The sequence below is a fragment of the Mastigoproctus giganteus genome, chromosome 1 (assembly GCF_048544385.1).
Source record: "Mastigoproctus giganteus isolate SK-2022 chromosome 1, ASM4854438v1, whole genome shotgun sequence".
Lineage (NCBI taxonomy): Eukaryota > Metazoa > Arthropoda > Arachnida > Uropygi > Thelyphonidae > Mastigoproctus > Mastigoproctus giganteus.
This window is the reverse complement of record NC_143575.1, coordinates 272805734-272877822: the sequence shown is the minus strand read 5'-3', so window position 1 is coordinate 272877822 and position 72089 is coordinate 272805734. Positions and strand designations below refer to the sequence as shown.

The 72089-nt window shown below is 36.8% G+C and overlaps 2 protein-coding genes across 2 annotated transcripts in view; one reads left to right on the top strand and one right to left on the bottom strand.

Annotated features, from left to right (window-relative positions):
* LOC150091997 (lysosomal dipeptide transporter MFSD1-like) overlaps nt 1-10665 on the top strand; it is an 86200-nt gene extending 75535 nt beyond the window's left edge. The window contains exons 13-15 of the mRNA XM_090370752.1: nt 939-993; nt 3111-3243; nt 10386-10665. Coding sequence (XP_090226878.1) covers nt 939-993; nt 3111-3243; nt 10386-10445 — 248 coding nt within the window. The 3' untranslated portion in view covers nt 10446-10665. The remainder of the gene's footprint in view (nt 1-938; nt 994-3110; nt 3244-10385) is intronic.
* A 25673-nt stretch (nt 10666-36338) lies between these two features.
* LOC150091996 (uncharacterized) lies at nt 36339-65618 on the bottom strand. The gene is made up of 4 exons (XM_090386439.1): nt 65216-65618; nt 51135-51302; nt 47233-47395; nt 36339-36567 (listed from the first exon to the last, which is right to left on the bottom strand). The coding sequence occupies exons 1-4, from the start codon at nt 65490-65492 to the stop codon at nt 36489-36491; spliced, it is 687 nt and encodes a 228-aa protein (XP_090242565.1). The 5' UTR covers nt 65493-65618; the 3' UTR covers nt 36339-36488.
* Nucleotides 65619-72089: the final 6471 nt, after the last annotated feature.

The following is a 72089-nucleotide window of genomic DNA, read 5'->3' as shown; positions in this document are numbered from 1 at the left end:
TCAGTATGTTGAAAGAACCACTCTTTTGTTCTCAGCATTACATTTCTTCTAAAAAGCTTCTGTACAGATTTCCCTTCCAATGAAATATTGCTTCCACATCCTGGGTGGTTCCCAAAACTTTATTTTTGTACTTTTAGACTCCATCCAGAAGATAATAGAAAGGTTAATTGAATGATACCTTACTTTTGAATTCACCTCACTTCCTCTCGTATAGATGTTCATTTTCTGCTGTATATCTTTTCTACAGGCATATCTATTGGCACTGTTCTTTTGAATTATTAGCTGTAATTCCACCTTTTTTCCAAGCCAGTCTGAATACATTCCTCAACTAGTCAAGATCAAGTCACAGTTAAACTCCAAACTTACTCACCTCATTATAAACTGACCTGTTCTTCCAAAGAGCAGAAGTAAAAAGTCACCAAAGTGACTTTCTACTTCTGCTCTTTGGAAGAACAGCCTTCATTCGTCTGTATTTCTTGAAAATTTTGATCTACACAAATTCAAGTGTAGTTTAAAAAAGTGTATTCTGTCCTCTGAGCCTTCAATTCACACACTGTACTGGAGAACTAAGTGTTGCAATATCAAAAACATAAAAATATATTAATAATAAAACATTAAACTTTAAAATCACTGAATGGGATTATTTCCAATTAATAATAAATAAAATCACTTAATTACATAAAGAAATCTTGTTCAGGTTCATTTTACATCAATGTAAAAATCACAAAACAGTACTTGGCATACTTCTTTATATATAAGCTAACCCAACAATGGTTTTTAAGTGGATAAGATGTATTGCTGTGAATCTGCTTTAGAGTTGCATTCGTTTATTTATTGTGTAACTCTGGTGCAGTATTTATTGATAGCCTTATAATATGAGAGGCCAAATGTTATTCTTCTATTATGTCCTTCACTTAATTCCCTGTGTTATTTTGCAGGTGGTTGCCTAAATTTCTCTATTCAAGAAAGGAAAAAAATGGAAGATGAGCGGCGGTAAGTATGCATTTTGCATCTCAAATTTTTTTTTTTTTTTTTTTTTTTGTTGTTTTTGTTACAGAATTCCCAAATGCAAAGGTTTTGGAACCTGCAGAACTGTGTAACTATAGTAAGAAAAACAATAGGCAGCTCAGGGTCATTATTCACTAGCCTACCCACTCTATACTCACATTATAGAGTGGGTGAGGAAAGGGTAGTCTAGTAAGTGACCTTGATCTGTTTATTGTTTCTCTCTTTACTATAGTGCTATATAACTGCATGAATAGTATTAGTTGCATAATATTGTTTGTCAATTAAGGATTGAAAAAATAGCAGATACTTGTTAATGATGCATTAGATATTATCTTTTCATTTATTCCTTCTACTTCTGTTCTTTGTTCTAAAGAACAGAATTTTTTTTATTTATTTATAGTACTAGGCAGTCTCAGCCAATGTTGCTACCTCACCACATATTAACAGTATCATTAATTATTGCTCCCTTAATTTCCTATTAACTTTCAGTCCATAACAGAAAGGACATATTAATATCCTTTTTTTTAATTAATATTCATTTACTCATACAGTTCATAATCACCTTGTATAGTTGAATATATCATAAAGCCACGTATGTATGCTATTATCCTCATGCATGAATATATCAGTGTCTATAACTAATACACACTAATTTGTTCATACCTGTAGTTTACATTTAAGAACTATTCATATTGTGAGATTCAGAAAACTTGAATTTTAAAATGACCAACTTGAGTTCTCACTTTAGCATAATTCAGAGCTTTAATATAAGAAGGGCAAGATGTACTTTTTACCAAGTGAAAATAACACTTCCTAACAAGACAGCAAAATCCTGAGAACAGAGCCATTGTTAACCAGTGTTTGAAGACAGCAATATCTGAAGCGGTACCTTTCTTGAAGAAATCATAATCAGTTGATATCTAACAGATAGTTAAACAGAAATCCACACAAAGAAAAACCATAGGTATGCATATGTTGTCAGTGAAATTTAATTTCAAGGCTAAAGTTTGTTTTTAGCACAGTCTGCTTATAATTACCAGATCTAAGTTAGTGGCTACGTATTTTGTTCACACTTTAAAATTTGATATAAATTAAACATATGGCAGAGATGGTTTCTGAGTTATCAACTCCTCAGATTTTTAGCATTAGCATTAGTAGAGGCATATGATGCAAGAAAGTAAGCTTATATAGCATCAGTCAAAAAAAAAAAAAAAACTTTCCATTTACTCCAAATGCTTGTCTAGTTCTACCTTGAACTTATTTAAGTTGTCAACCTCCACTATGAAAGATGGAAGTTTGTTCCCACTATCAACCATCCGGTGGCTAAAGGCAAATTTTTTTACATGTGTAACAAATAGCTTGAATTAAAAAGCAAGTAATGGTTCTCACTCATCATCCAGTTAACAAAATCCAAACAAGTACATATCTTGGCCTCTTTGTTAATGAAAATTTTGGAATCTCTGCAGCCTGTCTTTTCTTCTAGCATTTCTCTACAGCCATATACATCTACAAGAATTTAATTTCACACAGCTTGGCTGTAAAATTTGTTGCAGCCTGAAACAAGTCCCTTTTGCATTTATTTGAATACTACTATAGTGGCATTCTTGTGACCTACCAGTGGCTGCACAGAATGTTATACATTATGTTGTACAGACAGAATGATATTCAGTCTGTCTTATGACATTAAAATTCTGAAAATATCAAATCTCCTGTATTCCATTAAGTATAATCAACTTTCAAGGGGCAGTTATATAAAGTAGAGCAGTTACAATTTTCTGATTTTTATCATTAAAAAAAATGAAATAAATCTTCCTCTGTATCATTACAAGCTACCTTTAAAACAGAAGAAGTGTCCAATTTACAAACACTGCTCAACACCAGCAGTTATTTCAGACACCATTAGATTCAAATTAGCTACTGCATTTTTCATGCCAGAACTTTTTTGGGACTTCCAATTTAGAAAATAATTTCCTAAATAAAGTAATAAAGGTGATAGGAAAAAATTGTGATTGTGGTTTTTTAAATTGCAAATGCAGAAAAAGTCTGCTTCCTTACATTATTTGGACTCTCTAATACTAATATTATTGTTTTTTATCCATCAGGGCTGCAGAAATTCTACAGAGTGAGAGGTTATTGGCATCTGGATCCATGTCAGGTGTAACTCCTCATGATTTGTTGCAGCCTGGTTCAGATTTTTACATGCGTAACAAATACTTGAGTAAAATTGGAGCTAAAGTAAGTAAATCTCTCTCTCTCTCTCTCTCTCTCTCTCTCTCTCTCTCTCCCTCTCTCTCTCTCTCTCTCTCTCTCTCAATAGTAATACTTTTAACTGGATTATTTATCCTCAGTATCAGGACCATAATGGATGATTAGTGCTCTGATTTATTAGAATATAAATAAATAAATATAATCTTTATTGTGTACAAAAGGATGTATACAATTTACCCTTCACGGCAGGAATGCCAGGGGCTTCACATTGGCTGGTGGACAGAGGCCTCGAGGATGGGGCCCACAACGAAGTTCGGGTTCATCCCCCAGGGCCAACAATATAATAAGTTTCAGTTAAATTATTCACAATATTCATAAAGATATTATACAGTATTTTTGACATTATATATACAATATTATACAGATATCCTTTCTAAATTTTGTTATACTGCCACATTACTGTGCAGTTTGCCAGGTTGAGTTTAGGTCATCAAGGATCTCTCTCCGGTATTTTCGATCCTTGAAAAATTTGTAGAGGTCACCTTCGATTGCTTGGACTGTGATAAGCATCTGCTTGGGGAGAAAGGGGTCACTAAGGGCTGGTCTATTATGGTTGGCTATAAGTGTTGGAGCTGACCTCAGTCCGGGTTGAGGGCTTCTCCAGCTGCACAGTTCCCATATGTTTGGCTCTGAGATTATTCCAGTGGTCATTTTGACAGTTAGGGTGAGGCGTCCTTCCATTATAAGATTTGACAGTCGGGCAAAGTTCAGTGCGGTTGCCATCGCAGTTGTTCTTTGCTGGGGTGGACAATGATGTTTGTGTGATCCAAAGAAGGGGCCAGTATTCGGAGGAGTACACACGCTTGATATTCGTGGGGGCTGCAGACGCCCATATTTCTGAGGTGTATAATACGACGGAGTATACAGAGGTGTATATGTACCACCGAGTCACATCCAGATCCTTAACATGAAGTAGTTGTTTGGTAATCCACCATATTTTGCAGAATTTTGTTATGAGCTTGTCAATGTGGGGCTTGAAGGTCAGTTTGCAATCGAAAACTACTCCCAAGTCTGTATGTGTATTTACCACTGGAAGGAGAATGCCATCTAGAGAAGCTTGGACTTCAGTGGGTTGGTGCTTCAACGAAAAGATAATTTGGGCTGATTTGATTTTGCAGGATTAATAAGTAGTCCAAATTGATGGAGATAGGATTCTAAGTCGTGTAGCTTTCGATTGATCTTTTCATTAATTTTTGAGATATGTTCACCCGGGTTAATCTGGGTGTGTAGCTTAATATCGTCAGCATAGCAGATTATATCTTCTTTCTCTTGAACAAATGGAATAATGACTGCAGTAAATAATGCTCCGGAGAGGACTCCGCCTTGGGGAACTCTGCAGTGATTTTTCTTGAGATTATATCTTGATCCACAGTAAGAACAATGATTCTGTCTGATAGCAGGGTTGTGGTAAACCACAAGTCACCTTTTATATGGAAGTCATTTTCTAGGAGCTGAACGAGCAAGAGAATACTGATTGAGTCGAGGGCGCTTCCAGGTCGACATACGTAACGGCAAGTTCTGCTTTAGCTTCTAGTGCACTGAGAATGGTGATGGTTATGGATGTTAAATGGATTTTATGGTTATGGATGTTAAATTGGTGACTGTGGATCTTCCGAGAATGGCATAGTGAATTTGTGGGGTTTGTGAGGCATGATTTGATTGGTGATGGTTGAAAGTAATGCCTTCTCCATAAGTTTCAAGAGGCTGGAAGAGCGAGAGATTGGCCTGAACTGTTTAATGAGGGATGCAGATTGGCAGTTAGAATGTGGCCTCATAGCATATCTGTTCCAGAGAGGGGGGAAAGTAGTGCTGCGTTAAGACACGGTTAAAAATTGAGAGTAGTGGATCGATAATAAACGTGCTGAGACACTTGATCATGAATTGTGGCACAAGGTCAAGGCCTGCGGTTGCGGTGGGTGGCAATCCATTTATAGCAGTTATAAGCTGCTTCCTGATGATGCTAATGGTGGCAAGCATATCCGTTGGAGTGTTGTTGACAGGTAAGTTGCCTGGATATGTCGGGGCCACATTGTTCGAGAACCGTGCAATGTGGTCCATCCACAGTTCAAGATCCAGTGTTTTAGGGATTCCTGTGTGCCGAGAGTCATAAAATGGTTTGCCTTTTTGTAGGGTTGCTTTTAGATGTTTTTTGATTGCAGATGATTTCTGGCGGTTGAACACTGCCCTTGCGGAAACCTGCTTGGAAGGTTTTGTTCAGCGGAGGTGTCCACCAAGCTCTTGAACGGGGAGTGATGCAAACAGTCCTTGTCACTCCGTAGTTGCAATGGTTCGAATCCACCTGGTCATGAGGTCCACAGCCAACTGGAGATGGCAATTGTTGAGAGCTTCCCAAGGGATGGAGGATGCGGCTTCAAGACATCGTGTTGGATCAATGAATTTGGGGGATGTTATTTCTTTTTTCTTTTTTGGGCCTTGAATATTGAAGTTAGGTGCGGCTAAGTGTAGTAGTATGGCAATGGATTCGTGATTAGATTGAAAGAGATTGTGAGGGTTGTCTAAGAGGTCGCATGGTGCTGAGGAGAATACCAAATCTAAGAGATTGGGTCTTCTCGTGGGGTGGCAGTTGAGAAGGCTGATACCCAGTGAATCCATACTGCTAACGAGTGTCCTACTAAGATGTGTGAGAATAGGTGGAAGACTGAAATCTCCACAAACAATGTGCTTAGCAGAGGTGTGGAGGTGATTCACTAGCCAATGGATTACATCTTCAATGATATCACTGTTTGGGCCTGGTGGAATATATACTGTTGCTCTGTCTATCAAGTAAGTGTTAAGCTTGAGGGACACCATGGCAGCTTCAAATGCAAGGGATTGGCTTACCACAGAGTGTACCAATGAAAAGAGGGTGGTATTGTAGAGTATTGTGACTCCCCCCCCCTCTACGATCCACTCTAGAGGAGCAGAGCATCTGGTAACCAGCCTGAGGTGCACAGGCAATAGAGTCCTGCTGATTCCCAAGCCACGTTTCAGCCATACAGAGGATATCCAGGGTTTTCGAGAGTAGAAGCTGAATTTATGCCAATTTATTTGTTTTTAATCAGGCTAAACAAATTGAAAACATAATAAAAACCATTCAGTTATCTAAAAGTTTATAATCACTATTGAAAAGTAATGATTTTTTTTAAATAGTGCAAAAGTAATTTTTGCATTATAATATAAATACAGGTAGGTCCTGCTTTACGGTGCTTCATTTTACACTGTTTGACATTAACGCCCTTTTAAAATAATAATGAAGAAATAAAAAAATAAAAACAAATATGAAAATTTGAAAATGCAGCACAGAAGTGGGTACATCAGTTGCTTTCTCCTCATCTGCCAGTTTATGGCATGTTATGAGCTGTGCCTTAAATTTTAATAATTTCCTGTGCCTTTGTTTTAAATAAATTGTGCAACCATGTCTTCTAAGTGTAGTGGTGAATCTGTGCCTGCACTCATTAAAAAAAGCTGCAAATCTCTAACGATTGAAATGAAAATGGACATTATTTATTTGATAGAATCTGGTGAGCTGCTTTCGGAGGGGTGCAAGACCTTAAACTTTGCACTTTCTACTGTTACGATCATTATGATACCTTAATGCTTGAGCTGAGAAGATCAAGTGATCACATACAGGAATTGTTAATGTAAGCGTTTCTAGAACAACTTATTCAAGGAGTGAGGTAATGGAGAAGATGGAGAAGTTATTTGTGCTGTGGACAGACGATATGAATATGAATCAAAATAACATTCCTGTAACACAGGCAGTGGTTATGAACAAGGCTAGGAGCTTTTTCAATGAAATTAATGAGGAACTGGGAGGGAGGACTGAATCATTTTTCATTTTTGGCTAGCAGGGGCTGGTTTCCCCAGTTCAAAAACCAAACCGGAATCCACAATGTAAAAATTACTGGTGAGGCGGCTAGTGGCAATACTGCAGGTGCTGAGGAATATTCTCCCATATTCCAAAAGTTAATGGATGAAGACTGCTACACTCCAGACTTGGTCTTTAATGTCAATGAAACGGGGCTGTACTGGGAGAAGATGCCCTGGTAAGACATACATAGCCTGTGAAGAGAGGTCTGCCCCTGGTTTTAAGGCTGAAAAAGATCGGCTTGGGTGGTAATGCACCAGGCACCTTTAAGTTAAAGCTGATGTTGGTGTACCATTCAGAGAATCTACGTGTTATTCATAACACGTAGATTGTGAAGGCTCGACTTTCTGTTTTCTGGTGCTCTAATAAGAAGGCATGGGTGGCCCAGTTTTATGCAATAAACAACTTGCCCAAAAATGTTTTAGTCCTCGACAATGCTCCAGGACATCCAGCCAACCTTGAAGATATCACTAACGATGTTCTGAATGTGAAGGCTGTTTATTTGCCTCCCAACACCACCTCACTATGGCACACGTTGCAGTCAATGGATCGGGGCATTATTGCAACCTTCAAGGCTTACTATTTACATACTACCTTCAAAGAAACTGCAGCAATGATGTCTGGTGAGTCTTTTTCTCTTCTAACATATTGTAGTAGAGTTTCAATATGTTAGTAACAGCTCTTTGGATGGAAGAGCTGTGTTCCTAGTCTGGATCATTATCACATAGTTTCACAGCCTGTTTATATTTGTGCCAAAGCCAATTGTGAAATGTTTTTGTGGTGAGGGTCCTAATTGGCACAATCTCCTGCTCTTCCTCCTTAGAATCCTGTTTAGCCAGTTGTGCAGCCAGCTCCTCCAAGTCCTCCTTTGAAAGAGGTTTAATGGCTTTGCAGCAACTCACTGGCGAGGCAGTGCAGGCATCTAACTCAGTGACTGTGATGGACTACTGGAGGTCCTACAACATCCTTAAAGCTATAAGTAACATTGATGCAGCCTGGAAAGAAATGTTGCAATTATACATGAATGGCATTTGAAGAAAATTGTGACCTGATGTGACCTTACTTTCTTGAGTTTGAGCCAGTTTCAGCAGTGGCTGAAGATGTCACTTGGATGGCTGAGGATGTTGGCCTTGACAAGGTTGACATTGATGATGTCAGTCACAGAGATAAAAGACAAAAATTAGTAGTTAAAAATTATATATATATATATATATATATATACACACACACACACACACACACTGATAAGCCAAAACATTATGACTACTTACCTAATATGATGTTGGTCCTCCATGTGCAGCCAAAACAGCTCGTACCTGGTGAGGCACAGACGCTACAAGATTTCTAAATGTGTCTTGTGGTATCTGATACCAACACATAACCAGCAGATCCTTTAACTCCTGTAAGGTCCGTGGTTGAGACATCGCAGATTGGAGTTGCTGTTCCGACACAAACCACAGATGCTCGATGGGATTGATGTGTTGGGAATTTCGGCAAACCAGTCTCAAACAATCCGGGCAGTGTGGCATGGCACATTATCCTGCTGAAAGACGGCACCTCCAGAGGGGAAGACCGTTGCCATGAAAGGATGTACCTGGTCAGCAATAATGTTTATGTAGGCGGTAGATGTCAGAGTGTCCGGCACATTATCCTGCTGAAAGACGGCACCTCCAGAGGGGAAGACCGTTGCCATGAAAGGATGTACCTGGTCAGCAATAATGTTTATGTAGGCGGTAGATGTCAGAGTGTCCGGCACATTGATGACTGGACCCAGGGTATCCCAGAAGAACATCGACCAAAGCATGACACCACCGCCCCACCAGCTTGTTTTCATCCCACAGTGCATCCAGGTGCCATCACTTCCCCAGGTAAACGATGCACACGTACCCAGCCATCCACATAGTGCAACAGGAAACGTGATTCATCGGACCAGGCGACCTTTTTTCCAATCACCCAAGGTCCAGTTTCGATGCTTGCATGCCCATTGTAGGCACTGTCGCCAGTGAACAGTGGTTAGCATGGGCACTTGGAGCAGCCTGCAGCTACACAGCCCCATTTTCAGCAGGGTTCAATGTACTGTGTTTTTACACATTACTCCCTTCACCAGCATTCCAATTACTGGCTAGTTGTGCCACAGTCGCCACATACCATCTGGGAAAGCCTTCGCTCACCTCAAGCATCGATGAGCCGTGGTCATCCAACACCTCGCTGGTGGATCGTGGGATTTTCCTCCTCGGACCACTTTCGATAGGTACTAACCATGGCTGACCATGAGCATTCCACCAGCTGTGCCATTTCGGATGTGCTCTGACCCAGTTGTCTGGCCATTATAATTTGGTCTTTGTCAAACTCACTACCTTTCCCATCTGAAGAACAAGAGTAACACTGATTAACGGAGCTCAGTATCAGGTGTTTTTTATACCGTGTCCCGACCTGTGCACATGCCGTAATTCACCTTCAGTTGCTTCAATTTGCATAACGACTCGCTGGTCATAATGTTTTGGCTTGTGTGTGTGTGTACGTGCGCGCACGCGTGCATGCGCACTAGGTTTGAGCCTTTTTGTTTGCTAACTTTCGAAGTTGACACTTGAACATCTTCATGAATATGAATTTTACATTTCAGCCAGTGATCCCTTTTTAATAATTCTAACAAGGAAACAATTAAAATTATAATTTAAAATTAATTTTATCAAAAATAAGTAATGTTCTATAACGAAATTCATGATTCTATCAGTATATTTTTAGGAAAATAAACGTATTACTAGATACCGTCTGAACATTTCGTGGACCCTCTAGAACTGGTCTACAGACCCCCATTTTGGATAACGCTGCAGTAGGTAATTTCAGATAGATCCAGAATTTACCATGGCATTATAGACAAAGAATTTTTATGCACTCAAAGTTGAATGGTTCAGTATTGTACCTGATATCTGTCAATATTTATTCCAAAATTATTAAGAGGCTGTTGTTGCCATTGATAGACTGTTAGACTAACAAATGGCAACAACAGGTTGTTAATAACTTTGCATTTACTAAGGAATTCTGTATGTTTGTTTATTGCCCTTTTTTGTTGTGGTATTTCTCCTTAAATACTGCCTTGTTACTTTTGAAATGTAATCTATATTTAAAAAAAAAAAAAAAAAAATCTATTCCCTAAAATTATTCTGGGTAGTAGATGAAATTAAGAATGTGTTTTTCTACTTATTCATTTCTAACGTGCATTCCTTTTTTCCCCTCTTAGCTTCCACCACACTATGATGTTACCACATGTGCCCTAATCCACAGAACTGGTCTGAAGTAAAACTTGATGGTACTAAATTGATCCTCTCAATTCTATAGAAGAAACTGTTAAATTATGTGCTTAGAAATATGTAAATAACTTCAGAGATGAACAAAATTGACCATGTTTGTTCATGACGATGAGATGACTGATGATGTAATTTTTAACTGTTTATTACAGATATTTTGTGCTGATACTGTTATTTAGACTTTTAATATACCATGGACATGTAATATGTTGATGCTTGAATTTTTATTATTTTTAAAATCTAGAGTTCAGATATTGTATTATGAAAAAAAGAAAAGAAATGAAAAAATTCTGGTCCTTGTTTACTAACGGTCTAAAGGCCCAGTTTCTCGATCTTGTATTTATTATAAATAATTGTTTCTTTGTGACATTTTTTTTTTTTTTTTTCATGAGTAATGGCCCGAGGTAGAATGATGATAAAATCACTTGTACAGGTTACATAGTTTCTGATTTTTTTTTCATTAAACTAAAACTAGTGGAAATTATGATGTTCCTTTACATTTTTGTGCATGAATAAACATGTTAAACATTAATTCCAATAAGCAATGCAATGATGGTATCTGATTTGTGTTCGTAGTTATCTGAGGTAAAGTTACTGCAGATCATTGAATAGCAGCAGGATGTTTTATTCCTAAAATTGATTTTGATAACTCGTTTGAAGTTTGATACCCATTTTATACTCAGTGTCAGATGTGTGCACATAGATGAAAGTGTCTCGCAGGATTACCTGCTATGAATGATATTGATTGTTGAATTGGAAACAGTTTATTTTCATATGATGATTATGATGAAAATCATAATACATAGTTGAATATGGTTGGAATGCAAATTAGGAAGTCGGAATGACAGGAGAAATATCTCCTTTGAGATTTTATGTGCCTCGTGTTATGTATATCCTGTATGTAAAGAAATTAACAGACACCGTCAGAATCCTAAATATATACTTATATATAAAGCTATTACATAAAAACTTTTGTATTGAAAGTTGTAATTTTCAGTGTCACATCAATGGGTTTGATAAGCTCCTTTCCTTTGTAAAATTGTTATGTAGTTTATTGGTGTAAATATGCTTAAGGAGAAATATAAACTTTGTTAATAAGACTGCTATACCTTGTATTTACATTTGGAGGATTAAATGAACTGTGACTTTCATTTTTAGAATTATATTTTGCCCTTTTATTTATTTACATCGCACATTGTCTGCCAGGGGCAAAAGTAGTTGACGTTATAGAGCAGATATCTTTCAAGAGCCCAAGAGGTGATATTGTTGTACACGTTGGCACTAATGATAATAAAAGTAGGAGATCTGCGGACTTACTTAATAAATACAGGTCCAAGTTGAAAGAAAGTCTCAAGTTAGGGTTAAAATTGAAAGTGTCTGCAATTCTGCCCAGAAACGATAGCAGGAAGTATATGATGAGAGCCTTGTCAATAAATTCGGCCCTGGAGAGATTGAGCAAGGCTCATGGGGTAGAATTTTTTTCAGCCTGGTCTGTGCTGTTAACAGGAGAGACTGCTTCTACAGGAATGGGATACACTTAAATAGAAAGGGTGCAAGAACATTATGCAACTGAATTAACTGTACAACAGAATGATATTATTTTTTACAATACAAATAATAGTTCCAACCTCAGTGTCGTAAATTTATCCGCATACAAATTATCTATAGGTCAATTAAATCGCCTTAAAAAAAGGTCTTAAATATAATTTGCCACCTACACGACTTTCGAAAAAACAAACAGTAATTGAATTTGAGTATGGCTTAAGAAATAGTAAGAACAAAGAAGGATTAATACAGCAGATCAACAATGTGATAAATAATTCAAAGGACCTAAGTATACCTAAACTATCTAAAGAAAGGATCGGATTACAAAAATTAAGAAAAAATGAAAGTATTATAATAAAAAGAGCAGATAAAAGGGACACTTATCGTCTTAAATAGAAAGGATTATGTTGAGAAATTGAATAATATCATATCCGATAATTCAACATATCAACTGGAAAATAGAAGTATGTTTGAATCTGATAAAACAATACAATAATACTCCAACTGAATACAGGAAGGACTATATTACAATGGCAAACCTAAAAGCTAGAACCAGTAATCAACCCTGTTTGGACAAAACGGGATATTCTATTAGATCTATTGTCTCCTACAAAAATTTGGCCTTTACATCCCTCGCGTCATATTTATATGATTTTATACAACCTTTACGTCTGATTTTAAAATTCAGAGTCAATTTTTAATAAATTAAAAGACAAAGTTAATTAATGATGATAAATTGTTTTCCCTAGATGTCTCATTATACACTAATGTAAATGTTAATTATTCGCTTGATACATTATGGGATTTGATTAACAGTGATTCCATAATACTGAATAAAACCAAGTTACCAAAAAACTGAAATATTTTATTTAATTAGATTTCTCATTCAAGCCAATTACATTGATTTTCACTTGAATATTTATAGACAAATTTTTGGACTCCCGAAATTTACCTTAACAACATTGAACAATTACATTTAAATCCGTTTATTCCAAGCTTAATATTTTATAGTAGGTAGCTTGATGATATCCTGGTCATTTCTCATAAAGATATTGTAATTAATCTCATGGATTCATTTAACAAAATTCATACGAGACTTAAATTCACTTTAGAAGATGAAAAACCGAGAGAGAAATCTATAAATTTTCTTAATTTTACATTAACTAGGGTCAATGATAACGTACAATTTAAAATATATTGCAAACCAACAAACACAGGAAAATTTTTACATTATTCAAGTTATCACCTTTTTACCTATAAAAGAAGTATCATTTTTAAACAATTCTATAATGCTTACAAATATAGTTCTACACAGGAATCTCTTAATAATGAACTTAAGGAACTCTCTACAAGATTTTTGAACAGGGGATATACATTAGGTACAATAGAGAATATTCAACGACAAGCGAAACAAAAATTAGAATCGGTTTCACTTAATAACATTACCCAAAAAATTTTATTTAAGTTCCTTATGTACAACAATGGTATAAACAATTCATTAGTATTTTTAAAAACACTGAATTTAAAATTGTTGCATAACCCGTAAGTAAACTCCACACAGTATTGAAGATGAGGAAGAACACAACAGTTGTTAATATGGAACGTACCAACATAGACTATAATATTGCATGTGGAGAATGTCTCTTTTTATATTGGTTTTACCCAAAATTATCTTTCAATGCGACTACAACACCAGGCATCAGTAAGGGCAAAAAGAACAGGTGCGTCTGAACTTTCCTTTCATGCCATCCATGAGAACCATATGTTTCTTTTTAATGAGGCTAAAGTAATTAATACACAATATGAATATACAAAACTCCTAATAGCCGAAACACTGGAAATGAAGTTAAACCCTACGTACACGATTTAACGTGTACGTAGACCATACACGATTTTGGACTCGTGGACCTTTACGTGCATGTATAAATAACATTATTTACGTTGGTTAATAAAATAATCTCATCACAGTAAACTAAATTGAATCTTATTATTAGTATAAAAGAGAGCGGAGATTAAGTGTCACTTTACTTCTTGTGAGCACGGACCATCCCGAAATAACTTTGTTGCTTATTAAGAAGTTTAGTCTAAAATATTTTAGTGAATTTGACAATTGTCTTCAATTTCCTGACCATTATTGCTGGGTGGTTTAGTTTGTGTGGGTTGATGTACATCGACTTCGCTTTACTCTTCCTTTTGGCAGTGAGTAGATTATGAAAATTGACACAGGATTATTTTTAAGAAACCCATATATATTAACAATCATAATATTGTGTCATAAATTTAGTCTCATATAATGTATTAATATGTGTGTGTCAGGCTGAAGAACTTCCTATACAAAGGTATGAGTTGTATCGCTTATTTTTCAAATAGCTGTGTGTGCATTATATGTATATACACACAGTAGGTATATATATATATATATATATACACACACACACCTACTGTGGGTTTTTTGGCTGCTGTAAAGGGATAAGCATTTTTAATTTTTACCATATTCGTTAATTAACATACTACATTGTGTTTTACAGAGATATTAAATAGGTTTAGTAGCGTTTGTTAGCTTCTTATTTTGAATTTAAGTAGCGATTTCTGGAAGTTGGCACCAGTATTGTTGAACTAGCCATATTGTAGTCAATAAGAAATAGTGTAACATCTCGAACTGATAGCATAAGGTATAAAGTAAAACTAGATAGTGTAATACAAAGCACTCAATTAGGAATCTGAGCTTATTATAGTATTATCAATTAATCAAAAATATTGATTTTATTAACTTTCATAATATTATCCTGAACTTTGCCCGCATATTCCCTAGAAATACATGTAAAAAATATCCATATATTATAAATCAAACCTGTATTAAAATTGTACAGAAAGAATTACAGAAGAGATACAATAAAAAATATAACCTACTATCCCAAATACACCGATTAAGATTCAGCCTAAAAAGAAATATGACACCGCAATCTTGGGTGGACCTTACGACATATAATGAAATACATATAGCAGCTACCATCAACGACATCGCACACAGACACAACAGAAAATGGAAGATCCTTACGCAGAAACCTCACACCGCCACAAAATCTTCCACTATAAACATTTCTTCGTACCTTTTTTCTTCCACTGAACTCGCTAGCCTCGATTATGGTTTTAACTTTGCTATTAAAGATAATAAATATCCCTACAAAGGATGTAGTAGTAGTAGTGGCATGTGATGCAAGAAAGCAAATGTATGAGCTTATGCAGCATCAGCCAACAAAAAAAAAAAAAAAAAACACACCATTCTCTCCAAATGGCTGTCCAGTTCCTCCTTAAATTTATTCAACCTATCAACTTCCACAACGAGAGATGGAAGTTTGTTCCAGCAATTAACCACCCGCTGGCTAAAGGCAAATTTCCGCACATCTATTCTACATCTGTCTTTTCTTAATTTGAATTTATGTCCCCTTAGGTTCATAATCTGAAAAAGTGGAAGGATCCCATCAGAATTCAGCGTGCTAAACCCATTCAAGGCCTTATATACCTCAATCAGATCACCGCACAGGTGCCTAGTCTCCAGCCACTGCAATTTGCAGAACTTAAGCCTCTCTTGGTAAGAGGATCCTTTCATTCCCCCCACCAATCTTGTTGCCCTTCTCTGTACATGCTCAGATAAATCTACATCCTTCCTAAAATGAGGCCTCCAGACCTGTACGCAGTACTCAAGGCATGGCCTGACCATTGCCTTATACAGAGGGATAATCACCTCCTTTTCCCTGCTAGCAAAATTCCTATATATTATTGACAAAACCCCATGACCTGCCCAGGCAGCCTGTCTGCATTGCTCAGAAAACTTCATATCTGCCTGCACAATTACTCCCAGGTATTTTTCATTTTCTACCACCTTAAGTGTAGTACCACACAGTTGGTACGTTTCTCTGGGGTTACTTCTACCCATATGCAGTACTTTGCATTTGTCAAGGTTAAACTTCAGTTGCCACTTCTTAGCCCATCTGCCCAAATTATCTAGATCCTGTTGCAGTAGCACACTGCCATTACTGTCATTAACAACCCTGCCAACCTTTGCATCATCTGCAAACTTCGACATTAAGATTGATATACCTTCATCAATATCATTGATAAATATACAAAACAACAGTGGACCCAACACCGAACCCTGTGGGACTCCACTAATAACATTAGTCCAAGAAGAGCAGCACCCATTGATTACCACCCTCTGTCTTCTCCCACTTAACCATCCTTTTATCCATTGTAGCAACTTACCCTTAATACCATTCTGCTCCAATTTGTACAATAGTCCATGTGCAACAGTGTCAAAAGCTTTCCTGAAATCCAAATATATGATATCAAAATTATTTTTTGATAATGTATAATGAACTACAAACCAAATTAGATAACCATCCAGATAAATGGCGAATTATACACCAAAGTAATTCAATTCTTAACTCCAGATTCAAACCCCAACCCAATATAAACAAACAACAGTTAATGAACTTACAAAAAATACGTAACAATCCAAATATTATAGTCCAGAATGCTGACAAAGGTGATTCCATTAATTATAAACAAAAGCACATATATAGAAAAAATGGAATCTATACTCTCTGATTCAGATACATACAAACTGGATAACACATATACTATTTCCAAACATAAAAATAAGCTTGACATTATTTTAAGGAAATTAAGATCCAACAATAAAATTAATTTATACACCCTTCAACAGATTGGTATCCGAAACAATATTCTACCGCATATGTTTGGTATTACCAAACTCCATAAACGAAATCACCCACTAAGACCCATAATATCCTTCAGCAAATCAGCTTTCACTAATTTATCTTCCTTCCTGGTTAAAATTATCTCCCCCTCACCAGATTTTCGAAATTTAAAGTAAACAATACCTCCCAAACCTTTTAAAAAATAAATTCTATCACAATAACCAATGATGACATCCTAGCATCTTTTTATGTAGTCTCATTGTACACTAATGTACATTTGCCGTCAACATTACAAAACTTACGTAATTTCTTAACAGACGACAAAACCTTATCCAATCGCACTTCCCTTTCAATTAATAGCATACTAGAGCTCACAACCTTTCTATTAGATGCCAGATACTTCCGATTTCTTAATCAGATTTACCAGCAAACCTATGGCCTACCTATGGGATTAGGGATCTCAGCCCCCCTATCTGAAATTTACCTAGCCTCCGTAGAAAATTATATATTACAACCATACCCCCCCCCCCCCGGATATTAAATTATTTATACGATACGCTGACGATATCCTCTTAACAGGGCACAAATCCACAATAAATGATCTTTTCATTAAATTTAATTCCATGCATAATACATTAAGATATACCCTGGAATTGGAAGGAAAAGGACAAATTAATTTCCTAAACCTCACTATATACAGAAGCGATACAAAACTAGGAACAAGAATTTTCAGAAAAAATACTTACACTTTGAATCACATCACCCCCTCAATACAAAAAAAGCAGTCCTTTATAATCAAATTTACAATGCTATAAAATACAGTTCCACACATTATGACCTTAATAATGAATTACAATATCTTACAAGTAAATTCATATCTAGGAAATATCCTATTCAATTAATCAAACAAACTATTATCACAGTCCAAAATAATATCAACAACCCACCCAAACGCATGTCCAATAATAATTCACGTATTATCCTCCCTTATCATAGTAATTTTGCCAACCAATTCCACCGTTTATTCAAAAGTACTGATATCAACCTTACATTCTCATCTTACAATAAACTAGGTTCATTATTCAACTCATATAAAGATACACAAAATTACAACATTAGTGACATGAATAATAGCATCTACTTAATAAAATGTCAAGATAACTGTAACACTTGCTACATTGGTAGCACCACTACAATAGCTTTAGGACGGGACAGTCCAATACTGAATTAGCAACACATGTTCAATCCCACAACCACACCCCCTTAGTAGATTCAGCTATTCCTATTATCAAATTAAAATCCAGCTTTAAAATTTTCCAATATGAAACCCTAGTTATAGAATGGTTTCGCTGCCATTCCACTCTTCAATTATTAAATTCCAAACTATCCTATAACATAGTGCCAGTCTGGAATCTCATACACCTGAGATTCCCACGTGTATCCAGGAGCATCACGGGAACTTAGTCTTCTTAAATACGTGTTTACTCTCATTCTACCATTGCCAGCTGAAGACGTGTAAAACGAAAGGCACTTGTTATGGCTATTGGCCTTCTGTTTCCAACCGTATAACTTAAATTGTTTCAACATTGACAACCAAGGACGAAGACGTGCACTTCTACTTCCTTGCGCACATTTTAATTCTGTTTTTAAATCCTAACTCATTCGTGCTAACTTAAATTTAAAATTATCATCCAATTTATTTCAACATCAATGCAGATTATAAAAAGGTGAGTATCATAAATTAAATTAAGCTACGCTATTATATTGTGTTAATTTTCATTGTTAATTAAATTGTATTTAAACGGAAATCATGACCCAGACTAGAGCTGTGAAGCAAAGATCACAGACTAGCGAGTGCTGCAACTTGGGGGAGAAACAAAGGGGCGATTCTCCAACGCATCACAGTCTCAAAAAGTGTGTCAAATATGAAATGTTTGCTGACCTTTCTAAAACATGACATGATCTAGCCAAGGAGGATGACTTTGTGTGTGTGCTAGGTGGCCAAAGTGTCAAGAAATTAGGTGCCAACTCAGCATTCTGATTGGAATTTATGAGAGCTTGAGGTGTAGGGTAAATGCCCTCAAAGAAATTAATATGAGGGGCTCATCAAGCTCTCAATGGCAGAGCTCTCATCAGGCAACACAGCAGCAATCTCCAAGGCAGAATGACTATTGTCAGGGAGATATACTATGCAAGGATAGGCGGAACAGGACCAGGCTATGTCTGCCAGGGGTAAAAGTTGACATTGTAGAGCAGATATCTTTTAAGGACACAAAACGTGATATTGTACATGGTGAAACTAATGACATTAACAGTAAGAGATCTGAAGATTTACTCAACAAGTACAGGTCAATGTTGAAAAAAGTCATGAGTTAGAGTTGAATGTGGAAGTGTCTACAATTCTGCCCAGACACAATAGGAGGGAGTATGTGATGAGGGCCTTGTCAATCAATTTGGCCCTGGAGAGACTGTGCAAGACTCTAGGAGGTAGAATTTTTTTTCAGCCTAGTCTGCACTTGTTGACAGGAGAGACTGCTTCTACAGGGATGGGGTACACTTAAATAGAAAGGGTGCAAGAATATTTGTAGACGTTATCGAGGCAGTGTTAGGCAAGTCGGAAAACTGCTAGCTTGGGGGGGGGGTTACACACAGACTAAAAGGTTAACAGTGGCCGCAGGCAGAGGCAAAAGTGATTCTTTCACTGCTTCTATTAGAACGAGCAGCAGCCTGGAAAGCAATGCAATGGAGATTTCCAGGACTACTGGGAGTCATGGTGGAACAAATAAATACATGGGCTGTGTTAGGGTAACTAAGAGTAGAAACAGGTGCATGTATACATGCATGTACACCAATGCTAGGAGTATAGTTAATAAATTTGATGAGCTTGAAGTGCTAGTCAAAACATCAAAGGCAGATATTGTTGGGATATCAGAGACATGGTGTCGTACAGATGTGGGGAGTGCAGAATTGGAATTTGGGGAGTACAATGTGTACTCCCCAGAAAGGATAGACAGGACAGGAAGTGAGGATGGGTTATGCTGTTAGTTATAAAACAGAAAATCTAAGGAAGTGCATCCAATTGACGTTGGTGGACAATGCAATGTTGAGTCTGTTTGGTGTGACATAAGCACTGGGAAAGGAAAAATGAGAGTAGGTGTGTATTATAGGCCTCATGAATCTGATGAGTGTAATGAGCAATTGTGCAAAGAAATAGTGGGCCAGTAAATCAGAATATCTATAATGGGGGATTTTAATTTTCCAGATATCGACTGGAAATTGTGGGTTGGTCACTCGCACACTAGCAAGACTTTTATGGATTTATTGGATGACTGTTTCCTATGACAGCATGTTCGAGAGGCAACCAGAGGGAGTAATACTTTTGATCTGATTATAAGCAGTGATTATTCATGCATTAAGAATTTGCAGATAAAAGAACCACTTGGTGACAGTGATCACAATGTACTGATGTGGGAATTACTTAAAGATGTAACTACCATCAAGGCTAAAGGGAAGGTCAATTGCTTTCATAAAGGTGACTACAGGGGACTCAGACAGTTTTAAAATTCTGTACAGTGGGATCTACTGTTCAAAGTTTAGGTCTAAATGGAAGTCAGATGAACTTCCAAGGCTCGTGGCAGAGAAAAAAAATGTAAGGGATGCATATAAAGAATCAGTGACACAGAAGCCTATGGCAGATATAAACTAATCTGTAATCAAGTCACAAAGGTTATGCAGGTGAAGGCAAATTATGAGAACTCCTTGGCAAAGAATGCAAAGAAAAACAGCAAAGAGTTCTTTAGTTATATAAACTCCAGGAGGAAAGGGATGAATCAGATTGAACCACTTATCATAAATGGGTTGACTATTGATGATCATGCTCAGGTAGCTGATAAACAGAGTATTTTGCATCTACATTCACACATGAGGAGTAATTCAATGAGGGGAGTGCCAGAAGTTTATCAAACTCTAACAGGGAACTAAGTGATTTTGTAATAACTAACAGCAAAGTGGAGCAGAAATTGTTGAAGTTAAAGATAAAAAAAGGCACCTGGGGTGGATGGGATCTATCCAGTTATATTAAAGGAGGCAGCAAAGGAAGTAAGCAAACCCTAAGCCATAATTATGGGAGCTTCCTTGGACTCAGGGGAGGTCCCCATGGACGGCAGGTGTGCAAATGTATCCCCAATTCATGAAGGGGGTTCAAAATGTGACACAAGTAACTATAGACCTGTTAGTTTAACTTGTGTTCCGGGGAAAATAATGGAATCACTGGTTAAAGAAGCATTGCAGGATCATCTAGACAAGACTGCAGTAATAGTTAAGACACAGCATGGGTTTGTTAAAGGGAGGTCTTGTCTGACCAATTTGATTGGATACTATGATGTGGTCACAAAGGAACTGAATCCAAAAAATAATTTTGATATACTTGGATTTTAGGAAAGCTTTTGCTACTGTTCCACATGGAAGACTGCTTTACAAATTGGAAAGGTATGGGTAAGTTGCTACAATGGATAAAGGGATGGTTGTGTCGAAGACGACAGACAGTGGTAATCAATGGACACTGCTCTTCGTGGACAAATGTTATTAGTGGATTTCCCCAGGGTTTGGTGTTGGGCCCATTGTTGTTTTGTATATTTATCAATGATATTGATGAAGGTATATCAGGTATAATGTCCAAGTTTGCAGATGATACAAAGGTTGGCAAGGTTGTTAACGACAGTATGCTACTCCAACTGGATCTAGATAAGTTGGGCAAATGAGCTGAGAAGTGGCAACTGAAGTTTAACATTGACAAATGCAAAGTACTGTATATGTAGCAATAACTGAAGAGAAACTTACCAAATGTGGTACTACACTCAGGGAAGTGGAAAGAGAAAAAGACCTGGGGGTAATTGTGCAGTCAAATATGAAGTTTGCTGAGCAGTGCAGACAAGCTACCAGGGCAGGTCATGGAGTCTTGTCAATGATATAAAGGAATTTTGCTAGCAAGGACAGGGATGTGATTATCCCGTTATACAAGGCAATGGTCGGGCCACACTGTGTACAGGTCTGGACGCCTTATTTTAGGAAGGATGTAGAGTTGCTAGGATGAGTGCAAAGAAGGGCAACAAGATTGGTGAAGGGAACAAAGGGGTGCTCTAACAAAGAAAGGCTTAAGTTCTGCAAATTGCAGCACCTGGAGAGTAGGCACCTGCAAGGTAATCTGATTGAGGTGTATAAGGCCTTGAATGCATTGAGCAAGCTGAATGCTGATGGGATTCTTCCTTTTGCTCAGATTAAGAACCTGAGGGGGCACAAATTCAAATTGAGGAAAGACAGTTGCAGAATAGATGTGTGGAAATTTGCCTTTAGCCAGCGGATAGTAGATTGGTGGAACAGACTTCCATCTTTTGTTGTGGAAGTTGATAGCCTAAATAAATGTAAAGCTCAGCTGGATAGGCATTTGAAAAAATTGGAGGGGTGAAATGTTTTATTTAGCTTACTTTCTTGTATCATATGCCTATGCTAATATATATATATATATATATATATATATATATATATATATATATATATATATATATATATATATATAGTACAGCTATACAATACAAACAAATGCATGCACGCACTGTACTACTGGGTGGGCATTTGTTTGTTCAGGCAGACAAGAGCTCACTTACTCATAAATATAAAGCAGTTTTATTTTATTTAAATCAGATTTGCTGATGTTACAAAGAGTAGTTGTATTGCTCTTCATTTTTGCTGTCTTATTTCAAATTTATCCCCATTATTAATACTGTACCGTATGCCAAAATAAAGTAATACTACAGAGTGATGTCAATAAAAAGAAAAGCAAAGAGCATTAGCATTAGAACATGATGCAAGAAAGCAAGCTTATATAGCATCAGCCAAAAAAAAAAAACACCACCCTTATTTCACCCATCCCCTCGCTCCAAATGTTTGTCAAGTTCTGCCTTTAATCTATTTAAGCTATCAACTTCTACAACAACAGATGGAAGTTTGTTTCAGCAATCAACCTGAATTTATGCCCCATCAGGCAATTATTCTGAACAAAAGAAAGAATCCCATCAGCATTGGGTATGCTCAAACCATTCAACACTTTATACACCTCAATCAGATCACCTTGCAGGTACCTAGTCTCCAGACACTGTAATTTGCAAAGCCTTTCTTCATAAGAGCAACTCTTTGTTCTGTTCACTAACCTTGTTGCCCTTCTCTGTACTCATTCCAACAGCTCTACATCCTTCTTAAAATGAGGCCCCAGAGCTGTATACAGTACTCTAGGAGTGGCCTGACCTTTGCCTTATATAAGGGAATAATCACCTCCTTATCCCTGCTAGAAAAATTCCTGTATATCATTGACAAGACACCATGAGCTACTCTTGCAGACCATCTTCACTGCTCAGAAAACTTCATATCCACCTGCACAATTACCCCCAGGTCTTTTTCATTCTCTACCACTGTCATTGTGGTACCACAGAGTTGATACGTTACTGTGGGATTACTGCTTCCCATATGTAGTACTTTACATTTGTCAATGTTAAACTTCATTTGCCACCTCTCAGCCCATCTGCTCAAATTTTCTAGATCCTGTTGCAGCAGTGTACAGTCATTAGTGTCATTAACAACCCTGCCAACCTTTGTATCATCTGCAAACTTGGACATTAAGCTTGATATACCATCATCAATGTCATTTATAAATACAGAAAACAACAATGGACCCAACACTGAACCCTGAGGGACTCCACTAATAACATTAGTCCACGAAGAGCAGTGTCCATTGATTACCACTCTTTGTATTCTCCCACTCAACCATCCCTTTATCCATAGCAGTAATTTTTCTCCAATGCCACACTGATCCAATTTGTGCAGCAGTCTTCCATGTGCAACAGTATCAAAATCCTTCCTAAGCTCCAAATATATGATATCAAAGCTATTCTTTGCATCCAGTTCCTTTGTGACTACATCATAGTATCCAATCAAATTAGTCAGACAAGACTGCCCCTTAACAAACCCATGCTATGTCCGAGCTATAACTGAAGTCTTGTCTATATGATCCTGAAATGCTTCTCTAACCAGTGCCTCCATTAATTTCCCTGGGACAGAAGTTAAACTAATAGGTCTGTAATTACCTGTGTCTCCCTTTGATCCTCCTTTGTGGATTGGGGTCACATTTGCACATCTCCAGTCCATGGGTACCTCCCCTGAGTCCAGGGAAGCTCTCATAATTAGGCTTAAGGGTTTATTTACTTCCTTTCCCATCTTGTTTAATATAACTGGATAGATTCCATCCGCCCCAGGTGCCTTTCTTATGTTTATCTTCAACAATTTCTCCTCCACTTTACTCTCAGTTATTACAAGATTATCTTACTGCCAGAGTTGAATACACCTCTGGCATTCCCCTCCCTGAATAACTACTTCTCATGTGTGAATGTAGATGCAGAATATTCATTTAGTTTGTTAGCTACCTGAGCAGGATCATCAACAGTTGAACCATCGATATCAAGTCGACCAATCTGATTCATTCCCTTCCTTCTAGAGTTTACATAAGTAAAGAACTCTTTGCTGTTTTTCTTTGCATCCTTTGCCAAAGATTTCTCGTAATCTGCCTTCGCCTGCCTAACCTCCTTTTTAACTTGGTTACAGACTAGCTTACATCTCTCGTAGGCTTCTTTGTCACACGTTAATTTATATGTATCTCATGCATTTTTCTTCTCTGTCACATGTCTAATTAGGTAACAGGAGAGACTGCCTCTACAGGGATACACTTAAATAGAAAAGGTGCAAGAATGTTTGCTGATGATGATGATAGCATCATCATCATCATCTGCAAGAATGTTTGCTGATGCTATCGAGGCAGTGTTAGGTGGGTCACTTGTCTAATTTGTTAACAGGAGAGACTGCTTCTACGGGGATGGGATACACTTAAATAGAAAGGGTGCAAGAATGTTTGCTGATGCTAACGAGGCAGTGTTAGGTGGGTCAGAAAACTGCTAGATTGGGGGGATACAAGGACTAACAGATTAACAGTAGCCACTGGCAGAGGTGAAAGGGATTCTTGCACTGCTTCTATTGGAATGAGCCGCTGACTGGAAAATAAGATGCAGGATATTTCAGAGACTGCTGGGAATCATTGGGGTACAAATAAACACATAGGTTGTGTTAGGGTAGCTAAGAAAAAGAACAGGTGCATGCATATTTGCATGTACACCAATGCTAGGAGTTTAGTAAATAAATTTGATGAATTTGAGGTAATGTTCAAAACATCAAAGGCAGATATTGTGGGGATTTCACAGACGTGGCGTCACACAGATATAAGGAATGCAGAACTGGAATTTGGGGAGTACAACATCTACAGAAAGGATAGGAAGGGAGGAGGGGTTATGCTATTAGTTAAGAAATACATAAAATCCAAGGAAGTGAAGCCAGTTGACATTGCTGGACAGTGCAGTGTCGAGTCAGTTTGGTGTGACATAAGCATTGGAAGAGATCAAAATTGAGAGTAGGAGTGTGCTATAGGCCTAATGACTCTGATGAGTATAATAAGAAACTGTAAGGGGAAATAGAGTGGGCCAGTAAATCAGAGTCTTATAATGGGGGATTTTAATTTCCCAGATATTGACTGGAATTTGGGGGCTGGTCACTCACACACTAGCAAGGCTTTTGGGGATTTATTAGCATTAGCATTAGTAGAGGCATTTGATGCAAGAAAGCAAGCTTATGCAGCATCAGCCAAAAAAATAATAAAATAAAACAAAAATAAATAAATAAAAAATAACCATTTCCACTTCACCCCTCTGTTCGTTCAAAATACCTGTCCACCTGAGCCTTAAACTTATTTAGGCTATCAACATCCACGACAAAGAATGGAAGTCTGTTCCACCAACCAACTACCCGCTGGCTAAAGGCAAATTTCCTCACATCTATCCTACATGTCTTTCCTCAATTTGGATTTATGCCCTCTCAGGTGATTTTTCTGAGCAAGAGGAAGAATCCCATCAGCATTGAGTATGCTCAAACCATTCAAGGCTTTATACACCTCAAATTGGATGCTTTCTATTGGATGATTGTTTTCTACATCAGCATGTTCAGGAGGCAACTAGAGGGAGTAATACTCTTGATTTGATTATCAGTAGTGATTCTTCATGCATTAAGAATCTGCAGGTAAATGAACCACTAGGTGGCAGTGATCACAGTGTGCTGAAGTGGAATTTACTCAAAGAGGTAACTACCATTAGGGGTAAGGGGAAGGGTTATTGCTTTCATAAAAGCGACTACGATGGACTGAGACAGTATTTAAATTCTATACAGTGGGACCAACTGGTGATGTTACCAATAGCAAATTCAAAATAGGAAGCATTCAAAGAACTTATCTTGGAAGCTACTAGGCTTTACATACCAACTAAGAAATATTGTTCAAGGTTTAGGCCTAAGTGGATGTCAGATGAACTAATGAGGCATATGGCAGAGAAGAAAAATGCATGGGATACATACAAATTAACACGTGACACAGAAGCCTATGATAGATACAAGTTGATCTGTAACCAAGTTACAAAGGAGGTTAGGCAGGCGAAGGCAGATTACGAGAAATCTTTGGCAAGGGATGCAAAGAAAAACAGCAAAGAGTTCTTTACTTATGTAAACTCTAGAAGGAAGGGGGTGAATCAGATTGGTCCACTTGATATCGATGGGTCAACTGTTATTGATCCTGCTCAGGTAACTAACAAACTGAATGAATATTTTGCATCGACATTCACACATGAGGAGTTATTCAGCGTGGGGATTGCCAGAGGTGTATTCAACTCTGGCAGTAAGCTAGAGAATCTTGTAATAACTGAGAGTAAAGCGGAGGAGAAATTGTTGAAGATAAATACAAGAAAGGCACCTGGGGTGGATGGGATCTATCCAGTTATATTAAAGGAGGCAGCAAAGGAAGTAAGCAAACCCTTAGCCATAATTATGTGAGCTTCCTTGGACTCAGGGGAAGTACCCATGGACTGGAGATGTGCAAATGTGACCCCAATTCACAAAGGAGGATCAAAGGGCGACAGAAGTAATTATAGACCTGTTAGTTTAACTTCTGTTCCAGGAAAATTAATGGAGGCACTGGTTAAAGAAGCACTGCAGGATCATCTAGACAAGACTTCAGTTATAGCTCAGACACAGCATGGTTTTGTTAAGGGGAAGTCTTGCCTGACCAATTTGATTGGATACTATGATGCAGTCACAAAAAAACTGGATGCAGGGAATAACTTTGATATTATATACTTGGATCTTAGAAAGGCTTTTGATACTGTTGCACATGGAAGACTGCTGCACAAATTGGAGCAGTGTGGCATTGGAGGCAAATTGCTGCTATGGATAAAGGGATGGTTGAGGGGGAGAAGACAGAGAGTGGTAATCAATGGACACTGCTCATCGTGGACTAATGTTATTAGTGGAGTCCCTCAGGGCTCAGTATTGGGTCCATTATTGTTTTCTGTATTTATAAATGATATTGATGATGGTATATCAAGCTTAATGTCCAAGTTTGCAGACGATACGAAGGTTGGCAGGGTTGTCAAGGACACTACTGACACTATGCTACTGCAACAGGATCTGAAAAGGTTGAGCAGATGGGCTGAGAGGTGGCAAATGAAGTTTAACTTTGACAAATGTAAAGTACTACATATGGGAAACAGCAACCCCAGAGCAACGTATCAACTCTGTGGTACTACACTGACAGTGGCAGAGAATGAAAGGGACCTGGGGGTGGTTGTGCAGGTAGATATGAAGTTTTCTCTGCAGTGCAGATGGTCTGCAAGAGTAGCTCATTGTGTCTTGTCAATGATATACAGGAATTTTTCTAGCAGGGATAAGGAGGTGATTATTCCCTTATATAAGGCAAAGTTCAGGCCACACACTTTGAGTACTGTATACAGCTCTGGGGCCTCATTTTAAGAAGGATGTAGAGCTGTTGGAACGAGTACAGAGAAGGGCAACAAGATTAGTGAATGGAACAAAGGGGTGCTCTTACGAAGAAAGGCTTAAGTTTTGCAAATTACAGTGTCTGGGGATTAGGCACCAGCAAGGTGATCTGATAGAGGTGTATAAAGCCTCGAATGGTTTGAGCATGCTCAATGCTGATGGGATTCTTCCTCTTGCTCAGAATAATCACCTGAGAGGGTATAAATTCAAACTGAGAAAAGACGGATGTAGGATAGACGTGAGGAAATTTGCCTTTAGCCAGTGGGTGGTTGGTTGGTGGAATAGACTTCCATCCCTTGTCGTGGAAGTTGATAGCCTAAATAAGTTTAAGGCTCAGCTGGACAGGTATTTCGAACGAACAGAGGGGTGAAGTGGAAGTGGTTATTTTTTATTTATTTATTATTATTTTTTTATTATTATTTTTTTTTTTTTGGCTGATGCTGCATAAGCTTGCTTTCTTGCATCAGATGCCTCTACTAATGCTAGTGCTAATGCTAGTTCATCTGACATCCATTTAGGCCTGAACCTTGAACAATATTTCTTTGTTGGTATGAAAAGCCTAGTAGCTTCCATTGTGTCTCCTTGTCGAACTCCTTTCTCGATTTTAAATTTGCTACTGTCTTTGTCTAGTCTAATAAAGGATGTAGCACTCTCATATATTTTCTTCAAAATCATAATATATGGAGTATCTATGCCTTGTCTTTCCAGTGCCCGAAACATTGCCTTATGCTGTATGGAGTCAAATGCCTTTTCATAATCCACAAATGCCAGGCATAATGGTGTTTTATATTCATTTGCTTTCTCCATTAGCTGTGATATTACGTGAAGGTGATCCATAGTTGAGAATCCTGTCCTATTTTGAATTTGCTGTTGGTAACATCATCAGTTGGTCCCACCATATAGAATTTAAATACTGTCTAAGAGGAATAACATTGGAAACAAAATATGAGATCATAAGCAAACATGATCTCATTATTCTTCACCATCATTAGTCAATGTTTATGAAGAATAAACATTCTTTGTCATTTGTACGACATAAATAATTTCTTTATTATTATAATTTTTTACTTGACTTTAAAGGCTGTTTTCATTCCTTTGGATAAATAAATCATTGTTTAAGCATAAACTATTATTTTGTTGACCTTTAGTGAACATTACTATGGTCAAATTTCATTGTTGATAATGTACCATTTTTAACATTACATCAATTGAAAATAAATTCCCACTTTACGAGTTTTCACTTTATGAGCATGCATGCTAGGAACGAATTAACTCAAAGTCAGGAACTACCTGTGTGTGTGTGTGTGTGTGTGTATATATATATATATATATATATATATATATTTTTTTTTTTTTTTTTTCAGACAATGAGTTTTAGACATTGTTCCTTTCTATGAAAGGCACACTGTCTGAAACTCATCACTGTTTTGTATCTGTTTGTTACAAAAGCAACATGTAACAGGAATATGATGGACCGTCATCATCATCATCAGCCATTTTCAATCCACTGCAGGATGAAGGCCTCTCCAGCAACTTTCCAGTTCCTTCTGTTTTGAGCACTGGCCATCCATTTACTACTCAAAAACTCATGAATTTCATCTATCTATCTCCGCCTTTGTCTTCCAGGTTTTCTTCTAGCTCCTCTTGGGTACCATTCTGTTATTTTCTTAGTCCATCTGTCATCATGTCTTCTAGCTATGTGTCCTGCCCAAGACCATTTTAGTTCTTTAGTTTTGATAAGAATGTCCTTTACTTGAGTTTGCTGCCTAATCCATGTGTTTCTCTTCTTATCTAACAGTCTGATTCCCAATATAATTCGTTCCATTCTTCGCTGTGTAGTTCTTAGCTTCTCTTCCATTCTGTTGGTGAGTGCCCAAGTTTCACTTCCATAAGTCATGGTGGGGAGTATACATTGATTCATTATTTTACGTTTCAGACAAACTGGGATATTGCTCTTCAGTATGTGACTATATTTCCTGAATGCTATCCATCCAAAATTTATTCTTCTCTTGACTTCCAGCCATTTATCATTATTACAGCTAATAACTTGTCCCAGATAAGTATATGACTCCACCTTTTCAATTACTGCTCCTTCAATCATTATTTCCCTTTCCGTGGCATACTTGTTCATCATTACTTTTGTTTTAGCCATATTCATCTCTAGTCCAAAATCCTTACTAACTGTGCATAACTGATTAAGATTTTCCTCTAATTCTTTGGGATCATGGCTTATGACCACAATGTCATCTGCAAATCGTAAATGGTTTAGGTACTCTCCGTTCACATTGACTCCTTTCTGCGACCAGTCTAATCTTCTGAAAGCTTCCTCAAGGGCAGCAGTAAACAGCTTCGGAGATATTGTGTCTCCTTGTCGAACTCCTTTCTCGATTTTAAATTTGCTACTGTCTTTGTCTAGTCTAATAAAGGATGTAGCACTCTCATATATTTTCTTCAAAATCATAATATATGGAGTATCTATGCCTTGTCTTTCCAGTGCCCGAAACATTGCCTTATGCTGTATGGAGTCAAATGCCTTTTCATAATCCACAAATGCCAGGCATAATGGTGTTTTATATTCATTTGCTTTCTCCATTAGCTGTGATATTACGTGAAGGTGATCCATAGTTGAGAATCCTGTCCTAAAGCCAGCTTGCTCTTTCAGTTGATTCTCATCAAGTATTCTTTCTAATCTGTTAGTAATGACCCTTGTGAACAACTTGTAGATATGGGATAACAAGCTAATTGGTCTATAATTTCCAATTTCTGATTTATCTCCTTTCTTATGCAGCAAAACTATGATTGCATTATTCCACTGCTTAGGCATCACACCTTTTCTAATGCACTTTGTGAAGAGCCTTGCCAGTTTTTGTGTTATGTCTCTTCCTCCCAATTTTAACAACTCTACAGTAACTTCATCTTCCCCCGGGGCTTTCCGATTCTTCATTTTCTTCAATGCATGTTCTACCTCATCAGGAAGAAAATCGGGTATGTCGTATGTGTTGCTACTTTGCAATCCATCTTCCCCACTGCTGGTATCATTCCCTCGCTCCTTGTATAATTCTCTATAGTAGTCTTCTGCTATTTGAATTATGCCTTCTCTGCTGTTTATAAGTACACCATCGCTATTCTTCAGTTTCAGTATCATTTGTCTTTCTGTATTACTACTGCTCATGGCTGCTGATTTCAATCCTTTGATGATGGACCGTATAGTATGTTAAAGTTCAAGTTTTGTGATGCAGATGTTTTCTGAGCAGGTAACTAATTCTGCTTTAAGATAGTTTTCAGTTCCCTTTTCTTTATCATCCTACTGTTTTTTGCTACAGTGAGGTAAAAAGTCAGTCTCAAGAGAAGATTAAAACCAAAGTTTCCTTGCAGAAACTTTGGTTTTGATCTGGCAAAATAGAAAACAGGCCATAGATACCCATAAATTACAGATACAAGGATATCCTAGCTAGTGGTCTTAATTGTCTCAGTACAAATTCAAAAACCACTACCTCTAACAATATACACTACCCAGCAATACCAGTTAACATAAAATGATAGGATTATGAAACAGGGGAGGGGAAGCACAAACTATAATGGCTAACTCCACAGAAGTTACAGATCTATCTTCCTGCCAAATGATACTTGGGTAACAACATGTAATAAAGGATTAAAAATCAATAGGTGATAAAACCATGATTTGCTAATCCCAGCTGTAGTGTCTTTTCAAAAATGGCAAAAAAAAACTTCCATTAGAAATTTTTGAAGTGTTAATAATACATTTTAAATTAACATTGTGATTGGGTTGTCACTGTACACCCTGTTCTTATATGTCAATTTTGACCAGCTGGTGTTTTAAGCAATCAGATTTATGTCATTGTTTTAAACTAACAGCTTTATGTGTTAGTTAAAAACAATGACACTGTGTTGCCATTTGGAATTTTGGCATTTTCAGTGACCATAATTTGTACTAAACCTTTGTAAATTATTACACACATCATTTGAGAGCTTCCTTTGCATTATCCACTTGTACCTTGATATTAGTGTTTTGGGGGGGGTTGCTCTAACCGCTCCAGTGATAACCATTATCAGTGCTTTTTTTTGGGAAGGTACGCAACGGTATGGCACACTGGCACCTTTATTAACAGTGATGTGTGATATTTGGATGCAGTACACTTTGAAATTTGAATATTACATAATTTTTTTTAACATCTTTACCTGCTATTCAAATAAGCTTAAAGTTATTTAACTAAATTTGCATTGTCTATTGTTAAGATATTTTCTATATAAAACTTTATAACCATTTTTAGAATTCTAAATTACTCAGTTGGACCTCTGTTTAACGAACTCCTTTTATAGCAAATTTTTTTGAATTCCAGTTGGAAGTTACATTTAAAATAGTTTCCACTGAGCAAAGAAAAATTTCATATAAAGAATGGATTAAGACAGACTTAACTTAGTATGCACTATTTGCATTTCTGGCCTTCAGGCAATTTAGGCAGTTAGTGCTGCTGCACGAATTAGGAGAGCTAGTGGGATTACCATTTTACAACTGATGGTTAATCTTAACACCTATCCCACATACAGAGAAGTCGCGCTGGTCAACAGTGAGCAGATCATGGAATATTCCTGATGCTGCCAATGGGCTTTGATCAACCTTCTACTGTAGAGGTGTCCAACCTTTTCCCCCATGTCAAGCTAGCAACCTCTCACCACTCTTTTTTTTTTTTCTTTTTTCCCTAGCAATTTATCCTGGACTGGGACTCCCCTGGGTCCCCCTCCTCTTTTATCCTTCCCCCCTCTTCACCTTACTCTAGCTTTCTTTTCCTCCCTGGGGAATGAGTTTCCCAGGGAGGAGGGGACAAGCAGATAGTAGGGGAGGCCTCGCTTTCCCATGGCTAGGGATGAGTACCTGGGCGCAGAAGTCAAGGTGATCACTGCTTCCAGGTAGCCAAAAGGCCAATACACAACGCTACTCTACAGAACACACAAGCTCACAGACAAAATTTTTTTGTCCTATCACTTTCTTCAGTGTGGGATGAAAATCTCCTGTCCAGATTAAAACTTTTTTTTTCTCCCTCTGCTTCCTTTTCCCCTATCCCAGTTCAACCGGTTGGAATTTTATTTTTTATTACATGACACACTTGACAGAATGTAAAAACTGAACAGAGCAATGAGGTGGACATTAACTTCTGTTTTTGTATGGGCGACTAGGAGTTGCCCACACAAAAACACAAATACAATTTGGTACAGGGGCCATATTAAAAAAAATTCAAAGTTAGATTTGTTTTGCGGGCCGCACTGAGTGATTCGAGAAAAACTAGTGTTCCTTTTTCCATATCTTATTACATGTAAAAGAAAAATTTTAAATATTCGGAAATTTTATTAAGTACAATACACAATTACATTTACTGAACTTAACACCTATTAAATGAGAAAAGAATTTTCTAATTTAATGAGAAAATTTTTTTGATAATAAACAAAATTTAAAATACTGTTTTAGTTCACTTTCCACACGGGCTGTAGGTTGGACACTGCTGTGAATCAACTGTAAGTGCACTGTTCGAGAATTAGGAAAGAGAGAGTGGTTTTCTTTTACGCCAACAAATAATCATCTGTTGTTTCACAGAAGTGCGTTTTTTTTTTTCCGTATTCACATTTGTCTGTAAATTTTCCCCATCTCTGTTTACATGGTCACAGTACCTGAATATCCAAATGACACCAATATTTTGGACAGTTTCAAAAAAAAAAAAAAAAATTCAAATTTAACTAGTTCAAAGAACTAGTGACGATATCAATGACGAGAAAAGGAAAATGAGGACAATGAAGGTATTAAACCTTCTAAACATGAAATGTAATTGGTGAAAATGAAGTCAGAAAATTGTCAATTAGGCTTCAGTTAAAGGAAAAAGATACAATTCGAGGATACCTAATTGATAAGAAGGTTTCGGCAGAATTGAAACATTTGATGAAAGCTCTGAGTACGATACCAATTTCATTGAGTGAATATGAACGAGGATTTTCACAAATAAATCTAATCATCAGCCCAACCAAAGCTTCATTGATGACAAAAACAATTTCTTCACTCCTATTTCTTAAAATTGTAGATTCACCGCTGACACGCTTCAATTCAGCAAATATGTCGATTCGTGGCTGCTTCGGAAACATCATTTGGCAACAGACACAAACAAGAAAAGAAGTCGGCATAGTGTGTTGGATGAGAACTTAATAAAAATTTTATTATGAAATTATTTTTACTTATTTTTTTATATATTTAAATAATAAATTTATGCTTAATAAACTGTGTTGATATACTTAATTTGTTGTTCTTATTCCAAAAAGATTACAACTAAAGTAACAATATCAGGAAAAAAAAAATTTCAGAGTACTTTACATATCCTTTTCATTTTCGATTTTTCCTGATAGCAAGGAATGAGTACTGGCACCTATTTTTTTACAAAAAAAGCACTGAGTCCATTACCATTTACTTATCTTCAAAATTATAGATTTAATTCAAAAAAAAAAAAAAAAAAAAACCTACATCTTTACCACTCATCACCCAGCTTGTCCACCAAATTGAAACTAACAATATTTTTGATAAAAGCATTTCTCCGATTTAATCCACAAAAAATTCAGTAATAGGTCAATAACAAGAAACCAGTATGCAAAAGTGTAAATGACTAGTCTAGCTCTATAAATAGTTAGAAATTAATATATGAGACAGGAAAACTTTGAACATTGTTATTAAAGATTTTCATCTCCAAGAGGTGATTTAAATCTTCTTTTTTTGATGCCATCTCCTATTGGAAGTTGGTGATCACAACGCTGTACTTCTCTCTGTCTTGGGCAAGATGAAAAATCTGATCTGCCAGTCCAGTTGTAGATGTTTTTCAGCCAAGAAAGTTTCCTCTTCCCCACTCCTCTCTTTCCCCCTCTATTATTACTTGAAGCAATTTATATTTCACATTTCTAAGGATGTGTCCCAGATAGGCAGTTTTCCTTCTCTTCACTAAGCTCAATAATTCGCGTTTTTTTTCCTGCTCTTTTCAAGACTTCAATGTTGGTGATTCTGCCTAACCAAGATATTTTTAGCATGCGTCTGTAGATCCACATTTTGAAGGCTTCTATTTTGTTCATGCTTGATGTTTTCAGCATCCAAGTTTCAACTCCATATAATAGTATGGACCACACATAGCACCTAATGATTTCAGTCTGATTGACAAAATTAAGTCAATGTACTAATTAAAACTGATGAATGCAGAAAACTCAATTTTTCAATTCTTGCCAAACTGCCATAAAAAAATTTAGAAATTGCCAACGTGTATTTGATCAAGTAAAAGATTTCAGATATCTATTGGCAGCTGTGTCCTAAGCTCCTAACTTTACACCACGTACCACAAAACTTTTCAGGGAGGCACACTGAAATCCTTTATCACTTATCAATTCTGGTATTAGTCGGGCATACTCCTGATTCACCTTCAAGCATACTCCTGATTCGCCTTTGGTAATGGCATTTGACAAACAACCATGAGCTGCTTAAATGTGACAAACCTATCAGTAATCAGTCTAGAGGGATTATTTTTAATATCTGTCTGGGTGGGGAAAAGCAACCCATATGCTAAAGGTATACCATATCTGATGATTAATTCTGCCGTATTTGCAGCTGGACCCACATTCGTTATACCAGGAATGAAACATCTATGTGAATTTGTAGGGTTTTTTTTTTTTTTTTTTTATACACTTGTTCCTCTGTGGCATAATACACCACTGCCTATCGCTTGTTTGGAGAGGTCTGAATTCAGTTCCTGTTTGTGACTGGGGGAGTTCTTTAGGCCACCTCAATCAGGACTGTAGTTAGTTGATGCAGGGTTTTTTTTTTTTATATGCACAACTTGCAAATTGGCTTGCAAACACATATTATGCAGCCATAAGACAAGGACTGTATTAAGATGTCAGATTAAGGTGAAGTGGGATATGACTATGAAGGGAAGCAGAATTGCTCTACGCCCATAGCTGTGATTGTGTGGTAACCAAGCACACATTTGAATCGATGTTTCATCACTGTAATTTGTGTATTATACCAAATAAGGATAAAGATTTTGTGCATTTTAAGCAGAGAAATTGTCAACATAAACCTTAATACATTATCTCTTCAGTATCGTGGCCACCAGTGAGTGCAAACTGTTCACTAAAGATCCATATTCTTCTGAGGGGGGAAAAAGTTCTTTTCATCAGTCTATTTAAGCAATTAAGTTTTGATAATTCTATAATTGTTTGTTTTGTTTCAAAGAATATAGACAGGTGTGACTATGGATAAAGTGAAGTACAAATCCATTATCTAATTTCTGTTTTTTCAGGGGGGAGATGCATTAACATTCAAAAATGGGACAAAAGTGCAGTCGGAGAAGAGAATGTAAATAAAATGGAGGAACTGGTGGTAGAAACCCCTTAACCAGAGGAGTTCTATAAAAATTGGTGATAGAACATGACAATGCTAAAAATAAAAATATGACTAGTGAAGCTGTTAAACAATAAAAACTTCAACATACTCTAAAAAATGTCATTTTATTCTGTTCTCAGGTATGTGCAGTCTGCACGTATATGCAGAAATAATCCAGATAAAATATAGAAAAAAGTAAAAATTTCTAAAATTCTGAAGTACATTGTTTCCTGATGTTTGAAGTGCATTGATGAATGAAAACTTTCAGAATGGTAGGACATCAAGCAGACTTTCCAGAATATTTCTGCGAGCCTATTCTAGCAGAATATTCTTCACATCAAATGGGACCAAAGGAAAAATTCCAGAATAGTAAGACATCAAGCAGACTTTCCTAAATTCTTCTGCAAGCCTGTTTTAGCAGAATATTCTTCCCATCCTTTACTGTAGTGACGTGCCCTAAATTTGATGAAGAAAACAAACTGATAATTTTGCCTTTGTTAAAAAGGTATCACTTTCTGATGGAAGATATTTTAAATTTAAGGGAAAAGGGGAAGAAACACAAATGAAAAAATAAAATTTAAACTGCATTATTATCTTTACATCACATTTGCCTACTTTTTTTTGTCTTAAATATGCTCTGTTCAAATGACAAGAAACATGTACATCTTAATTATGTTGTTATATACAAAAGAAATGAAAAAAAAAAAAATTAACAAATTCAACGTATTCAGCACTTTTCTAGATAAGTAACCATACAAAACAAGATAACGTGTGCTGTCACAAATTTTCCACTCCTAGAAACATTGCTGTCAACCCTGAAAAAAACTAAACTTTATTAAATATTCAATGCACATTAGGAGTATAACAAACTATTAATTATATTAAATTAATCCTTTAGTCGCTAATATTCCTGCTTAACCCTACGCTGCCAATGTATGAGGGCTGTTCCGAAAATATGCAGACCGGCAATACTGCTTTGTTGCTATGGAAACGAGTGGCAAATTTGCAGCCTAGGAATGTTCCCTCACCTTTTCTTAGTTAGTTTGTGCAAGCGTATCACGTAGTATTCATTTTTGTGTTCGTTATAACAGTTCGTGTGAAGTGTGTTTTATGATGGAGGACGAGAAAGATATTTCTTTGTGTGCCACTTCTCTGGACATTTCCTCCTGACAGTTTCCCTTAACTGCCTCAGTACATCACAATAGAACTTTGCATTGATGGTCTTGGTCAGGAGGGATGAATTCCTTATGGATAATCCCATCAATGTCCAAAAAACAGATCAGCATGTACTACTGATCAGCACTGCTCCTCACTTGTTGGGCTTTCTTTGGTGGGGGGTGAAGATGGGCTCTTTCACAAGGATGATTGTTGCTTGGTTTCTGGTCATATCCATATACCCAACTCTCGTCACCAGTGACGACCATAGAAAGGAAGTCTTGATTATTCCTGGCCCGTTATTGAAGATCTCTGCTAACATCCATGCAATGCTGAATTTGGTCTTCATTCAGTAACCGTGGCACGAACTTGGTCGCAATCCTCATGTTCAACTCGCCTGACAAAATCTGCTGGCAAGTGCCATACGATAGTTGAACAATGCCACAAATGTCATGGATGGTCAGCCTGCAGTCTTCATGGATCACCACCCAAACTTTTGCGGCATTTTCCAGGGTGGTGCTCGATGAAGAACGCCCAGAGCGATTACCGTCATCAACTGACATTCGACCATTTTTAAAACGATTAAACCAGTAGTAGGTCTGCATCTGGCCTAAAGAATTGTCACCAAAAGTTTGTTTCAACTTCTTACGGGTTTCTGCTGCTGTATCGTTAAGTAGGAAGCAAATCTTTATCACCAATTTGCTTACTGGAGGCTTGAAGTGATGGAACCCATGTTTAGTCTCCAGAACAAAGTTCCTGTCAACCCTTCCATCATGCAGTATGACTGATGACTTTTGAGGCTATGATGGACATCATGGTGAGATCCAATTTTCCTTACATTTGGAGGGTAAAGCTCTAAAATGATGTTTGCAGGTGTACTAGTTAGTACACCAAACCGAACTTATTGGTAACTCTTTAGGAGGCTTCCGGATCAGCTAGTGTATAATCTTGCTACCTTTACTCATGGAGGGAGTCCGAGTAGTGTGTGTGTGTGTGTGCAGGTGGCATTGTCGAGGCCACATTTTGTCAAGGATCTGGGTATATTCTTACCATGTGTATGCCATATCCAAAAATTTCATTACTTCATACAGCATGTTCCCCCTACTTTTTATTACTATTGAAGACACCGTGAATTGTCAAACTAATAGAGTAAGCTTATCTGCAAAAAGATCTAAACCTCCCAAACACTTCCTAGTTCATTTCACAAATATAGGTGATCTCGATTCTAATCTCAATGATGTCCATTTCCACTTGCAGTCTGCCAAACCCCATGTACTTTTTCTGACAGAATCTCAGTTATCAGTTGATTCAACTACTGCTAATCTCAGATGCCCAAATTATTCATTGTACGATTCCTTTGCCTCAAAGGTGGTACTTGTGCATATGTCCGTTCCGATATTCCCTGTCAGAGACTTGGCAATTTGGAATCTTCTCTTTTCGATCTTCTCTGGCTTAAAATCTCTCTACTTCATTGTGCCAAATTCATCTGTTGTCTCTACCGTTTTCCCAACTCCACTAATCACTTGAAGCTCTTTGACTTCCTCCCTTTGCAACTTGGCTTTCTCCAATCTAACTTTCCTAACAGTGAGGTAATTTTCCTCGGTGATTTTAAAGTTCACAACTCCAGCTGGCTTCTGTCTTCTAGTCACACCAACCCAGCTGGTCAAGATGCTGAGGCTTTTGCAATTACTATTAACCTTGCACAGATTTTTCATTTACCTACAAGAATACCAAACAATCCTAACCATAAAGCCAAAGATACATACAGAAAAAGATACAGAAACAATACAGAAAAAGATCGCTTGATCTTTTTCTCACAAACAACCCTTCTAAGTACACGGTCAAAGTGAGTAGTCCTTTAGGCACCTGAGATCACAACTTGGTGATTATCTCTTCTCCAATGGAGCCTTTATCTCATGGCTGTTCCCAACCTTGTGTTGCTTGGCATTACAAGAATGCAAAATGGGATGACCTGCAAGATTTCTTTTCCTTGGTCAGATTACTGTTTCAAAATTTCTGATGTCAACGTTTGGCCAGGTCGTGTCAGTGAAATTATTCTTGTAGGAATGGAATCCTTTATCCCACACTCCACTTTAAAATCTTGACCTTTATCTAAACCATGGTTTTCCAATAAATGTGCTAAAGCTGTTCAAGAGAAGAATATTGCATATTGTAATTGGCTTGTTTCCAATTCTTCAGTTTCATTTTCTACCTACACCAAAGCTCGCAACAATTGCAAAACAGTTATGCTTTACAATTAATCAGTCCAAACTAGATTTTTAACAGGCTAAAAGTAGAAAACTTGCTTCTTGCCCTAATGGTAGCTGAGCATTCGGCCACAACTTTTGCCCATCTCTGCTCCCAACTCTGTCAAAACCAGATGGTTCTGGTGTCACTTCAGCCTGTTAGCATCTCATTTTTCTTCTAACTCACGACCTGTTAGCATCCCATTGTTCTTCTAACTCATGACCTGTTAGCATCCCATTTTTCTTCTAACTCATGACCTGTTAGCATCCCATTTTTCTTCTAACTCATGTATTAATGATCTTGGTAAAACACCTCCCACCATTCCCAACACACTCCATTCAGTGCCTCCTGTGGTCTTCTGTCAAAAGGATGTCAGAAGGATTTTAACGAAACTTGATGCTCAGAAAGCTGTAGGTCCTGATGGTATTTCTCCGCTGGTTCTCAAAACCTGTGCTCCTGAACTTACTCCTGTTCTTTGCCGCTTTTTTTCACTTTCTTATTCCAAAGGAATTTTTCCTTCTGTTTGGAAATTTGCTGATATCCAGCGAGTTCCTAAAAAGGGTGACAAATCTCTCCTGTCTAATTATCACCCCATTGCAATTACAGTCAGTCCTCGTATAACACGTGTTTGCACTACACAAATTCGATCATACACGATTTATAAATAGGGGAACGATATCTTATATAACACGAACCGAATTCGCTTATGTACGATTTGCCTTTATGTTTACAAGAAATGGCAGTCAAACGCAGAATCACCCCAACCGAACGCAACACGATAGGAATGAAGAGAAGATTCTGAAAAGTATTTATGTTTTTTATATCAGTGAAGAGGAAACACATTTCACCATAATAACGTAAAACCAACACAATTCCAGCAATCAGTATAATCGCAAATGCAATTAGATCGAGTTTACTACCAGTTTATAACAGATTCCACTAGCAGAAATGCAACTGGAAATTGTTTTTATTGTTTTATGGTAATAACTCCTATAAATGTGAGGTGTTAATAGTGTATCTCGGCCTTTACGGTGTTGTTTATTCAGTTGCTACACGCGTGCAGCTTTGTTTATGTGTATCAAGCATGCCTCCTCATTTTGTAATTGTGCTTTAATCCCTAAAAATGAGTAAAATACTTAAAAGGTGTGAAAAGGAAGCATCCTGGTGAAGACACTACAGATTCAGAGAGAAAAAGAAAAGCAATATTGATAAACAGAGGCGGACTGGATCAAAAATTCTTACCCGGGAAAATTTATAGTGGCCTCGTACTATGGTTTATGGCCAAAATCACACTGGCCTCTGGCCCATCGGGGTTTCCTTGGTAAGCCTTATGGCCAGTCCGCCTCTGTCGATAGAGAAAAAATATGAAATTGTGAAACGCTTTGAGCGAAATGAAAGACCATGTGATATTGCACGTGCTACAAACCTAAATGAGGCAACGCCGAGAATTACAAAGAATGCAGAGAAAATAAAAACAACTTTCATAGCAGGAACAACTCAAAGTGTAATTAAAATCCATTAGATTAAAACAAAAAGAATTAAAGAGATCGAACGGCTGTCATCTGTTTGAATAGAAAATCAAACAAAAAACAAGTTTGCATATGATAGAAGCAAAAGCATTAGCAATATTTTATTACCTAATAGTCGTAATAAAATACTTACATATTTTATTACGATTATTTATCGTGTTTGGTAATGTTTTGGTTAGAAATGTATGTTCAATCTTGGGTGGTCGGCACCTAACCCCATTTTTTCCATAGGGCCTGTTGTTCATATTGCACGATTTTGCATTGCACGAGGGTTTCTAGGAACACAGCTATCGTCCTATACAAGGACTGACTGTACCTCTACTCTTCCTAAAGTAATGCAGAAATCAATTAACCGCCAACTCTTTAACTACCTTGAAACCTTCTGTCTGATCAACAATTGCAGTATGGATTCCGTCAGTGTCGATTGGCTTATGTTTTTGGCTTATGTTACCCATTTATGGACAAATTCAATGGAAAAGTTCGGTGAAACACAAGCAGTTGCTCTTGACATCTCAAAGGCTTTCGATTTTGTTTGGCATAAAGGTCTTCTACACAAGCTTCCATCTTATGGTTCACCAGCTGTTTTTTTAATTGGTTATCCAGTTTTCTCTCTCTGATCACTCACTGAGGGTGATAGTAGATGGCTTTCTGTCTTCTAACATCTCCACTAATGCTGGTATCCCCCAAGGTTCAGTTCTTTCCCCCACTCTTTTCCTCTTGTATATTAATGACCTTCTTCCATTGACTGGAAATCCTATCCATAGTTTTGCCAATGATAGCACATTGCATTCCACTTTCCATTTTGAGAAACCTTGCCCTGCTCAATCAGCTTCAATTTCTCGAATATCCACTACCAATTCCTTAATGACGATCTCCAGGTAATTCTCCAGTGGGGCAAAAACAACTTAGTTGATTTCAATCCTTCTAAAACTCAGTCTTGTCTTATATCTTGCAAAAAGGATTCTTCTGCTCCTATGCTTTGGTGACACTCCGATTTCTAGGCAAGATGATATATCTCTTTTGGGGATTACCCTGACTTCTAATCTCTCTTTGCACATGAACATTACAAATATTGCTTCCTATGCATCTAAAAAACTTGGTTTTCTTTTTCACTGTTGGCATTACTTTTTTTCCAAACAACTCTTCACTCTGTACAAATCGCAAATCCACCCTACCATGGAATATTGTTCCCACATCTGGGGTGGTGCTCCCAAAACCTTTCTCAGGCTTCTAGATCCATTCAGAAGAGGGCACTTAGGTTAATTAATGTCTCGTCTCTAACAGAGTCTCTCCACTCGCTGTCTCATAGACGTGCTGTTTCTGCTGCATGCCTTTTCTACAGATACTTCCATGGGCACTGTTCTTCTGAATTGGCTTCTATAATTCCACTCTCTCTTTCATAACAGTCCGAACAAGCGCCGCCACCAGCCAACATCCATTTACTGTCCAACTTCAAATTCACAGAACCAACTTTTCATCTCCCTCGTTTATTTATTCAACTGCCATTTTCTGGAACAACCTTCCTTCATACGTATTTCCTTAAAATTACAGTCTACAGAAGTTCAAGTCTAATGTCAACAAATATCTTCTTTCGTCTTCTCAACCTCCAACCCAAGCACAGTACTAAGTACTCTAGGTTCTAATACCTCTCCCTCTCATGTTTGGGGTTTTCTTAAAAAAAAAATAAACTTGGTGCAAGCACATTGCTCTCTCACATCAGTCATTGCAACAATTGCAAACTACATGAAACATACCGCCAAAGAACTGTGCATCAATGAGTCTATCCAGCCCGACACCACGTGGCACACTAATTCACAATGAATGCATGCAGTGTTACCTAGTACCACAAGTCCGAACTAGATGTGGTTCCCATGCAACATTCAAATTTCAGGAACATTTTGGTAGCACCTTGTTTAGCTGAGATCAGAGCCAGATTTAAACTTGATGTAACCATAAGCTATAACATGTGTGAGGTTCTTCACTGTGACAATATTAAAAAAGAATTTTTAAGGAGGAGCAAGGCCCCCTTGTAATATGAGGCTCTAAGCTGTAGCAGCTTGTTTAGCTTAATGTGTAAATCTGGCCCTGGCTGAAATGGATATGTTATGTCACTAATGCTGTTCCTTTTTTTTTTTTTTTTTTGCCTATATACTCTCTGGTGCATCTGACTAATATATGCCTTGATGTAAGAGCAGTTCACTTTGTACATCACATTGCTCATCTAGAGGACCTGATGGGAGAAGGATGGGTGGAATAACTGTTAGTTTTCTGGTTCCCATGTGATATGTTCTTCTTCTTCTTTACAGTTCTAATTATTTTTGTCACTTGTGTACAGCTAGCAGAAAGTGAAACAACTCCAAGCTAAATGTACAAGGGAGTTCAGGGATTGGATCAGTTGCAGATAGGTTTAATGCTTCTAAATATAAGGTTATGTATCTGGAAAATAAAAATCCATGAGTTAATTATAAAACTAGGGGATAGTTAAAAATTATTTAAGACAAAAAAGACAGGGGGGGGGTTATGGTATAACCAGATATAAATTTTACAATTTACCAGTGTTCTGTCTATGATTTATAGGACCTTTGAAAGCAGAAAGAAGGATATTATCATTCATCTGTATAACAGAACAGAGAGACAGCATTTGGAATATTACATTCAGGTCCAAAAGCTTCACCTAAAAAAAAAAACCTTCTAGAGAAGGCTCAAGGAGAAGCAACTAGATTGGTGGGGGGGACAAAACAATGTCTATATGAAAAATAGCTTACCTAGAAAAGGTGCAGACTGCAAAGCTTGGCAACTATCTTGTGGGGGATGGGGATCTAATTGAGGTGCATAAAGCATTGAAGGAAATCAATAAAATGAACAAGGGAGGTATTTATATATTTGTTCCTTGTGGTTCTTGTTGTATCTACCATTCTCAATAGTAGATACTACAAGAACCACGAGGCACAAACATAAAACCTCAGGGAGTAATAAAGAGGCCAGATCTCATTAAGTTTAACTTCAAATCACATACTGTGGACTATAAAATGAATATCCTGCTAAGGTGGCCAAGACAGAGAGCATGCCAAAATTCAAAGTGGAATTCAATAGAAAAAAAATAATAATAAAAGATTTTTTTTTTTTTTTTGGCAGATGCAGAAGAAGTCCACTTTCTTGTGTCATTTAGCCAATATTATATTTAAATCGGATTTCAGAGTTACCATGATAAAATTACTTAAAATGAATGCACTTCATCTGCATAGGGTTTAGAATCTATTTATCACTAATATGGTTTAATAGTCACACAGTTTACTTCAACTAGTTCTATTAGTTTGTTTCTTTGTCAGTTTGAGCCATTCCTATATACAGTGTGCCAATTAAATAACGAGACTGATGCTACTACAAAAAAAAAGAATAACCCTAACAGCAAAGTAAGGTTATATATTTTCGAAGTAATCACTTCCAATGTGTGCGCACTGTTTACATCTTTTATACAAGTTTTGAAAACACTTCTGGTACCGCTTTCAGCTGGTTGGTCACTGCATCCTGTATATCCTCAATTATCCGGAATTGTGTTCCTTTCATGGCTGTTTTCATTTTTGGGAACAAAAAGTAATCTGCAGGAGTCAAATCCATAGAATGTGGAGGTATTCGATGACTGGAATTGATTATTTTTTTGCCAAAAACACTCTATGCAACACTCTACTCTCTTTTCTCGTTGCTCGAAACTCAACGAATGCAGTACAAAATGGAAACAAATTTTTCTTTTACCCAGATCTTTTAGAATTTCTCATATAGATTCCTTATTGCTGCTGATCATCTCAGCAAGCAGCCACGTTGAAATTGATCTGTCTTCAGTCAGAATTTTTCTAACCTTTGTGACAATCTCCAGCGTTCAAACAGAGATTGGTCGGCCAGGTTGAGGATCATCCTCTAATGACTCACATCCTTTACAAAAACATTCAAACACTCTTGGCAGAGACAAACATTCATCAGCATAAACTTTTTTTGAATAGTCAAAAGTTTCTGTAGCACTTTTTCCCAATTTACAATAAAATTTGATAACTGCTCTTTGCTCCATTTTCAACTTTCTGACAACATGCATAAAACTACTATTACTCTTTCCGTCATAAATCACAAACTACTGACCGGACAAGTTTCAACTTGCACTCGGATGTAATCATGTACTATTTTGGCCTTACGTTAATACTAAGGCAGAGCACATGCAGTCTTGTTATTTAATTGGTGCACTGTGTATAGCATTTCTTTTTGCTCTTCGTTATACCAGTGTCACTCAGGTCTAACAACCTGCAGACAAAAGGTTGAGATTATGGCATATAGTATCATTGTAATGTGCATAATATTTTTTATGCAATAATACTAGTTTAATAACCATAACACAAGAGGGAGTTTATTATAAGTAAAAACAATCATTAATCGACTTTTGATATTGTTGCATATAGGATTCTATTCTCCTTTAACCTAAATTTTATAGAAAAACTAATTAATATATCATTGGTTTTTCTGTAAAAGCAATCACTTCTTTTATGATGACTTCCAAGAAAGAAAGAAACTCATGTCACTTTCTACTCCAAAAGAATAATTAATTCTTGCATGAATATACAGGGTGTCTCAAAAATACACGGCATAACTTCAGGAATGAGTTCCTCATATGTAGACAATAAAAATATTTTATATCAACATAGTTCCGGAAATGCTTGGTTCCCGAGTTAACCGGAATGTCTTATCTCCCGCAGCTGATTTCCTTCATCACAAGGTACTGACAGAATCTGGTGATTTTCCATTCTGACCATGTATTCAAATCAGGAGCAAGTGGATATGCACTTTATGTACGGTTTGGCAGACGGCAATGCTCTGGAGGCTTGTCTTTGTACCATGAAAGGTTCCCAGAATGACGATGTCCAGACAGGAAAAAGTTTGAAGATATCCATCACTGCCTTTGTGAACATGGGACCTTTATACCTCGTGCTGCCGACAGAGGACAACCAAGATCTATGACTGCTGAAGTAGAGGAGGTGATTTTGAATATTGTGCATGCCACTCCTGGAATCAGCACACGCAGAATAGCAATGCAACTGGCTGTTCAACATTCGACTATTTGGAGAGTGTTGTGAGAACACCAACTGTATCCTTACCACTTGCAACGAGTACAGGCCTTGTCACCAGCAGATTACTCTGTGTGAGTAATGTTCTGCCAGTGGTTCTTGCAGCAGTGTGGTACAACTCCTCACTTTTCTGCCTTAGTGATATTCACAGATGAAGCACAGTTCACATGAGACGGAATCCAGAACTTTCACAATCAGCAGGTATGGGCTGAGGAAAACCGACATGCAATTCTTCCATCGCATCACCAACAGTGGTTCACCCACAACATCTGGGTGGGTGTTTTTGGTGATAAGTTATTTAGGCCCCATATACTTCCAAACAAAGTCACAGGGCAGGCATACAGAAACTTTCTGGAAAACAACATGCCTGATTTCTTGGACGACATGCCACTGATCATTCATCAACAAGCACACTTCATGCACGATGGTGCTCTCGCACATTTCAGCCACCTAGCCCGCAATTACCTGAATCGAAGGTTTCCTGGTCGGTGGATAGGTAGAGGTGGACCAACTGCCTGGCCTCCATGCTCACTGATTTAAACCCACTAGATTTTCTTCTTGTGGGGCCATTTAAAGTCATTGGTGTATTCGACTCCAGTAGCTGATGTGGAAACTCTCCGCAATTGAATTGTGGCAGGTTGTGAATACGAAACATGCCAAGAATTTGGCATCATCTTTGTGAGTCCATGAGACCTCGATGTGAGGCCTGTATTCAGGTAGAAGGTGGACATTTTGAACAATTACTATAAGGTGATGTGAACAGTTAAGTGTCATAGACAGACCTTCAAAACTCGGAAACCAAGCATTTCCGGAACTATGTTGATATAAAATATTTTTATTGTCTACATATGAGGAACTCATTCCTGAAGTTATGCCGTGTATTTTTGAGACACCCTGTATAATGACAATGGATGGACTCACTCACTCTCTCTCACACACACACAATCATTCTGCACAAGCCATGTAGTAAATCAGTTCCATTAGTTTACTGTTATCTCTTAAATTTACTATTATAGAGGTAAAATTTCTACTTGTCTGTAATGGAAATCTGGAACTTGGTCAATAAAAAATCAAAAACTTACTTTTTATATCCTAATTTATGTGCAAATTCAAGAGCTGCTCTACTTTTGATAGGTCCGAATGCATAAAACACAATATTTGTGTCATACTTTAATGGTTTGTTGCATTTGTACTTTTCCAGAAATTCATCATCCATCATCTGCAATGCTTCTTTCACTTGCCCTACTATATATGAAGGAAAAATGTTTGTTTGAAATAATAAATATAATGCACTTATAATAATATCCAAATAATAAAATTTGCATATATAATTCTTAGGTGCCCAAAAAGAATGAATAAGAACAAAAATGCTTGTGTCACTATGTGACACAAGCATTTTTGTTCTTATTCATTACACATTACACTATGTAACAAAAAAGTTATGTTTATATTGCTTCTTGTATGCATTTTGTGTGCTGAATCCAACAGTGTCATTGATTTTTCCCTGGTGTCGATATTTTGGTGGAAATTGAAGGTATTTATATGTATTACATAAGATGTACAGATATGTGGGGAGCCTAGTATTCATATACAGTAATAAGGTTTGGAAAGCCTATTAGTGATCAAGACAAGTGTAGGACACCTCATTTCTACATGTTGTCGATCTGCAACAACAACAAACTGTGGTTTGCAGATCAACATTAGAGAGAGAGAGAGAGAGAGAGAGAGATGATTTTGTGTTAGTTGTATGTGTATGCTTCTCATCAAATATGGAGAGAATGCACAAACTATTGTTGTGACTTCTGCTTTTATATGTGGATATAATAAAATAAATAATAAATCTGCAGTCATTGTTAATCTACTGCAGGATGGAGGTCTCATCAACAAGTCATGTTGAGGAAAATGGATCATAATCTGCCATACTGGTCCAGTGTGGATTGGCAGATCAACAGTCAGGGGCTTGAATCCTGGTCTACTCAAAGAGCATGCACTATTGCACTCCTGCCTCTGACCACTTCGCTACAGAGGCCTCATGTGGATATTAGAAAGCTTAAAAGGTCTATGGATAAAAAAGCTGTAGTATATCCCAACATACTATCTACTATTGTGTCGACACCACACAATTCCCACTCCACCTTCAAAAGAAAAGTCTTCAAAACTGATTGATTAATCTGGCGAACAGGATAACTAGGATTACCCATAAAAGCATGTTAAAGTAAAGCACTATATTTCCTTAATCAGCAAGAAGTGGATAATTTAGAGAGGACTTGGATCTAACTAAATCCAGTGCAGAGCTTCTGACATCACATTTAAGAGAGTGGAATATAATACTGGATCCCATCTGGGAGAATTCCACACATAGAAACAGACAAGTCACTTATGCAGGTTTCTGCATTGCAGAATCCCTGTTATTTGAATTGTGTTTATGAAGAAGTTGGTATTAGTCACAATCCAAAAGAGTGATCTTTTCATAGATAGTACAAGTAAAAGTTTGAAAGCTGTGTTGCTTCACAATGGGAATATATATATATATATATATATATACACACACACACTCACTGACTCCTTTTTGCCCGCTCACATTAAAGAAGACTATGGAAAAGTGAGGCATATATTACAGAAGATCAAATATAGCCTGTATAAATGGGATGTCCATTGGGGACATTCCATTTATACAGTCACATGTTCAGGATGATCACACTGTGATCATCCTGAACTGTGACCTTAAAACATTTTTAAGAAAATTGTTTTTGATTAGCCATGGAGAGTTCAACTTTTGAATTTTTTTTTTTTACTTGTAGCAAAGATTAATATTGTATTCTATATAGAAGTTAAACGATGTTAATAAACCTGATGTTGTATTATTTTATATTTACTTATCTTTAACAAAAACTAAGACCATATTTGCAATTAGCACATACACAAATTCACAGAGAAACACTAAGAAGTGCAAATATACAGAACTTTTTCAAAAATTTGTTACATAATATTAATCCCTAACTATTACATAATACCATCCCTAACTATTCTAAATATTTAGAATAAACATTTCTTCTCAGTACCAGCAGGTGTAAATCTGCTAGAACAATTGCAGAGAAGGGTAAGGAGTTTGGTGAAGAGAACAAAAGAGTGCTCTTACCAAGAGAGGCTTCAGTTCTGCAAATTGCAATTTCTGGAGGTCTGTTAAAATTACTGCAATTTTGCTAGGCAACTAAGCTGAGATCATATTGAGGTGTTTAAGGCCTTGAATAGATTGAAAAAGCTCAATATTGATGGCATTCTTCCTCTTTTGGAGTTTTCTTGGCAACAATCTTTTTTCCAAATTAAGTTGAATTTATGCCCCTACACAGGTGCAGAAGCTTGCCTTCAGCCAGTGGATGGTTGATTGTTGGAACAAAACTTCCAACTGTTGTATGGAGGTGGGTAGTTTGAATAAATTCAAGGAAGAACTAGACAAATTCTTGGAGGATATGGATGGGTGATGTGTGTGCATGCACACACACACACACACACACACACACACACACACACACACACACACACACACACACACACACACACACACACACACACACACACACACACACAGTTGCTTCATTTGCCACTATTAATACTATTTTGGGGAAGGAGGGGAATTAATACAACTGCTTAGCAAATACAAAGGTGTATTTTACATTATATAAACATGTTCTTTGGACCACATATACTATAAGGTCAAGTTACAGTTCTGCATTACAGCCTCCGCTGATGAGGAAAATACACAGAGTACACACATCTGAATTGCATCAGATAAGGCAGATTAGATACTATTGGCATGAACATGTCACGGATAAAACACAACTATTGACTTGGTAAGCAAAATGGAAATAGGAGCGGAAAGAAAAGTGTGTGTTCATTAAAAGGTGATGGCATTAATATGGGCTATCTCTGGAACTATATTATTATTATTATTATTAGCCATAGAGTGCGAGGAAGCCTGAGGCTTATTCTGCACCAACCAAAAAAAATTTCAAAATAACCTGAGAGAGAGCGAGAGAGAGAAGAATGATGATATCCGGCTCAGGACCCAGGGTGTGCCAAGCCCATACTCACCAAATGGGAGCATTTGTGTACCTCATGCTATTTCAAAAAAAAAAAAAAAAATCTGCCTTAGTGCTAATTTGGGGTTTCCTTGGCAACAATCTTTTTTCCCAATTAATTATCTTCCCATCACAGCAAAGATAAAACTGGATGATACATTCTATTGGAGATATAACTCAAGAGACGATGTCAAATATATATCTTTCATCTCCCCTCAATTTCATCAAGCCCATTACAGTGAAAAAAAAATCAAAAAACAATAAAGATAGTTTTATAGTAAGTTCACTACTCAGAAAAGCAGCAAAATTTTGGATTCTATTTTAACACTGATGAAGATGATAATATATTCTAGCATGAGACTTCCATCCCTTGTTGTGGAAGTTGATAGCCTAAATAAATTTAAGGCTCAGCTGGCCAGGTATTTCGAACGAACGGAGGAGTGAAACAGGAGTGTTTTTTTTTTTTTTTTTTTTTGTTTTTTTTGGCTGATGCTGCATAAGCTTGCTTTCTTGCATCATATGCCTCTACTAATGCTAATGATATACACAACTGCAGGGCGTCTCCGTAGCCAGGTGGGAAGGAGCAGCAGTGCGTACCACACGCTTCTTGATTAGACCGGGGTTTGAGCCCGTTACCACCAAATATGGAGGATGCGGAAAGGTCAAGGAATGACCACCGCATATTCCGGAGCAATATGGCCTTAGTTGCTAATGCTCCTAAAAACCAAACAACAACAACAACAACACAACTGCAGACAGTCAAAATGAAAAAAAATAATAATAAAATAAATAAATATCAAAGTTATCATTAACAATTACACTGATATCTATGAGTATTTTCCATCATTTTTACTATATTTCCTTGACATGGACCCATATTTATTTTTCACAGTAATTCTACTTACATGGAATGTTTACAGATCCACGAATGCTGCCATGTTCTTGCACCTCCTTTGGTTCCCGAACATCAATAAGTTGTATGTCTCCACCCCGTAATAAGGCCTGAAGGTCTTCATATGCCAAATCTTCCCATGAATTATCAGTACCAACACATCTTATAAGTTGTCTAAATGCTGTAATAAACAAAATTGCAGCACAATATAATAATAATAACCACATATTATAACAAAGATAAAAAATTTTCAGCGGCTAATTTCACTAGTACAATTTTTCTATTAGCAAAATTTAATGACTGTAAAATAATGATACTGAGGGACACTGGGTGATCAAGAGAGGACAGCTGCCCATGATAGAATCTGCAAAGTACTTCTTAATAATATTTTACAATAACAATATTGTACTGTGAAAAAAATTAATATTTTATGGAAGCAAAATATTAATAACTAGTTCCAAGTCCATGTTTCAAAAATATGAAGATTGGGTAGTTGGTTGGTTAGTTGACAGTATTGAAAGAGGTTAGTTGAGAGTATTGAAAGAGGTTAGTTGAGAGTATTGAAAGCTCTCAGTTAGTTGAGAGCACTGAAAGCTTACATTTTAAACTTCACCCCTTTTCAGAAGAAACCACTTAGCTCATGATTCTAAGACATGACATTACTTTAATATCACCAAGGATAAATCGCAACATCGAACAGATTTCTCAGTTCCTGAGAAATCTGCTCACTGTTACCAAGCTCAAGTTTGGTAACAGTAACAATTTTAAAATTGCTTTGTATAATATACATTTCTGAGTATATGAAGTCTATTCAAAAGTAGCCAGGCTGCTGTGATATAGCGAAAATAAGTATCTATAAACATTTTTTCTACTCTTGGAAATACTTCTGGAAAGTTAATGTTGAAATTGCCAAAAACTTATCATCAAACTGACATCCTTTCAGGAGGTTTTTTCAGTCTAGGAAACCAAAAAAGGAGCTGTCTAGTGAATGAAGGCTGCCTGATTTGAGAAATTCTATGTATGGAAAAAAAAAAAAAAAAAACTGCTCTGTATTATTGTACTGAAACAACCTGTCTTTGGAGTTCATATTTCCTTCAAACCACATCATCAAGGCATCTCAGAGCCTTGACATAGAATTCTTTAGTAACTTTTTATCCTTCTGCAAAATAAATTCCAGCAATGTGACCTTCATTTTGCTGTGCACTTGCCACATTTTTCTGGGTCTAGGTGCAAAAATTTGTGCCCAGTCTACTGCAGAGTCCCCACCTGTTATTTTCAGATCACTTGTGTTTTTTTTTTTTTTTTTTTTAAAGCAAAGTTTAGCATGCATACACACACACAAACACGTTGTTCAATGCACTCTGACATTATCTGTTTGTGAAATTAATTTAACTCATAGGAGTTGAAGTTTTATACAAAAGAAAAAAAATCAATCTGTGGTCTTTTGAAATGGCTGATCTCTCATGTTGTGAGGTTATCGCAACTAGTTGCCTCACATTGTGCTTTAAATTGCAACTAGCTACCTCACATCGTGCTATAAATTGCAACTAGTTATCCGACATTGTGCCTGGTGAAATCAGCAAAAGGATGTCCTTATGAGGAAAGACTTTGAATATGTGGGTTGCACAGCTTGGAAACTAGGCACCTTAGAGATGACTTTGAATGAGGTGTTTAAGGCTCTGAGAGACGATAGTAAAATGAATGAAGATGAAATTTTCACAGTTATAAATGATTCTAAAACTAGGGACCATAAATTCAAGTTACGGGGAGAGATGTTTAGATGGAATTGCAGGAAGTTTTATTTTAGCCAGCAAGTTATAAATTACTGGAATAAGTTACCTACATGGGTGGTAGAAGCTGACAGTTTGGGGAAATTCAAAGGTCCTCTGGACCTAATAAACCTAATAAAAAGAAATGCATAGGTTGTCTATTTCCTTTTCTCTTATTATCATTTATTAATTATTTATTTTATTATTTTTTTTAATTTATTTATTATTATATACTTTTTGGCTGGTGCAGTATAAGCCATAGGCTTCCTTGCACCATATGGCCATTACTAATACTAAACTGTGACTAAAGAATACTTTTCCAAATAGCATTATACTTCTCCAAAGAGATGTGTGATGCTATTTATATGGAATGCAATTCAATAAACAGTATTATAATACTGTATAATTTTAAGAAAATTATACAGTATTATAATTTTCTGAAAAAATAAAAAAAAATACTGTGTATTTGTAGTGTAACCCTGAAACAAGTTATTTGTGATTGCTTAGCAACATGAGGGAGAAAAATTAACACAAGCCTTATGAATTTAACTATATATAAAATCTGCCTCCTCACAACAACTTTGAAGAACACAACCTGTGTTAGTAACCAATGATTATATGTCCTATGTTAATGATTATATGTCCCTACCAATTCTTCCTGAGGAGAAAGAAACTAGGACATGCTGCTGTATAGACACTCTCATTCAAGGAAAACATTGAAATAATATTAAAGATTACTTATCGTGTAGCTGGTTATTTTTTATACTCAAATAAGCCATTATCAGCAAGCATGGTGGTTTTAGGAACCATAACTGTTGCATAAAATGATCCCCCATGCCTAACCGAGAAGTACATGAATATCATTTCAGTCCTGGTCAATATGGATTTCTATTTTTATATATATATATTTTTTTTATTTTTTTATTATTTATATACATAAAACTATAAAGATTAAATGAAAAGGAGTATGAAAAAAAATAAAAATTTATGAACAAAGGCCACTGATAGACAGAAAGCACCCAATGACTATAATAGTATACGTAAATAAGTAAATGCTGCAGAGAAAAGAAAATTAGAAAAAAGAAATTAATAGTGCAGTGAAAAGAGAAGAAAGGTAACAAAAAAAATTAAACACCATATAGAAATAAATATATACTTATATAAAAAATTACATTGTCATATTTTATATACATAAATATATGCTGGTTAGGTTAAATTTACTTGTAACTTACACTGGTGGGAGGATAATTAATTATCAAGCACCCAAAAGTCTGATTAAAAAGATGCCTAAGTCAGGTTTTCGAGGTTTAACTGTTAAAAGTAAGTGGTGTATTTATTTCTTTCCCAACTTTAACTCAGAATCATTAGCATTAGCATTAGTTAGCATTAGCAGAGGCATATGATGCAAGAAAGCAAGCTTATTCAGCATCAGCCAAAAAAAACAAAAAAAAAAAAAAAACCCACTCCCATTTCACCCCTCCGTTCGTTCGAAATACCTGTCCAGTTGAGCTTTAAATTTGTTTAGGCTATCAACTTCAACAACCAGTGATGGAAGTCGGTTCCACCAACCAACCACCCGCTGGCCAAAGGCAAATTTCCGCACATCTATCCGACATCCGTCCTTCCTCAATTTGAATTTATGCCCTCTGAGGTGATTATTCTGAGAAAGATGAAGAATCCCATTGGCATTGAGCATGCTCAAACCATTCAAAGCCTTATACACCTCTATCAGATCACCTCGCCGGTGCCTAGTCTCCAGACTCTGTAATTTGCAAAACTTAAGCCTTTCTTCGTAAGAGCAACCCTTTGTTCCATTTACTAATCTTGTTGCCCTTCTCTGTACCCGTTCCAGCAGCTCTACATCCTTCTTGAAATGAGGCCTCCAGACCTGTATACAGTACTCAAGATGTGGCCTTACCATTGCCTTATACAAGGGAATAATCACCTCCTTATCCCTGCTAGAAAAATTCCTGTATATCATTGACAAGACACCATGAGCTACTCTTGCAGCTCGTCTGCACTGCTCAGAGAACTTCATATCTGCCTGCACAATTACCCCCAGGTCCTTTTCATTCTCCACCACTGTCAGTGTAGTACCGCAGAGTTGATACGTTGCTCTGGGGTTACTGTTTCCCATATGCAGCACTTTACATTTGTCGATGTTAAACCTCATTTGCCACCTCTCAGCCCATCTGTTCAACCTGTCCAGATCCTGTTGCAGCAGCATAGCGTCAGTAGTGTCCTTAACAACCCTGCCAACCTTTGTATCATCTGCAAACTTGGACATTAAACTTGATATCCCATCATCAATATCATTCATAAACACCGAAAACAACAACGGACCCAACACTGAACCTTGAGGAACTCCACTAATAACATTAGTCCACGTTGAGCAGTGTCCATTGATTACCACTCTCTGTCTTCTGCCACTCAACCATCCCCTTATCCATAGCAGCAATTTGCCTCCAATGCCACACTGCTCCAATTTGTGCAGCAGTCTTCCATGTGCAACAGTATCAAAAGCCTTTCTAAGATCCAAATATATAATATCAAAGTTATTCCCTGCATCCAGTTCTTTTGTGACTACATCATAGTATCCAATCAAATTGGTCAGGCAAGACCTGCCCTTAACAAAACCATGCTGCATCTGAGCTATAACTGAATTCTTGTCTAGATGATCCTGCAGTGCTTCTTTAACCAGTGCCTCCATTAATTTACCTGGAACAGAAGTTAAACTAACAGGTCTATAATTACTTGTGTCAGCCTTTGAACCTCCTTTGTGAATTGGGGTCACATTTGCACGTCTCCAGTCCATAGGTACCTCCCCTGAGTCCAAGGAAGCTCTCATAATTATGGCTAAGGGTTTGCTTACTTCCTTTGCTGCCTCCTTTAATATAACTGGATAGATCCCATCCACCCCAGGTGCCTTTTTTATGTTTATCCTCAACAATCTCTCCTCCACTTTCCTCTCAGTTATTACAAAATCATCCAGCTCACTGCCAATGTTTACTTTACCTACATCATTCTCCTTCCTGAATAACTCCTCATGCGTGAATGTAGATGCAAAATACTCGTTTAGATTGTTAGCCACCTGAGCAGGATCCTCAACTGTTGAACCATCAATATCCAGTGGACCAATCTGATTCATCCCTTTCCTTTTCGAGTTCAAGTATGTAAAGAACTCTTTTCTGTTTTTCTTTGCATCCTTTGCCAAGGATTTTTCATAGTCTGCCTTTGCCTGCCTAATCTCCTTTGTGACTTGGTTACAGACCAACTTATATCTATCATAGGCTTCCATGTCACCCATTAATTTGTATGTATCCCATGCATTTTTCTTCTCTGCCACATGTCTCATTAGTTCATCTGACAACCATTTAGGCCTAAACCTTGAACAATATTTCTTAGTTGGTATGTAAAGCCTGGTAGCCTCCAAGATTAGTTCCTTGAATGCTTCCCATTTTGAGTTTGCTGTTGGTAACATCATCAGTTGGTCCCACTGTATAGAATTTAAATACTGTCTCAGACCATCATAGTCGCCTTTACGAAAACAAAAACCCTTCCCTTTACCTCTGATGGTAGTTACCTCCTTGAGTAAATCCCACTTCAACACACTGTGATCACTGCCACCTAGTGGTTCATTTATCTGCAGGTTCTTAATGCATGAAGAATCACTACTGATAATCAGATCAAGAGTATTGCTCCCTCTTGTTGCCTCACGAACATGCTGATGTAGAAAACAATCATCCAATAAATCCACAAAAGCCTTGCTAGTGTGCGAGTGACCAACCCACAAATTCCAGTCAATATCTGGGAAATTAAAGTCCCCCATTATAAGACTCTCTGATTTACTGGCCCACTCTATTTCCCTGTACAATATCTTATTATACTCATCAGAGTCATTAGGCCTATAGCACACTCCTACTCTCAATTTTGATTTCCCTATGCTTATGTCACACCAAACTGACTCGACGCTGCCCTGTCCATCGATGTCGACTGGCTTCACTTCCTTGGACTTTATGTGTTTCTTAATTAATAGCATGACCCCTCCTCCCCTCCTGTCCTGTCTATCCTTTCTATACACATTGTATTCCCCAAATTCCAGTTCCGCATTACTTATATCTGTGTGACACCACGTCTCTGATATCCCAACAATATCTGCCTTTGATGTTTTGAGCAATACCTCAAATTCATCAAATTTATTTAGTCAAGAAATAAGCTATTCCAACACTATCTACCATGATAAATATTTTGGTGAATGAGCATCTGCTTACAAACCTTTCACCAGGTTCATGTTCATGTGCACTGCCTGCAATAATTTATTTCTTGATGAATATCATCTTCGAAGGAAATGCCTCATTAAAGACATGATTAAAGTGAAATCATTAGTTTTATTTATGGTGGGCATGAGGGCTGCAAATTCCTTTATCATTTTAGAGGGTTGCAGCACTGCAAACTTCGAGAACCCCTGCCCTAAGTGATTAAACAACTATTCAGTTAAAAAAAAATAATAATAAAATAAAAAGTAACCTAACTATAACTTATGCAGAAATAAAACAAAAGTGAATGAAAAAGGAAACCTTACATAAAAGTTGCCTCTTTCTTATGTTTAAGTCAAGGATAAGCATATAATAATGTTATTACATGTAACAACCTTCTACTACATTACATGCTCAATAATGTTGTGTTAAACAACATATATAAATGTTGTTTAACACAACATTAATATAAAAATCAAAAAAATAAAATTCTGCTGACTTTTTGAAACCATCCAAAACTTACATAAACTGCACAAAAGCAAAATTAATAAATTATTTTCATAGAGTTTCACTGTATAGTTCCAACGATTAATTCATGACTTAGACACAGACCAGTAGGGCCTTTACAATTCAATTAATAAATACACTTAAAAGGCCAGTTAACAAGTAAAAAAAAAAAAAAAAAAAGTAAATTTAAGATTTCAAAGATGCAGAATCAGTTAAATAAAGTCATTCTCCTAAATCACTGCTGTACAACTTGCGATCCACAGAGACCACATGCGGCCCTTCAGTTAGGTTTGAATCAGTTAGTTCCTTTACACAAAATATATGATAAATACTTTCCTCCTCAAAAGGCATGATTCTTGTCAAAAACACTTTACAAAAGAGCTTATGAAATAGTGTCATTTTTCAATTGATTTTGCATAACATTTGATAAATAAACTTTTTGTCAAAAACAAATTCATTAAATTTTTATAATTTGTTATATAACATAATAATATATTAAATTTAAATAAATGGTTTTGAACTTATATTCTTATTCTGTAAATTCTTATTCACATACTTGTTTCTCACAGATTTAATCATTCAGGGGAGATATGTGTATCAAAAAAAAATATATTTTTTATAATGTTACCCAAGAGTAGGTACCAAAGGTATACAATTCTAGTTGGTACTACTACGTACCTCCATCCCTTCACTGGTTACAAAATTAGGCAGCCTTGCCCTAAATGAATTTGGATTGCCATACTTTATAAAAGTCACTATTCTATCAGCAATTTCAGATATAAATTTGATTCTAGTGCTGACATTTCAACATAGTAAGGCTTCTTAGAATCACAATGCTACTTGAGTCTAAGAGAGAAATTACATAGTTACTTTTTTAGCAATAGAAAAATTGTAATCAATTCAGTATTTTTTTTTTTTTTTTTTTGACAGATGCAGTTTTCTTCCTTGCATCATTTGACTTGATTAATGCTAATAGTAACTCACAGTTCCATCCAAGAAAAGTTTTTTTCCTTAGTTCTCTATTAAAAATTTTAAAAAATAATAGTCACAAAAACTTATATGTGAGTTTTTGTTCATCTGCCAGTGGATTAAAGATCACCTAAGATCTAAGTAAAATGAAATAAACCCACCATGGTAATCAGAGTTCAGGGCATTATAAAAAAAATCAACGAAACTTGGCAATGAGTGAAAATTAAAATAAAAAGCACAAGCTGTAAGCAATTTTACACCTCTTCAAAATAACAATAAATTGCTAAGACATGATACAATTATGATATAAACTGCTATTAACCAAAATCAACATTAAAAAAACAGAACTAAGGGATAGTAGGATTGGGATACTATTAAACTATGATAATAATTATTATAGCAGCATTTGTGCACATTCATAACACTAATGGCTGCTCTCAATTATTATTAGGTGCCTCCGTAGCCAGGTGGGAAGGAGCAGCAATGCGTAGCACACGCTTCTTGATCAGACCGGGGTTCGAGCCTGTCACCAGCAAATACGGAGGATGCGGAAAGGTCAGGGAATGACCACCGCATATCCCTGAGCAATATGGCCTTAGTTGCTAATGCTCCTAAACATCAAATAACAACAGCTCTCAATTATTATGCTTACTATAAAATCCGTTAAATTCTAACTATTCCAACAGCAAAAAAAAATCATCAGCATGGATAATATAGAGGGAAATCCAAGAAAAGTGAGTACAATAGGGCTCCCAGATAGAAATTATGATAAAAAAGATGGATAACAACTTAAAAGTCAAAATTTCAATGGCATAATCTAATTCTTCTAATTTCTTTACTATATTACTATTCTGCATATATAAGGAGTTTCATAACATGTGGATCATATACTTTCAGGATCGATCCACAACCCCAAAAAAAAAGTTTATACAAGCATGTGTTCAATTCTGAATGGTTACACGGCTGTTTAAATTTAAAAAAAAAAAAAAAAAAAAAAAATGACAATGGAGTTTTCAAAGGGAAAAAAAATTAAATAATAGGTAACCACATACCTATCAAAATGCTATTCGTAGGAAGTACATATTTGCTGCTTCTTTTTTTTTTTGCTTTTCATTATTTTTTACCATTGAAAATTCATATCAAATGTTTTAAATTTAAAACTCCGTAACCATTCAGAATCAGATACATATTTATATGTACTCTTTTCATTGTTTTCTTGTGGGCAATGGTCCTGAATCGATTCTGAAAGTATGCCCACATATTATGAAACACCCTATATAAATAAAGGAATAAGTTAATTTGATTTAGTTTCACAGTTTTCTTCCACTGGAAGAAAGGAGAATGGCAGAGAGAAAAGGAATGGGGGGGAGAAAGGACTCTTTTATGCAAAAACAGTGGATTGTTAACTAATTAGTCATTAAATAAATCCCGGGGGCTCACATCTGGTGAGTATGGGCTTGGCAAACTCAGGGTCCTGAGTTGGATATCATCATTCTTCTCTTTCCTGGTGATGCCTTTCACTGTGTGTGTGTGTGTGATGACACACACACACACACACAGGGGGGGTAACTCCAGGAATTTTTTTTTTTTTTTTTTGGCTGGTGCAGCATAAGCCTCAGGATTCCTTGTACCATATGTCTAATAATAATAATAATAAATAAGTAACATGGTCAAAGTCTTCATTAAAAAACAAAACAAAACTCAAATTTCACAAAGGCAAAAATTATTTCTATTCTAAATGTGCCAAATAATGCAGTCGACTAGACCTCATTATGAAAACTGTAAAAATAAAAAAATCAGACTACCAAATATAATACAAACAAATATAAAAATGTTGGTAAAAATGACTAATCACTTTCTGCAATGGCATTAATGCAATCTAACACTGATCTCAACGTCATGGTTGTGCTTTTGGCTGTTTTGTCAGTTGTACACTAATATACAATAAAAGGTTTGAATCAGGGATGTCACAAGGGCACCTCTACAATATGTACTGAAAAAAAAAAACACTACACCAAATGTATTTTAACGTATAAAATTTAGCCTATCTTCTTAACACCATATGTATAACTACTATAAACTTGCAAGAGTAGTGGGAATTAATAACATGAAGCACACATACAACGTAGACCAAAGACTAGTAATGTTTAACATTCCTGGTTTAACTGGAATTTTGTGAATTTCAAGTAACATAATATGAGAGGAAATGATCGCACTGCATTTATTTTTCTAACTCTAACAGAAAACGATGTTCTCCCTCCTGTAACAGTGACAGGGCTTGAGCTGACGGCTCTTTAGAAACGACTACGTTATCAGTAGTCGGTAATGCAGGTCTACACTGCCTACCAATAGGGGTTTTTATTTTAATGTAACGAAAATTACGTTTACAATTGAAAGTTTTTTTTTTTTTTTCTTCTTCTTCTGAACACATCCTGGCTGCTCGTTTAGACCAGATACATTTGTCACTAAGCGCAAGGTTGCTAACTGAGACTACCCGTTGTCTGATAACGTTGAACGAAATAGTTCCGATACCGTTCAGAACAGTGTCCTCGACTTTTTAATGAATAACAGATTCGTTTAGTGGGTAATGTTATTCAATTAAAATGATACTGTTACTTTAAGTCGACTTATTAAAACTTATATAAAAAACTTGTATAAAACTTATTTATACAAGTAGTCTCTTCTAAAGATCGATAACCCCAAGCTCTGTCACAGGATCGGCAAAATCAGCAGCAAGACAAAAAATAATAATAATAAATGAACACAGTGCGCGTGTTTTCTCTCTAAACTATTTAGATACCTGCATTGAAGTATCCTTTTATATTTGATTCACATGTGTTGTATTTTTTAAACGTATTTTGTAAGTTCAATTTTTAGTTATTTCTTAAAAAGTAGAGGGCAATGGCCATTAGGATTCTAACCTCTCTTTTGGTCAAATTGAATTCTTAATGAGGATTATGTGATTATGACTGCTGGGGTTTCTTGTATAATAAAATAACTTAGGCATTTGATGTTTGGCAGTGCCCCATTTTCAGAAGATTATCGAAATTGGACAGAGAATTTTTCTTTCTTTTTAAAATGCATTAATTATTTTATATATATATATATATATATATATATATATATATATATATATAACCCAGGGGCTCATATCTGGTGAGTGTGGCTTGGCACACCCAGGGTCCTGAGCTGGATATCATCATTCTTCTCTTTCTTGGTGATTCCTTTCTACTTCTCTCTCTCTCTCTCTCTCTCTCTCTCTCTCTCTCTCTCTCTCTCAGGGTAACTCAGGAATTTTTTTTTTTTGGCTGGTGCAGCATAAGCTGCAGGCTTCCTTGCACCATATGGCTAATAATAATAATATATATTTTTTTTCCTATTTGCTTGAATGGCAAGACAAAATCAGTGTCATAGATGGCTCATACTCCAGGCCATGCATCACAAGACTTTTTATTCCAGGTAATATGGGCTTGGCAAACCCAGGGTCCTGAGCTGGATATTATCATTCTTCTCTTTCTTGGTGATTCCCTTCTCTCTCTCTCTCTCTCTCTCTCTCTCAGGGTAGTGTGGGAATCTTTTGGCCAGTTCAGCATAAGCCTCAGGCTTCCTTGCACCATATGGCTAATAAAATAATAATAATAATGGTCAAAGATACGCAATGAATGGCAAGGTATGAACTGCAGACCAAGCGTATGCACTGTTATAAACAGTGGTGGATCCAGGAAAAGTTGAGGGGATGGGGGAAGAGACAACAAAAATCTATAAACAAATAATTATTATATCATAAGCAATCAGCAGAATCCCCCCCCCCCACATCTTCCTGAAGAGAAAATGCTAAAAGAAATGTTGCAATGTACCATAAACCAAAATAAAAAATTAATTAGAAAGTCAGATATTTGTTCAGAGATTGAAAATTATTATGAATATAACAGCTTCACTATTCCTTTTAGAAAAATATATACCCACTGGTTATAAACACAGTGTTTTCATACTCATGAAATAAATATAAGAATTTTGCTCAGCATTATAATTTATTTTAATGTTATATTTCATTCTGTTCACTAAATATCTTTATATATATATGTGGGGGGGGAGAACTAGTCTGTAAAAATCACTATCCTTTTCATGTATGCTGTTTCTGGATTCTGCCTCTGTCTGTCTACCATTAAATTTTAAAAAGGTTGCAACTAAACTTTCACATGGCAGGCTGTCACTCATCACATTTGGTTGAACAAATTAAGCAGTCTAAACATCTTTATCATTTCCACATGAAGCAAGAGTTTTAAAAAGGTCATTGTACATAAAAATAAATACCTATTTTGAGGTTTTCTATTTTTAGATGCTCTGGACACACACTTTACATTTTTGCTATCAGTACAAACAATAACCTTCAGTATCCAAGCAAATAGTATTATAAGCTAATAAAGATGAAAATAAGCCAATCAAAACAAAGTCTAATAATGGAAAGTCAGATTTTCAAATTTGTGCATTTAACCTCCCCCCCCCTCCAGTCCCACTCCAAGTAAATTGACATCCACATTAAAAAAAAAAAAACCATTGAAACCAAAAAATCATTAAATATCCCCTTCTTCCCTCCCAAGATAAAAAAAGAAAAGTATAAAAAGATAAGACCACAAGATTATTATTCAGATATAAGAATTCTTGCACATATTTTTTCCCTATTTGATAGGGATTTCTTGAATTTTTAATTGAAATATTATGGGGAAACAGTTTTCTGGAAAGGTACTGTATGTCACTCAGCAAACAAAGAATACAAAAGAATAAAAAAAAAAAAATTGAGATTATGTTCTCAAAAATAAATACGTCCACTTTTCAATATATAATTATATGTTCACTGCAGTCATTATGACCCTTCTTTTTTTGGCTCTTTGGCATTATAAAAACACTTTTACCAAAATGTTATGCGCAATATTTTTTTCCCTACTAAAAATCTGAGAACTCTCCATTTTCAAATGAAAAAGAGCAAAATTATCCCCCCTCAACTTTGACAGAAGTAGTGGCAGGTTAAATTTAATACTCTTAAATTTGAATCTACATGGGTAGTTATCAAGCAGGTGTCTTAGAAGAACCTAAAAGTAGATAGTAAATTTACAAATTCTGAATATAACTTATGGCCAAGGACAGACTGGTTGCAGTCAGCCTCAACAGCTCCCAACAATTTTGCCCCCCCCCCGCTTTTTTTTGCAACAGTAATGCTAAAACTGCTATTTGTCCTAATGGCAATTGCCTCCTAGCTGTGCAAGCCAGTTTGTTCCTGCTTGTTGCCTTCCCAACCACAGGAGTACCTTAGCTGACCCTCCCAGAAGTCACACCCATAGCACTCATAAAATTCTCTCTGTCTCTTACTTTGGTGGGGGGTACCATATCTGAAAAAATTTACACAGCAGCAGAAAGATAGTTGATAGAAAGGAAAAAAATTCCATTTCCAAATGGAAATGCTTTATTCGAAAATTGTATTCTTAGTACTTGTCTTTAATCAGTACACATTATTTAATTTAACTGCTCAAATAACAGTGTAAATGTCCATAAGTGTTCATAAAAAGTTATGGACATCCCATATCACTTTATCCTTCACTGCATATAAAAATGCCTTCTAGAATACCCTCATCTTACCCGGTTTATCTATACGAAACGCATGATTTTATAAACAGTTTTAAAAATTCTAAATATTGCTGCAATTTCTTTTAAAAATGCTTTTCATTAGCTGTCTAAGCGACTTAACCAAAAATATAAAAACCGGATGCATAACTATCCAATTTCCAATATAAATAAAAGATTCCATTGGCCAAAACAAATTTTTTTTATAATTATTCTATTTTTCATATTGTTGTTGTTGTTTTTGAGGAAGCTGCTTAATTTCCATGTAAATACACCTTCCGACCACAACCAGTGAAACGAGAAAAACATTCAGAGCATCCGCATGTTAAAACAAAATTCGAAGAAAACAAAATTCAAAACTTGCACAACGTGGAGCAACATCCCCTAGAACCGGATTACATCCCAAAACAAGAAAAAAACTGCAGTTCAGAATCAACTTTTAAATTAAAGGTTAACAGGTGGGAGGTTACAAAAATTCGTTAATCTCTTAATATAAGATTGTACCCTTAATCCCTTTCGCCTCAACTCCAAAGTTATCATTGAAAAATAAGTTTAAAGGAATGGATAAATGCAATTTTCCCGGATGGGAAGAGGAAATAAAATAAACAAACGAAAAATAGTCGATTTAAATTATTCTTAGTAGAAATAATACACGCCACTCCTAACGTGTTCTAAACTAGAAGAGGATTATTCCAAAAAAAAAAAAAAATTGTTTATTATTTACAAAATCAGAATATTTTATTTATTACTATACATTTTTTTTTTAATGAAGGTAAAATTAGACCGTAGATTCTCTTTGCATTTGCAAATTGGTATATATCTGAAGTCATAATTCAGTACATTTGCAATAAACTAACGACCAGGAATAAATCTGGAGATCGTCGGAGATTCAAACCCACAAACAAACATGTTTGAAAATTTTAATACAGTTGGAGGATTTAAAAAAAAAAAAAAAAAAAGGGATGTTATCATACCTGGTGGCTGAATGTTCTCGTTTTCTATCAGATGATTTCCGCAAAGCAAACTTGTATACTGAAAACAAGTAGTTTGGCAAGACACCCTCCTAGACGATAATCCCCGCGTGGACATTAACCCTAAAACAAGATTAGGATGGTGACGCACATTTATAGCTCCGGTGCAGAGGTACCTGTCGAAGTTCAAAACATGCCTGCAAGACGAAAGGCCTTTAGAAACAATTCTAACATAACACTTGTCCCACAAACTCTTAAAATGTCTTGCTTCAAGAGCCATGGCAACCAACAAAAATTTGGACTTACTGACTACGGGAATGTGAACGTGTGTGGGTATATGATACGGCGGTCGAATGAAGACAGCCTTGCCCTTAGCACGATCGCGAGCGAAAAAGCCGATAAAGCGGAACACCGCCTTTTCATACAAACAACCGAACAGATTGTGCAATGTTTCGTAGCCGTAGTAAACTCGCGGTTGGGAATGAATATATATACACGCATACACATAAAGAAATCAGCTCTTCTGGAATCCAAAGTGGACCATCTCTTCTTAACGTTATAACGAGAATGTTCAAGTTATGTTTGTAAGATTTTTTTTAATAATAGTGTATTATGGGGTTATAATATATATTACCCATAATAATAGTATTTTTAACCCCATGATAATATTGTTATTATGGGGTTAATAGTTTATTGACAACTGCCATTTTGTTTCTTATGTTCCCGTTATGTTTCAGTTTTTTTCTTCTTTTAATGACTAAATTTTAAAAGCTTTTAAATTTCTTTTAATGACTTTTTAAGTTTTTTAGGAAAATGAGACAACATAAAAAAAAAATATATATATATATACTGTTAAATATCCTTATATACGCAAAAAAGCTAGGGATTTTGACATCGATGGCCAAATATCAGATATGCGCCGTTGTTTCTAAAAAAAAAAAAATAATAATAATAATAATTTAATTATAATTGTATAATAACTTTAATTAATTTATATATTTGAACTAATCATAATAGTAATGAAATTATAAACATAATTATTATTTAATGAGATGTCACTTTAATAAAAAGAGAATTTTTAAAAATAATTGATACAGATAATGATAACTGTTAAAATTAATTATAAAATTAATTTATTTTAAGTCCATTGGGCCCCTACGAGGAATCGATACCTCTAGCAAGACCGTATTCGGCGTACCCTAATTATTGCTCTGTATGGAAAACAAAAGATAAAAGCTATAACAAGTGATATACAGTCAAAACCTTATGGGCACCAACTTAAGGGTGATATGCCCTCTTACTACTCTTGCCGCCAGTATCGCTGCAACACCGCTAGACATGGATTGTATAAGGCTTCTGAATGTTGCAGGCGGTATTTTGTATCACTTCACAATGATTGTGTCATAGATTTGCGATAGTCAGGGATGGAGGATCCAAACACCCAGTCCTAGAGGAGTTCTACGGGATTCATATTCTGGGCCAAGGTAGCACCAGGACATCACTTTACTCATGCAACGTGATCTGATAAAGGTGTATAAAGCCTTGAATGGTTTGAACAAGCTTAATGCTGATGGGATTCTTCCTCTTGCCCAGATTAATCGCCTGCGGGGGTATAAATTCAAACTGAGGAAAAAGTTGTAGAATATATGTGCGGAAATTTGCCTCTAGCCAGTGGGTAATTGATTACTGGAACAACTTCCATCTGTCGTTGTGGAAGTTGATAGCTTAAATAATTTCAAGGCCGAACTAGACAAGCATTTGGATGGACTGGATTGGTTAAGTGAGGATTTTTTTAACTTATATTTTTTTCTGATGATGCTAAAGAGGTGAACCTGATCAGCACAATGGACAGGTAGTTTTTAGCACTGAAAGTGCGGTCTATTGGTGCGAGGGCTTCAAGACATTCTCTGAAAAACCCATACCAAAACAAGGCTGCTGCTGCGTCCCTGTTTCTGTTGACCAGGACATCGGAATCATCTCACTCTCCACTTTTTCGCCATATCCTCCATCTACCACGCATACCAGGACACATGATTCATCGGAGAAGGCAACCTTTTTCCAATAATCGATAGCCGAAATGTCGCCATTGAAATACAAATTTTAGGTTGCCATAAACATGGGTGCTTTAATCAGTGCCTACTCTGAAACTGTACACGGAGGAAAATTAGCTGGATGGAGGTCTTGAAAACCTCGCTTGTCATGCAATGGTTGAGGTCTATGGTCAAAATTGTCATACTGAGACAACCCAAGATCTTATCTTCATATCTGTATTTAAGTCCATAAATCCCATGCCCTGGTCGGTGGCACGGTTGGTAAGATCGTCATCCTCCCCACACTGGATAGAAGACCTAAGTTCACGTCCCGTCGATGACGGGAAGAATTTTTATGCGCTTTTTTCATAACGTGGTTAAGTTAGTCGGCCTCAGACGAGGGTAGTGTAGTTTTTCATCAAGCAAACAGAAAATCGACCTTTGAGCACACGCAATTTACAAACAATATACACGGAGCAATATGGTCTTAGTCGCCGATGCTCTTAAAACAACAACATCGTAAATTTCGTGTGTTTTCTGGTCGGTTTGCTTGTAGGTCTCGAAGAAAAACCAGAGTTTCCAGGTGAGATGAACGTTGCTATTCAAGCGCCAGAGTGAAAAAAAGCCATAAAAGTTTCTCTCGTCCTTGACGGGATTCAAACTCGGGTATTTTCTACCCGGTATAAGGAGAACGGCAATCATAATCAATGTGCTACCGCACAGCTGGAAGCACGTGTGCTCCAGGGACCACACGTGTCACTAACCGAACCAGTGTTTTTTGTCTATCGGTTCCCAGAGCCTACGTTCACCACGGTCATCGCCGAGGCGTGAGTGCCTCGATTGGATTGGCGACTGCTGCTGTGTCCACTAACTATCGAGTATTTGAACTCCTTAACTACAGCGCTCCACGAACAGCCAAGAAGATTCAGTTTTCTTATTACTGCCACCCTTCAACTGATACCCAACAATCAACCTCTTTAGAATGGATGACTGACGGTACCCATTTCGATCAAGTACTTCGAAGGGAATGGACTGCATGCCACGAAGCTGCAGTTTACCGTTTCTCACTACGACACGTGTGTTTGACTGGACAGTATATGAGTATAAGGAGGTCAGCGTTAACTGCCATACAACTAAGGCTATGAAGGGGCAGTATATTATATCTGTAATTGCGTGTATCTGCGATAGGTTTGTTGTTTGCTGAAAAACATCATAAAGGTTGTTTTAAGAGTAAAGTGGTCAACTCCAGACCGTTTGGTCTGACTTCGATGATAAGGAAAATCATAGAAGAAATGACCAAAGTGCAATAAGCGGTATGAAAGAAATAATTTCTAACATGTTTATTATTATTATTGCTCTTATATTATTTCTCCCTGATTGGGGATTGCACCTCATGACGGGTATTGTCACCAAATACACAGGGTGGTTGTTGTTGTGTCTGGTGTTACTGATGGTCGAGGAACTCTCTGACTAATACAGGTGTTCAGTATTGCGACTTTCTGGAGATCCTTGTAGGTGCTCACTGGAAGACCTATTGCTGCTAGGCTGTTATGTAGGATTTTCAGCACCATACCCGTGGTTGACGCGATGATCGGGATGGTCGTAAATTGTTGCATATGCCACATCTCTTTGATCTCCTGTCTTAGGTTCTTGTACTTCCTGATTTTTCACCCATGGGTTTTCTGTAGGTTGCCAGAGTTGGGTACCGCTATGTCAATCAGATAGGTAGCCTTTTCCTTCTTCTCTATAAGGGTTATGTCCGGTCTGTTTTGCAGGACTGCCTTCATCATTTCGGTGATGTAAATGCAAAATCCAGTATGTGGCCTAGCGGGTTTACTGACCCTCGTGGTTTGGCCTTGGAAGATGTTATTCTTGCTCATGGACTTAATTTTCAAAATTTGCCTAATAAACCCTACACTTTTTCGGCCGTCAACAGTGAAAACCATATTGATATTACTCTGACCTCTGTGAAAATTAATTGTTGTATCTCTCATTTGGATGTTGTCCCAGAGTTAATCAACAGTGACCATAGTTTATGGTCTTCTTCCTGGGCAGCGAGTCGATGACATTCAACTTACTGATCTTAGGAGATTTTCCATTGACAGTATTAAATGGAACAAATGTAAAGATTTTCTCTCTGCTGTCTTTACGACAGAAATGATCGATTCCCTTAATAGATAAATGGCAGAGGAGATTGTTGATTTTGTTCAAACCCAGTTGTATCTGGCTACGGATTATACAGCGAAGTAAAAACACAACAATACAACTCCTGTTCCTTGGTGGAACTCAGATCTTGCAATTTTAAGTTCGCAAGATCAGAACGCAAGGAAGGAATATCAAAAACACAGACATCTGTCTCAACAGTATGTTCAAGCATACAAGGATTCTTATAGAGATATTCGGAGGAGATACCACAAGGAAATAGCTAATGCTAAAATAGCTTGTTGGCAAGGATTTGTCAAACAGGTTGGGAATTCAGAACTGTGGGGATTAGTTTACAAAATCTCCAGAAACATATTAATCTGTGGAGAAGTGTACAATGCAGTAAGAATAAATGGAGCAGAATCTGAGGACTGGAGCTCTACGGTACGTGCTATAGTGTCAAGTCTGTTCCCTAAAGATAATCCAGAGTTGGATACATTGGAGCAAGGTCAGATACATCTTGAAAATAGTATGTATACGGGTTCAACTGATATTGAGTGTTTTAATCTGTTGGAATTGGGTTCTGCCATAGCTAGACTAAACAGCAAGAAATGCCCCGGAATTGACCTTGTTATCATCAAGTTTTTCGACTTATACCCACAAGTACTGCTAAATCGCTTGAACAAATGCCTCCTGGAAGGGTACTTTCCAAATCAGTGGAAATTGCCATTGCTCAAGATTCTTCACAACCCAGGGAAAAACACATCCGATCCCCGTGCTTACAGGCCAATTTCCTTACTTGCTAATCTGGGAAAGTTATTCGAACATCTTATGGCTCCCGGAATGCTAATGAAATTTGAGGAAAATCAATTATGCTCAAACTGTCAGTTTGGCTTCAAGAAAGGGAAGTCCACTAACGATGCTATTCTTACATTGCATAACTTTCTCCAGAATTCAACTTCTAAATATGTTTTGGCAATTTTTGTGGACTTTGCGGGCGCTTTCGACTCCCTCTGGTGGGAGAGTGGCCTCAGGTCTTTAAGGTTGGCTAAATGTGATAATTATGTGTACAGGGTACTGAGATTAGCATTAGCATTAGTAGATGCATATGATGCAAGAAAGCAAGCTTATACAACATCAGCAAAAAAAAAAAAAAAAACGCTCCCATTTTACCCCTCCGTTCGTTCCACATACCTGTCCAGCTCAGCCTTAAATTTATTTAGGCTATCAACTTCCACAACAAAGGATGGAAGTCTATTCCACAAACCAACTACCTGCTGGCTAAAGGCAAGCTTCTGCACACCTACCCTTCATCTGTCTTTCTCAATTTGAATTTATGCCCTCTCAGGTGAATACTTTAATGAGAGCTACATCATGGTCAAGGCAAAGCATCTGTCTTATAATGCCCAGGTTTGAGAGGATGCCCCCAGGCGTAGATGTTGGGGCCTCCCCTCTGGAATGCCGTATTAGATCAGTGGCTCACGAGAACACACGAGGAGTCTCTAAAGGTGGCAAACGCTGGTGACCTCGTGATTGCTATAGAAGGAAGATCATGTAAGGTATTAGAGGACAAAATTCAACCTATCTTAGTTGAATTGTTGGCATGGGCTGAAATCAACAAGCTCAAGATATCTCCGAATTAAACAAATATAATGACATTTAAAAACCACTTTAATTATGGAAGACCACCAAGAATTCAACTGAATGGTTCACAGATACTTTATGTTCCTCAAAACAAATATCTCGGCATAATCCTCGATGATAAATTAACCTTTCTCCCTAATGTCACCAAACTGAAGGAAAAAATTAGAAATTTTACTCTTTCTGTCATAAGAATCTCCAAAACAGACTGGGGTTTGAATAAAAAGACCATGAAACTATATTATAAAGCAATATTTCTGCCTATAGTTTCGTATATAGCAGGTATTTGGCACTAGAATATCGTTAAGGTAAAAATCAAAAATAAGCTACTATCAATTCAAAGAACAGTGCTCTGGCACTGAATTATGTCCCTCGTACAGTACGAAACAATGCCCTCCAAATCCTTGGAGGAGAACTGCCTTTAGGTTTATTTATCTTATACCGTGGCATGATTTATAAACATAAGAAAGGACGGCAGGTATCTATTATGGGAATTAGAACAGACCCAGTTAGTAACTTGAAGACAGAACGGAAAAGATTATGGAGTGAAGTAGTTAGTATTTGGCAAAGTAGATGGAATTAGTCTGTGCATGGTGAAGTCACAAAGAAGTATATTGAAAATGTTGAGTTTGCTTCTACTCAACCTTCTGTTTCATGGTTTGCACCAAACATATTTACGACGTATTTATTAACAGGCCATGGATCTTTGAGTGCCAAACTTTTCGACAGAGGTTTGGAGCCGGATCCTTTTTGCACCTGTGGTTAAATGGAGGACTGGATCCATGTTTTACCTTTTTGTCTGCAATATACAGACCATCGAGTATTGCTACTTAATTAGGTTTCAGGTCCAGCTGAGGAGAATGTTAAAATACTAGTTGAGAACAAAACAAACTTTGAGACTTTCCAGACCTTTGCAGAATCTGTCTTTAAGAAAAGACTTGAACTAAGAACTCAAATCCAAACTCGAATAGAAATTTGACAGCTGAGAAATTAATATATATATGCTTGTATCCCATTAAATATAAAAAGAATGACTTGTTGTAAGATATGTAAATTTAATTGTA

Excerpts from the sequence above, each read along its gene's own strand:
- LOC150091996 (XM_090386439.1), bottom strand. The coding sequence starts at position 65,492 with ATGGCTCTTGAAGCAAGACATTTTAAGAGTTTGTGGGACAAGTGTTAT. Across the intron at positions 51,303-65,215 it reads CGAGAACATTCAGCCACCAG|CATTTAGACAACTTATAAGA; the intron begins GTATGATAACAT and ends TGTTTATTACAG. Across the intron at positions 36,568-47,232 it reads CATAAATTAGGATATAAAAA|GGCACGTCACTACAGTAAAG; the intron begins GTAAGTTTTTGA and ends CATCAAATTTAG.